General features: G+C 33.5%; 6 protein-coding genes across 12 annotated transcripts; 4 read left to right on the top strand and 2 right to left on the bottom strand.

Moving 5' to 3' along the window:
* Positions 1-2,326: 2,326 nt before the first annotated feature.
* LOC129318042 (purple acid phosphatase 2-like) lies at positions 2,327-5,199 on the top strand. Of its 2 annotated transcripts, none has more exons than XM_054962546.1 (8): positions 2,327-2,671; positions 2,750-2,950; positions 3,036-3,147; positions 3,438-3,671; positions 3,778-3,906; positions 4,232-4,452; positions 4,537-4,658; positions 4,752-5,199. In XM_054962546.1, exons 1-8 carry the CDS (start codon positions 2,486-2,488, stop codon positions 4,981-4,983), a joined length of 1,437 nt encoding a protein of 478 aa, XP_054818521.1. In that variant the 5' UTR covers positions 2,327-2,485; the 3' UTR covers positions 4,984-5,199. The 2 variants fall into 2 exon arrangements, with proteins under 2 accessions (XP_054818521.1, XP_054818520.1); XM_054962545.1 differs by having other exon boundaries at positions 2,330-2,671; positions 3,438-3,667; positions 3,827-3,965.
* A 3,579-nt stretch (positions 5,200-8,778) lies between these two features.
* LOC129318043 (zingipain-2-like) lies at positions 8,779-11,928 on the top strand. The gene is made up of 5 exons (XM_054962547.1): positions 8,779-9,556; positions 10,473-10,708; positions 10,807-10,947; positions 11,040-11,471; positions 11,688-11,928. Exons 1-5 carry the CDS (start codon positions 9,145-9,147, stop codon positions 11,766-11,768), a joined length of 1,302 nt encoding a protein of 433 aa, XP_054818522.1. The 5' UTR covers positions 8,779-9,144; the 3' UTR covers positions 11,769-11,928.
* A 7,655-nt stretch (positions 11,929-19,583) lies between these two features.
* Positions 19,584-21,474, top strand: LOC129318046 (thioredoxin H-type-like). Its single transcript, XM_054962550.1, has 3 exons — positions 19,584-19,742; positions 20,932-21,054; positions 21,150-21,474. Exons 1-3 carry the CDS (start codon positions 19,656-19,658, stop codon positions 21,288-21,290), a joined length of 351 nt encoding a protein of 116 aa, XP_054818525.1. The 5' UTR covers positions 19,584-19,655; the 3' UTR covers positions 21,291-21,474.
* Positions 21,475-22,663: 1,189 nt separating this feature from the next.
* Positions 22,664-27,284, bottom strand: LOC129318045 (beta-galactosidase 5). The gene is made up of 18 exons (XM_054962549.1): positions 26,852-27,284; positions 26,668-26,763; positions 26,471-26,583; positions 26,307-26,373; positions 26,128-26,220; positions 25,881-26,024; positions 25,674-25,762; positions 25,488-25,593; positions 25,290-25,377; positions 24,915-25,033; positions 24,653-24,814; positions 24,385-24,569; positions 24,093-24,202; positions 23,897-24,006; positions 23,684-23,794; positions 23,490-23,603; positions 23,177-23,379; positions 22,664-23,048 (listed from the first exon to the last, which is right to left on the bottom strand). Exons 1-18 carry the CDS (start codon positions 27,020-27,022, stop codon positions 22,904-22,906), a joined length of 2,226 nt encoding a protein of 741 aa, XP_054818524.1. The 5' UTR covers positions 27,023-27,284; the 3' UTR covers positions 22,664-22,903.
* A 9,092-nt stretch (positions 27,285-36,376) lies between these two features.
* LOC129318233 (cytokinin dehydrogenase 5-like) lies at positions 36,377-41,268 on the top strand. The gene is made up of 5 exons (XM_054962893.1): positions 36,377-37,488; positions 37,612-37,739; positions 37,977-38,252; positions 39,310-39,572; positions 40,582-41,268. The coding sequence occupies exons 1-5, from the start codon at positions 36,909-36,911 to the stop codon at positions 40,907-40,909; spliced, it is 1,575 nt and encodes a 524-aa protein (XP_054818868.1). The 5' UTR covers positions 36,377-36,908; the 3' UTR covers positions 40,910-41,268.
* Positions 40,734-45,592, bottom strand: LOC129318234 (uncharacterized). Of its 6 annotated transcripts, XR_008595211.1 has the most exons (12): positions 45,375-45,592; positions 45,175-45,242; positions 44,844-44,940; positions 44,641-44,769; positions 44,407-44,515; positions 44,167-44,311; positions 43,533-43,575; positions 42,820-42,993; positions 42,141-42,262; positions 41,816-42,063; positions 41,519-41,591; positions 40,734-41,336 (listed from the first exon to the last, which is right to left on the bottom strand). XR_008595211.1 is itself a non-coding variant. In XM_054962894.1 (10 exons), the coding sequence occupies exons 1-9, from the start codon at positions 45,567-45,569 to the stop codon at positions 42,155-42,157; spliced, it is 1,068 nt and encodes a 355-aa protein (XP_054818869.1). In that variant the 5' UTR covers positions 45,570-45,592; the 3' UTR covers positions 40,734-42,063; positions 42,141-42,154. The 6 variants fall into 6 exon arrangements, 2 of the variants coding, with proteins under 2 accessions (XP_054818869.1, XP_054818871.1); XR_008595210.1 differs by having other exon boundaries at positions 41,453-42,063; XR_008595209.1 differs by having other exon boundaries at positions 41,519-42,063.
* Between the last annotated feature and the right edge of the window lie 14,203 nt (positions 45,593-59,795).

Raw genomic sequence — 59,795 nt, 5'->3', positions numbered from 1 at the left:
TGTTGAGTTAGATGAAGCCGTTATTAGAGTAGATGCCAATACCCTCATTCACATATCTCGTTGTTAATTAATCCCATAAAGACACGGACAAATTGACAAAGCTCTAGTGTATAATTAAACTTGTATGATTCGATCAACGGATCCCGACACACCGCATCATTAAAGCGTATTAAAAAAAAAAAAAAGTTTATCACCTTTTGTTTTTTCCCCTTAACTAAAAACGACCACTTTAATTAGATAACGCTCTAACCCCACTTTTTAACCTTTTAAAAATATATAACAATTACAAGCCTTTACTTGGCCAATAGGTCAATCCATGAGCTGTGTTTTTTAATGACTTATGACCATTGAAAGTTTCTCCGATATTTAATGATATTTATGCATGTATGTTATTGGAGTACATAAAAGTGATGACAAAATTTGTATAATACATATAAGGCATTTTTTAAAAAACTCACCTAGGTTAAAATATAGAGCATTTGATAAATATTATATATATATATATATATATATATTCTTTAACATATCTTTACTTTAGTATATTCCAGCCGCAAGTAATTAATGAGTGTGTGTTGATCAAATCGAATATTATATTTAGTTCATAAAAAGGATACAATTGGAAATGTGTGAATTTTGTTTTTAAAAAAAGATTTTAACCCATTTTTTAAAAATGTAAATTAATTAATATGTAATCACTTATATAATTATCTAGCTAGAATATATATATATATATATATATATATATATTTATGAGGGAATTACATACAAGCCTCACATAAAAGAATTAATTAGTGCATTAGTCATTTATAATTGAATTAAGGCCATTGATAACACAATATGTTATTATTTTTTAAATTCAATTCTCAATAAACTTTATAATAATTAATTCACTTGTGTAAGATTTCAACATAATTCTTCCTTTATTAATGTAACCGTGGCATTTAATTGGATTTGATCCGATGCGAACTATTCTGCTTAGTATGGCTTTTCATAGTTTTATAGGTACTTTTTTGCCAACACTTCCATTGTCATGTTGAATTTTTTAGCAAGTTCCGCTGTACATGTAACGCGACTCATGCCTTAAACCCTGTGCAATTCTCAGGTCCAGTCCTTCAATGATTATCAACTCTATGCATTTATTAAAATATTATATTAATCATTGAAGTGAATAATATAAATATAATTAGAAGGGAATATATAATGAAATGATAGATATTTGATTTCCAAAGTTCTTTTTCTAAGAATATTATTCACGGCGCAATAAATTTGAGTCATTTGAATGAATATTTTTTTAAACTGTTCAATCGTCTGATTGAGTGGTTATTACTTGTTATGTAAGATGGAAAGTTTAGATCAAGATCTGAATACAGTCGCCAATGCTCTGCTATTGATGTAAGAAGATTACGAGGCCTAAAATGTCAGCGTGGGTTTTTTTACTGTTTTTTTTTTTTGGGGGTTTCCAAAGATATTTTCTATTGAAGATAATTCTGTCTGGAATACTGTTGGATACTGAATATAAACATGTATTCAAACCTTGTTTTCCATATCATAAGGGATTAGCCATTTCGATTAAACACAATTCCATTGGTGTGCGAGCTTTTTAACTTCATAAAAGGGCATAGGAACTCAGTGTATGGGCTCACGGCATCCTGGACCAATGTTCTAAAATGGAAATAGCCCATTGCATAAGTGGGCCTCATTGTAATATTGTGTGTTTTAAATATCTCGGAAAGCAATGATGTCCGTGTTCTTCTTCTTCTTCTTCGCCTTCTTTTTGAGTAATTATTGAAGACCTTCATTTAAAAAGAAAGTATACAAAAGAACAATCTAAAAAAAAAAAAAAAAACCTAAAAAACACCAAAACCAAACGCCCGAAGAGAAAACAACGTCCAATCAAGTAATGGGAGGTTGATACTACAAATTGAAACCATCATTATTAAGACTAAATGCTGACTTAGTTAAGAAATCAGCCATCCTATTATTTTTTCTATTTAAAAAATAAATCTGAACCTCCCAATTTCTGATCAAAAGTTTCTTAGTAAAGTGGATAATTTGCTGGAAAGGGTGAGTTCCGATTTCTTGAATAAGCAGCCTCAGTAAACTCGAAGAAATACTCGCAAGCTGACTCTTGAATTAGTCTGGGTAAAAGACAAGGATGGTTTAAAAAGAGTGAGAAAGATAGGTCCTACGAATGCGCCGGAGTGAACTAATCGGTGATAAATAGTAAAATTTATTTAACACAAAATCTATAATTCAACTAGCATTTTTCACTTGGCTAATCCGGGAGTTCAATAATTTACTTAAGGAATATAGTATATCCAATTATCAATATCCGGCTGGCCTATTGCGCTTTGGGAATGAGAAGACCGACCGGTAGAGGGTTGGTGTTAGCTTCTCTATTATTGAGAAGCTTAGAAAAGGAACCATTAAATGCACGCGACTTAGACGAGCAAGCGTATCGGAACGGAGAAGGAAACAAGTCGGGATGGATGTGACGTGGAAGAGAAAGTTCGAAGGGCTTGTAGTGGCTGGATTTCTTTATAGCATCATCGTCCATGTTAGCGAAGGCGGAATCACCAGCAGCTTCGTGAGAAATTATGACTATTCTCTGGATATGCCCTTGGACAGTGATGTTTTCCGAGTACCCCCTGGTTACAATGCTCCTCAACAGGTACAGAGCTAACTTATTCTCCTTCCTTTATTTTTTTAATCTCTGGAACTACCTTTTTCCTGGGGTTATGTTATGAAGGTCCATATAACACAAGGAGATCATTTGGGGAAAGGTGTGATAATATCTTGGATCACTCAAGATGAACCGGGTTCAAGTACTGTCATATACTGGGCGCAAGATTCCCGATTAAGAAAGCAAGCTCAAGGGTTTTTTCTTTCTTACAAATATTTCAATTACACCTCTGGTTACATCCACCACTGCACAATTGAGAATTTGGAGGTGCGTGCTAGTCTTTAGTCACAACTTTGAATATCAACATTATTAATGTTCGTGGCCTCCCAACATATTCTTATTCCGCATACAGTTTGACACCAAATATTTCTACGAGGTCGGAATCGGATTCACTACTCGACAGTTCTGGTTTAAAACACCTCCTCCAGTTGGACCCGATGTTCCCTATACCTTTGGCCTTATCGGTAATTGATTATTCTACTTGCTGCAACGAATATCGTTAAATTTAGCTTCTTGAATGGCTCATTAACTCAACGTTTGATCTTCGGTTGAGGTGTTGCTTTAATTGGATATTTGCGCCGAGTAATTTGTGGGAGAAACTGTGTTGGTAATTTTGAAACTTTTGGCACTCTGCAGTGATTTTGCTATTGCTTTATTTCGCAAAAATATGAAGTAGCAGAAACTTTACATGAAAATGTAAATGTACTTTCTTTTTATGAGAATGAAATCTTGTTACCAGAACCATTGTGAGCAGGTGATCTAGGTCAAACTTATGATTCCAACACCACATTAACCCATTATGAAAAAAGCCCAGCAAAAGGAGAGACAGTGCTGTATGTGGGGGATCTGTCTTATGCAGATGACTATCCATTTCATGACAACATACGGTGGGACACTTGGGGAAGATTCACGGAACGAGTTGCTGCTTATCAGCCTTGGATTTGGACTGCGGGAAATCATGAGCTTGATTTTGCTCCTGAACTTGTAGGTGCTCATTTCTGTGCTTCTGATTAAGTTGGACTTTCTGCTAGCTAGGCTTCCCGTTTTTTTCTTTTTTAAAATATCTGATCACATTCCCTCTCCATTTGTGGCAGATGTTTATGCAAAGGCTAGATGCAATAATCTTATTATTTGCCGATGCAGGGTGAAACAAGACCATTCAAGCCTTATACTGCTCGTTATCATGTTCCATTCCAAGCCTCTCATAGTACATCTCCATTGTGGTACTCTATCAGGAGAGCTTCTGCATATATCATTGTCATGTCTTCTTATTCAGCTTTTGGTATGATTTTTCCTCACTAACATAATTTTAGAATCTTCTTAGTGTTCCATGAGCCAATCAAGGAATCAACCCATAGTAAATAGTTTGCATTTTGGTTTATATCATGAGTCCATATATATTGGAATTGTTGGAAAATTTGATTTGACGACCAGCGCTCTACTAGATTGTGCGCTAGCAGACAAAGTCACAAGCATACAATATTTATGTTGATATCTCATGATGTGGATTTGCATATTTGATTTTTTTTTTTCCTGTGTGTGTGTTAGGTAAATACACTCCTCAGTACGAATGGCTTGAGAAGGAGTTTCTAAAAGTGAACAGAGCAGAAACTCCATGGCTGATTGTTCTTATGCACTGTCCAATATATAGTAGTTATGTGGATCACTATATGGAAGGGGAGACTGTAAGAGTAATGTATGAAAGGTGGTTTGTGAAGTATAAAGTGGATGTTGTATTTGCTGGTCATGTTCATGCTTATGAACGATCGGTAAGTGCTCCTTCTCCTGTCCACCGTATTGTTTGTTAAGTAATTGCTTCTCTGAATAATCAGTGAATATTTTATTGGTTGCAGGAACGTGTCTCCAATATAGCCTATAACATAGTAAATGGGCTGTGCAAACCCGTCAATGACCAATCTGCCCCAGTTTACATAACAATTGGAGATGGAGGAAATCTAGAAGGATTGGCTATTGCGTACGTATATCAGAAAGTTTTAGACACTAAGTCCAAATGATGTCTGATAAGTTGGCGGACTAATGGAAAATAGTTGAAACTTGAATGTTGCAGCATGACAGAGCCACAGCCAAGGTACTCGTCGTTCCGTGAAGCCAGTTTTGGGCATGGGATTTTGGATATAAAGAACAGAAGTCATGCTTATTTCAGTTGGAATCGTAATCAAGATGGGTATGCAGTGGAGGCTGATTCCATTTGGTTGCACAATAGATATTGGACTCGTTCTGATGAAGCGTCCCTTTCTGCATTACGGAACAACAAAATTAAACAGGTAGCGGAAGCATGATCCAAAATCAGAATTGAAGCAGCCACAAATATCACGGTTCTTGGCTGTTGCGTAATGTGTACGTACTTATGATGGTATTTGTGCTCAAATCCATGGAAGTTATAGTTAGTTTATTGTCGTTTGTTCAAATCTTCCTTCAGGGGAGGCGGTATAACACAGACACGGCTATAGCGACTGTGATTATCTCATCAATACTATTCAGTGTGTAAACTATAAGCTTTTCTGTGTATTTCCCCACTCACGACTCCCCAGTTTTTAGGCCTGAACTCTTGACTCTCCAGCCTCAACCTCGCCATTCTTCAATCATGACAACTTAAGGAGCTTCGACGATGAGTCCTTTAGTAACAAAGTTGCATCTTGTTAACTAAATTAAATCGTATTCTTCAATCCCATGAATGTTTAATGTTTAACTGCATGAATTTGAAAGAATTACGAGAAAGAAACAATAAAATTTATTCTATTTTTATTTTTGTTATTATTTTAAAATTTCCAACACTAATTTTAATTTTTTATCGTTCATTTTAAATAAGAGAATTATTAAGATAAGAAAATTACAACTTAAAATATCAACAAAAACAAATAGAAAATTATCATTTAAGGGTGGCGGAGGGTATTTAATGTTAAATAAAGATTAAAAAATTTTAAAATATTATTGCAAGATTAGAGAATTAATTTAAAAATAATTTTTGGTGGAAAAAGATTATAATGCCTATACTTTTCTTTTTTAATTGATAAATAGTTAATCAACAAGTGTTTACTTGTATTTAATAAAAAGTCATTTGCTAATTGATAAATTTAAAAATTTAAAAAAACTTAGTTGTAAGAATAAATAAACGTAGATCATGTTTCAATAAGTAATTATTCATTAATTAACAAGTATTTATTTATATTTAACAAAAAATATTTGCTAATTAAAATGTTTAAGAACTTGAAAGAGTTTTGTTGTAGTAATAGACAAGTGTAGGTTATATTTTAATAAGTAATCATTTGTTAATTAACAAGTACACATTTACATTTAATAGAAAATGATTTGCTAATTAAAAAATTCAAAAATCTGAAAGAAATTAATTGTAAGAAGAGACATGTATATAACATCCCAATTTAAATTTTAATAGTTAATTTTTGGTAAATAGAAATTTAAAAAAAATATTTAGAGGTAAGCAAATTAGTAGGAGATGATTAGTAAATCTAACTTAGGATATAATTCTAAATTAAAAAAATAAAAAAATAATTAAAAAAATAATAATAAAAAATATTATTATTAAAATATGATTATTATTATAATAATAATAAAAAGTATGAGAAAGAAGGAAATAAAGAAGAGAACAAGATGGCTTTCGGTGCTCTTCCGGTGCAATGATTATATTTATATAATAATAAAAAAAGAAGAGAGAGGAAATAATTAAAAAATGTGGGACCCACAGTATTTTTTTTAAAAACCCATCCCTCCTTCTTCGTTTCTTCATTTCTCCCTTTTTCATTTCTCTTCGTGCGCGAACAGAGGGGGCGACGGTGTGCAAGTTCCCCGGTGCTGAGTTTTTAAGGTAAGAGTTTTTAATAGGATATTTAGGGTGTGATTTTAAGCTTTTTAAGACTAAGTAAGTGTTCTAAAATTTTTTCTTAGTCATCCTTCTTCTTTGGTTTCTGATTTTGTAGTGGTAGAAAATTTAAGATCTGGAAAAGAAATGAATTTATGTTGAATAAATATGGTTTTTGAGGTTGTCAGTAGTATAATAAATGTTCTAGAGTATAAATTTGTTGATAATCTTTGAATTTGTGGCTTATGGATCAAATTCTAAACTAGATCTGAAAATATATGTTGATTTATTGAGGTTTAGATGATTATTTAGGATTAGAAATGAATTATTATGGTTATAGGATTATGATTCTAAGCTAGAGACTCAATTTTTAATTTTTGGGTATTTTAGGTACGAATTTATGAAATAAAAAGAAAATTTTGATAATAGAAATTAGTTTAGAAGTTGATTTTTAGATTATTAATATTTATTGATAATTAAAAGAGGAGTTAAAAATTTTACTTGATAGTATTGACTCTAGATTTGTATTAAGATTGAGATTAGGAATTATGTTATATTTTTAATTCTATTATTAGAATTATTTTATTAGTTTCAAAAATTGAAACTAATATTTATAAATAATATGTTATTTGTAGATTGTATTACTGGTGAAGATTGTGGTGAGAGAGAAATTTTAAGGAATAATTTATTGAAAAAGCCACGAGGTAACCATGCTTTTAATTTATGATTAGTGTTACTTCATGTTAATTGGGTGATTATTGAGAAAATTATGAATTTTTTTATATTGTATATTGTGCAATATCATTATGAATTTGTTTGATTATTGTGGGAGGTGTTGGGAGACTTGTTATTATTGTTGTATTTATGTGCCACGTGGTACGCCCCTATTGGAGCTCAATAGGTGGCTTGTAAGGGCTCGGGCTAATTTACCTTTGGCCGGGTAATTTAGCACCGAGTGAGGGCTACGGCTCGAGGTTAATGGAGGGATATAAGGATGGTTGTTTGTGTATATTATAATATTTTATATATTTGTTGGAATTATATTATTTTTAATTCTCACTTAGTAAGCACACACTTAACTGTTTGTATACACTATCATAAATTGGCTTTGGTTACTGGGACTTTTGAGTCTCATTATGTGGTTAACAATTTTTAAGAGAAGAGCCACGAGTGACACGTGGAGGAGTCCCAGAGGCTTAGTGGTATAGATCCACTGTCTCTTTTGGGTATTTAATTTATGATTTATAATGTGTTATATTGCCAATATTAGGGCTTTTTGTTTATTGTCAATTATATGAATATATAAATGTAATCATGCCTTTCAAACTATTTCTATTTTTGGTACAATTTGGATGACTGTAATTTTAATATTGGGTTTACTTTGGATTGGTTAAAATGGCATGATTATAAGGCCAAATAACTGGCTTGTGTTGAAAATTTATTAAATTGCTTATTTTACTTGTTGGGAGTATAAGGATGGACAAATGTGATTTAGCCTAATGGCATGTGGGAGGTAAAAATTTATCTGAAATGTTATAGTGTGTGAGTTGAAGCCAATTATAAAATATTTTATATTGAAATTATTGATATAAAAATGTGTTGGGTAGCTGTAACCTAACTATGGCTGAGTTAAATTATTTTAAAAAAAAATTTGGTGTGTTACAATGTATATGTCATATTTTAATAAATAATAATTCATTAATTAATAAGTAGATATTTATATTTATTAAGAAATTATTCACTAATTGATAAATTAAAAAAATAAAAAGTATTATAATATTTTTTATTTAAAATTATTTTTAAATCAATCTCTAAATGATATTTCAAATTTTTTAATTGATTTTAATATTTTGCTGAATGATATTTTCTCAAAACAAATCTTGCGTCTGAGTTGCGGGAGTGAAAGCGTGAGTGTGAAAACTGGCTTCTGTCTATCTCCCTCTCTTTTTTTTCACTTTCTATCTTAATTATTGAATTCATTTTTCAACTATTAAAATTTAATATTTTATAAAATTATTATTAAAATGTGAAATTTTACAATAAATAAATAAGTTTTATGAAACATTAAATTTTAACTTGTGAAATTTTATAAAAAATAAATAAATTAATTAATTTTATATAATATTAAATTTTAATTATTTAAAAATAAATTTAATAATTGAGATAAAAAATGAAGAGAAAACGGATAGAAGATGAAACGGAGAGAAATCAAGTTCATGAGTGTGAGTGTGATTTGTGATTTTCCGTGGTTTTCTGAGGCACTTGCTTTTCAATCTCGTGGTTTTCTTCTGTGTGTCACTGTCCGGATGCGGGCGGTCTTGAAGAAATAAACGTCCTCTTTATCCTCCCCAAAAGGCCAAAAGCAGCCACAGAAAAGGGGAAAGGGTTGTTATATATATATATATATATATAATTTCTTCAGTAGCAATCAGATTTAGTCAGTTGGGGGAGGCGAATTTGATCAGAACACACCGGAAGGAAAACTCGAGATTGGTCAGTGAAAGACGAAACATCAGTAGAATCCTCATCTCCAAAAACGAAAACGAAAAGATTTTGCTAGGTAGATTCCGTTGTTAGATTTCATTAACTCGAGCAATACAAATCCAGGAAAAGGGAAGGAAACATGAGGGCCACTCCCATTTTAATCAGTCTGGTTCTTATTCTCTCTCTTTTCTCTGTCTCTTCTTCCGCCAACACCTCTGAACTGTTTGAAAGCTGGTGTAAGCAACATGGCAAAACCTACTCTTCCGAACAGGAGAAACTGTACAGATTCAAAGTATTCGAGGACAACTATGCCTTTGTTTCCGAGCACAATGAAATGGGCAATTCTAGTTATACACTCTCCCTCAATACCTTTGCTGATCTCACCAACCATGAATTCAAGGTCTCTCGTTTAGGTTTATCCCCTGCTTTGCTTCGATTCGACCATCGAACGATCCAGCAGCCCGATGACCTCATCCTACAGAGTCTTCCCACTGAGGTTGATTGGAGAAAGAAAGGGGCGGTAACTCAGGTCAAGGACCAAGCCAGTTGCGGTATGTTCTATTCACTATTCTCTGCTTCTTGTTATTGTCGTTCCTTTTCTTTAATCGTTGACGTCAGAGCTTGATGTCTTATTTTTTTGTTTTTATTCGATTATATTGTCTTTCACACTTGGTTGAAAGAACGCCACTTCAAGCAGAAAAGTTTTTGCTTTTAGCTTTATACTTTCTTCCAATCAGAAATCATGGTTTTAACTTGAATGCTAGTTCTACAAAAGCATTTCAGTGGCTTTGGCCTTTTACACTGCTATGCTTATCACGATATCACCCAACCTTTGGAGTTTGGATTGGAGTTCTTAGTATTGTTACGTGCTATTGCTATTTGAGTTTAACAAGTAAAAGGGCGATATTTTCCCTATGCAAGAGGGTTTGCTTGTCAGCATAGGCTGCGAGAGTATGTATGATGCAGGATGAATTTATGCATGTCTTGTTATAGAGATATGGTTGGGTTCTTGAAAATAGTATCTACATAAACAGGTTCAAGGTAATGGGCCAAAGAAGCAGCGATTAGTTTGTCCCTGATCTAACAAAATACTGCGGTGTGACCTAGGGGCATTCTTCGGAACTTTATGCTTGTTGCTTTCTAGTCGATTGTTAGTGTTAGTTATCATTGTAATTGGCCGAGAGCATGTAAGTGTGTTGTGTTTGTGTGTGTATAATATCTGTGTGCATTCGCACCCACAAAAAGGTAAGATACAAGGCAAGCACTTTGTTCTCAGTGCGTGCTTCATGATTTTGTTCCCAAAACATTCTCTCCCACTTGGCAAAGGCCAAAAATATGGCGTTGACTGCTGATTCCTCCTGTTGGGATGAAGCTAGCATCTAGGATTCTAGCTTTCCTTACAGCCAACCATGTTCACTGGACAATGTTTTATGGGAAGAATTTAACAATAGACATGTATTGTGTTAGGTGCTTGTTGGTCGTTCTCAGCAACAGGAGCTATTGAGGGAATAAATAAGATTGTTACGGACTCTCTTGTTAGCCTCTCTGAACAAGAGTTGGTAGATTGTGACAGAACCTATAACACTGGCTGCCAGGGTGGACTTATGGATTATGCTTATCAGTTTGTCATTGACAACCATGGGATTGACACGGAGGAAGATTACCCATACCAAGGTCGTGAAAGGTCTTGCATCAAGGATAAGGTATTTGATTCATCTCCCCCGATACCCCATACTCGTGTTGCTGACATGAATAAATACGTATGCATAAACACTTAATTTTGTCCCTGTCTAAATTGCAGTTAGGAAGGCATGTTGTTACGATTGATGGTTATACTGATGTGCCTCCGAATGATGAGAAGCAGCTATTAAAGGCTGTTGCAACCCAGCCTGTAAGCGTTGGCATATGTGGGAGTGATAGAGCCTTCCAGTTATACTCTAAGGTTGGTGTCCCGGTGGTCAAATATCAGAAACATGGATTCAAGCTCACCATTTAACTACAATTTAATGAAGTTTTGGTGCATTTGTGTGCTAGGGTATTTTCACCGGCCCATGTTCAACTTCTTTGGATCACGCGGTGTTGATTGTAGGATATGGTTCAGAAAATGGAGTGGATTACTGGATTGTGAAGAATTCATGGGGAACTAGTTGGGGAATGAATGGTTACATACACATGCGGCGAAACACCGAAAACTCTCAAGGGCTATGTGGAATCAACATGTTAGCATCGTATCCAACCAAGACCAGCCCTAATCCTCCTCCTCCATCTCCACCAACTCCTATTAAATGTAATCTCTTCACTTATTGTGCGCAAGGAGAGACCTGTTGCTGTGCTAGACGCTTTCTTGGTATATGCATTTCATGGAAATGTTGTGGCTTATCATCTGCCGTCTGCTGCAAGGACAATCGCCATTGCTGCCCCCATGACTATCCTGTTTGTGACATCAGAAGTGGTCAATGTCTTAAGGTTTGTATTAGATACTTCCTTACCTATTATAACCTCAGTGAGAATATTTCATATGAAGTGCTGCACAAGCTTGCTTGGTGCATTCGTTGACATATGTGTTTGAATATTTGTTAGACATCACTTGGATTATTCTTTAGTTTTCAACTTGTCAATTGTAAGCGACACTATCCTGCGGCTTTTAGTATATGTGCTGACTAACTGTCAATTTACATGCAGGGAAATGCAAATATGACGAGGACAAAGGCGCGTGAGATTGAGGGCCCTTTCCATAAGCCTAAGGGTTGGAATTCTCAGTGAGGAGTTCATGTTATATACTTCACCTGTTGCGTTTCAGAGCAGAAATTTGCATTCTAGCTTAGCGAGGAATTTGACTGCTGGGATATTTGTATCACGAGGCGGATAATAAAACTTTTATTTTTTAAGTTTGTCTTTATATCAATTTGATCTTTTTAGTTTAGTTTTTATTATTAATTTCATTTTTTTAAATTTGTTTGTTATCGGTTTGGTTTTTACTGTTTGGAGAGAAGATAGCATTGTTAAGACTTTTTAACATAAATGATAGAATATTGAGTTGGTAGCATGTAGATTAATTAAAATAAGTATAGTTTTTTATCTAAGAAAAAAGAAATAAAGCAGATTCAGAAATTAAAAAGAATGCAGTGAAGTCAAGCGACTAAATTGACAAACTAGTTAATTTTACTTGATGGTTAATTCGTTATCATTTAATTTCATGTATATAAAATTTTAGTTTGATTTTTTAATTTTATAATATCTTTTTAATCTTTTAAATAACATTGTTAAAAATTTTTTTTATTAAATTTTTAAATATTAATAAAGTATTCTTTTAAAAAAAATTTTTTATTAAACTTTTAAATATTAATAAAGTATTCTTTTAAAAAAGTTTTTTTATTAAACTTTTAAATATTAATAAAGTATTCTTAAATGTTGATATATTGAGTTTAATTTTTTAAATTATTTAAAATTTTATAACATTAATTGAGTATATTGAAATTGTAACAACATTAAAGTTAAAAAATTAAAAAGATACTTTATAAAATTAAATGATTAAATTAAAAATTTATAGAGCTGATAATTTGGGCCAAGCCCGACGGGCCAACCCGAACCCGTCCGAAAATTTAGGCCCGAGTCCGAATAAAATAATATTTTTTATTGTTCGGGCCTATTCGGGCGGCCCGAATAGGCCCGAGAAAATTCAGGCCAAGCCCGATCAGGATCAGGCGGCCCGAATAGGCCCGAGAAAATTCAGGCCAAGCCCGATCGGGATCGGGCTTGGCCCGAATACCCGAATAGAAAAAATATATTTTAAAAAATATATATAATACAATAAATATTAATTATTTTTAAAGTTTTATATCATTTTATTTTAAAATACCATATGTTTGAGTGTATTACTATAGTTATTTTTAAAAAATAAAAATATTATATTTTCCTATTTTTATAATTTTTAATCAAATAAAATATCTGAAAATAATAATTAAAATATATTTTAATATTAATTTTTATACTTTAAGACTCAATCTTTTTTTTTAGAAAAATTGAGTCATATACACCATTTTCTTGTTCAAAAAATTATATTTTATTTTTTATAAAATAAGATAATTAATTTTAAATTAAAAATAATTTTAAAAATAAAATTTGGGCATGTACAAATTTCGGCTCTACTACTAAACAAACATAATAAATAAACTAATATTTTTAGATAATTATTTAATTATCATCTATGTCAGACTTAGTTAAAAATTAAAAATGAACTAAAATAAATACCCTTTGTATATAAGACTTACATAATATAAAAAGTTAAAAAAAAATTTAAAAAAAAAATATTTTACCCATAATTAAATGATTTTGTTTTATATAATATAATGATGGCTATTTTCTCATATTCTTAAAAATAAAAAGTACAGTTTATTTAATAGTTGTTAAAAACTTTGAACTAATTAGGACAATAATTTTAAATTAGTGGTCTAACCGTAGTTAAATTGAGATTAATTTAATCATAATTAAAATAATATGATTCAATTAAAATATATAAATATTTTTATATAACCATGATAAGGGAAATATTTAAATAAATAAGACATCAATTTACAAGTAAAGGAAACATTCATGAATAAATTGTATATAATACAACAAAATAGTAACAGAGTTACTTAAGTACTTAACTACAAAGTTAATAAGTTATTATTTTTTTATGCCTTTTAAGTTAAAAAATATTTTACGCTTAATAAAATTATTGAAAAATTTAAATTGATTAAAAAATAAAAAATATTTTAAAAAAAGTTTCGGGTATTCGGGCCAGTGAATAAGCCCGAAGCTTGAAGGTGTTAGAGCCAGGCTTGGCTATATGGGCTTTTTAGAAAGAGTAGGATTCTTTAAGCCCGATCCGAATAAGCTCGGCCCGCCCGAATTATCGGCTCTAAAATTTTGTATAAAGCTTGAAATAAAAAGTACTTCCTCCGTTCAAAAATATAAGGTACTTTTTTAGGAATTAAATGTTAAAAAATGTGAGACATTTTTAGTCTTTTAAGAGGTAATTATTGCTTTTTTTTAAGTATCCCTATTGATAGTAACTTTATATTTATTGTAGGTTGTTTAATAAGAGTAAACATGAAAAGATAGGGTTAATTTAAAAATAGATAATTACTTTATTGAGATGTGAGATTTAATTAAAAATATTTTATATTTTTAAATGGAGGGAGTATAATTTAGTCTATACATGTTAAGTCATCAAAATGCTTTATATATTACATTAACATGAAGAGCAATTTTTGTCTTAAAATTTAAAAAACTAATATGAGAATTTAAGGAAACTGAAAAGTTAAGGATTTAATTAATAAAAATTAAATTTAAGAGATTAAATCAATCATTAAAAAGATTAAAAGTTTCTTAATCTTTTACAAAAATACCGATATCATCCTTCACGCGTCTGCAGTGAAGGAAGGTTGATGATAAGAATCATTTTCAGACTGACTACTCATAAGTTTATTCATCCAGCATGTTCCTTAACATGGTAGATGAGAAGAGAACTGAATGTACCTAGTCGAAAATCTGGTATCCATTCCTGCTTTGGCGTTTTAAATTCAGTTTGTTTGGGACGAAATCTGTGGATGTTTAATTGGTCCTGCATATTTTTCATGACAACAGTGTAGTAATCGTTTGAACTTCAGTTGAATATAATAAATTATAAAAATAATTAATTAAATAATAAATTTTAATCATAATTAATTTTGTTATAACAAAATTTGTTTTGACACTTATTTTTTAAAATTAATTTTAATAAAATTGAATATATTTAAATAATTTATTTAAAATTAATTTTAAATATATAAATTATCATAATGGACATTATATTTTAAAATTAAATTATTAATAAATTTGTATTTAATATAATTAAAATTATTACATTTTATTTAAGAATTAAAATCTTATTTTTATTAAATTTTGGGTTTTTTATAATTTTTTTGGTCTTTTTTTACAATTTTCTCCACTGCTTTTTGATCGATTTTGTGCAGAAGCTCCGATTGCCAGCTTTTAAAAGAAAATTGATTTTAACTAAAAAAATTGATTAAATGAAAAGCATGCGTTTGGGTATTTTGTTGGTTAATCGATTTTTTCACTGAAAAAGTTGATTATTTTGCTCAACGAAACAGGCCGAAAGATATCCAATGTTGGGAAGAGATTGTGAGGTCCTGGTCCGTCATCCAGAAAAGTCATCAGCACATGCCGCTACACGAGAATCAGGGGCTGGAATGTTGGGTCGAATCAATATCACTGGCATTTCATCATCACTACATTAATATATCAGATCAAATAGACAGGTGAGGACAAAGGAATTTGTGTGGCTTATTGACTATTTTTCTGCGTGGCAGATTTTTATCCACGAAAGGCAAGTTTGAAATTTAGGGAGAAATAATGGAGGGGACCTTGCAATGGCTAATAATAAGGAGCAACGTGGACATGGTGGTCAATTTTCATGTGTTGGTGGTCAGAGAAAGGAACAGGGAAGCCCAATTGGAGTATGATTTGTGGTTTTTGTGGCGGGTTGTTTTGGATTTACTAGTCTTACTTATCGTTATCTTTTAATGTGACAACCATCCACGTGCGACCACTGTTATCAAAATTGGATCAGATCGGCCAGTTTGACTGGCTAACCCGAGAATCGACTGGGTGTCTGGTATGGAGATAATAAAACCGGAAAATATAAGAACTGGGGGCAAATCACTTAAACTGGTGTTGAATTGATGAAAACCGGAAGAACCGGCGGGTTGAATGGTTCTGCCGCTTTGTTAAAAAAAAAAAAAAAAAGGAACAAAAAAGCCGAGGGAAAAATTAAGACGAGAGGAAGAGGCAAAGGCAACGAGAAATATCTGCAATGAAACAATCAGCATAGATAAATACCAAAAGACAAGCCAAGAAGAATAAGAATGACGATTCTAGTAGATTTATGGGTTAAAAGAGGAGATCAAGCTACAAGCCTTCATATCTGCAACTGGAATGATCGAAGCATATGAGAGGAGGGTGAACCTTGAGAGGCTATGATGACAGGAAAATACAGGGAGAATGGACTAAGGTTTTCAAACTTTCAACTTAATCCTTTGACTGTATAACCAGGATTGAGGAGACTTGGGAGGGAGACTTTTAATTTTGTCGAGGACCGCAAAACACCTGGAGATGGAGAAAAGCCTAGTAATAGTCTTATAGGTGCTATCACTTTAATTCCGAAATTCCAAATGCATCTACAGTTAATAAATTAATAAAATATTAATGTAATTAATGAAAGGTCAATTTGTACGCACGGATAATGGGGAGAAATTTTTGGTGGGGGTAATATTGTATTTAATCATTTCAAATGAAAAGATTAAATAAATCTTAAATTTCAGGTGAAAAATAAATCTTAAATTAATATAGAGGACTTGAAATAAAAAATATTGTGAAAAAATCATTTTTAATTGTTAAAACTTTAACAACATTTATAATTATTGACATTTTTTTATTTTTTATATGATATTTCAAGATATATTATTAAAAATATTTTAATTTAATTATATTTGGTTTAATTAAAGTTCAACAATTGAATAGTGAACATTATCTTAATTAGTTCATTGATCAATCTAGCTTTTATAACATTGTGTGTGACATAGCTCACTTCAATCTTTTTGTCTTCTCGAATCTTGCTATGTTCATGTTTTGTCATTGAAATTAAAAAGTAATTAAAAGTTGATATAAATTTTGAAAAATAATTTAGATAAATCTTTTTTAAAAAATATAACTATTTGATTTAGTTAGATTTGAGTTAAAAATAATTATCCCAAATATATTTTTGGATTTTACATATATTTAAACTCAAAATCTAGTATTTAACTTTAAGTGGTCATTTGACTTGCCAACCGAGATAAACTTTTAATGAGTACAGTAGATTTTCTAAAACTAACAATTTAATTACCAAACAATTTTTTTTATTACAAGGGAAAGGCAAATGCCTGGAAATTGAAGAGAGGAACAAGAACGTAATTGACCCGCATCTCTAGAATTGTATCAAAGGTCGCAGGAGATATGATTCCATAATAATACAACGTTGGTGATATGATGACAGAGCATTCCATGCTAGCTAACTCGTGCATACGTTTGTTCCTCTAAACGTGTGATTATACAAAACCTCTCTTTTTTACATAAACATCTTCCTAATATTGACTACAACTTAAAAAAATCAGACGAGACTTATTCTAAATTTTATGAATATCATCTACGACTTTCATTGAATAAAAAAAAACATTAATTTTTTTAAAACCAAGAGACTAGAAAAGATTTAAACCTTCCCCGCTAGTTTTCTAAAAGAAGAGAGTCCAAAAGTCGAATCCAATGAATTCACACCTTCCACGTTCCTCCTGCCTCTCGCTCATCCTTTTTAAAATATTACATGCCAGTTTTTGCCAAAAAATTATACTACTAAACTTTCGTAAGTTTTTTTTTTAACCAAAACTTTCCTAAGTTGAAGTCAAGGCAAATTTCATCACCGTCTTGTTGTTTGGATTTGAAGTCAAGACAAATTAGCTTTATCAAATAGAGGGTTCACGCCTTAAAAAGATCAGACGGATAAAAAAAAAAATCACCGGAACCTTACTTCTCTTTCTTGACTTCTTATGAATTATGTATAATTCGATGAAAAATTTAAATATAACTTTTGGAAATACATTTTCACATAATTTTTCATAAATCATACACGGCGGTCCCATTCCCACGCCTTCTTGTTTGTATTATATTATAATGTCAAGAACACATCTTAGGGTCTCATGCATTTAAATTTAGATGTAAAAAAAATCGTGGCCAAAATTCTGGTTCCTCCTTTTCAATGAATATTTTTATTTTTCTACTTTTAAGATTTTTTGTTTTTCAGAAGAAGATATCTGTTTTATTTAAGGGTCAAGGTGTAATTTTCAGTTTTGAATTATTTTTGGAGAAACATACAGTGTCCTAGATTATTTGCCTTAACGCCCTAATGTAATTACAAGATAACCTATTTATCTCTGACGTCAAATATTTCAATATTGACAGTTAAAAAAAAAACTAATTGTGACTTAAATTTAACTGATAATGTTACCTATTATGTCAGTGAATTTAAATTATGATATATTTTTTAAATATTTTAATTATTATAAAGACAACATTGCTATGATCCAAATGGTTTATGATACTGAATATTTTTTGAAGAAAAGTTTAAAAACAAAAATATGCTTTAAGTGAATCCATTTGATATGACATGTAGCATTTTTTTTATCAACCTTAAATACCAGTCAGTATTTTTAATTGTCAACTTTTGGGTACTTAAAGTTAGGAATAAATATGTTATATTTTAATTATTTTAAAAATAAAATTATCATGATAAATAGTATAAAATAATGGGCTGTACCTTAACTCTCGACTCTTCGTTCAACGAATAATAACGGAGGTCCTCGGGAGGCCCCGTCATCGACTGCGTCACGAATCGCGGACCATGTGAACGTCGACATTTCTCATTCTCCCCCCCCCTTTTTTTTTTTTAAATTTTTAAATTTTTAATTAATTTGCCAAAAGAAAGAAAGAAAGAATGGTAATAAATATTTTTAAATTATATAAATAAAAATTTAATCTCTTAAAATATTATAATATCAATAAAATTTTAAGGGGTCTATTTGTTAATAATTTTTTTAAAAAAGACTATTTTATTTTTATTAACACATTATAATTTTTTATTTAATTCTTACAATTTTTTTAAAAATTATAATTATTTAAATAAAAATTTTAAAAGAAAATTTTTATTTTAAAAACTTAATTTTTAATAATAAAAATTACACTTAATAATTTATAATTTTTATCTAATTCTTATAATTTACAGAATTTACAAATAAAAATTATTATTTTTTAAATAAAAGTTATTATTCTTTAAATAAAAATTATGATTAGAGCTTATTTTTTAATAACAAAAATTATACTTAATAAATTATATTTTTTGTTTAATTCTTGCAATTTATATAATAAAAATTGTAATTTCTTCAACAGAAGTTGTGATTGGATCTTGTTATTTTTAATAAGAATAAAATAATTTTTTTAAAAAAAGTTATTGACAAAAATTTTTTTAACGACTTTATTGATATTATAACATTTTAAGACATTAAATTATTATTTATATAATTTAAAGAGATTTTATTATTATTTTTTTTAAAAAATGTTAGTTTTGCATATGAATTTATTATGAAAAACATAATTTTAAATTCTTATATTTTGCCCTCATTTTGTTATTTTCGATCTTTTTGATCCTCATATTTTTATTTTTTATTATTTTATATCTCTTTATAAATAAAGTATAGAAATTTTGGATGAATCTAAAATAATAAAAAACAAAAATATACAGCCAAAGATATAAAAAAAATATAGAAATTAATAATAAAACTTGAATAAAATATACGTACCTAAATTTATGTTTTTTTAATTTTTAATTAATTTGACTAAAAGAAAACGTTGGTTAAGGCTTTAGAATGTGAACAATTGAAAATTGAACATCTATTGTGGGGAGTGGGGACCATTGGGGGGACTATATAAGTCGCATCACGCCGATCTCCTATTTTCATCAATCTCCCGTTTCGAACGTGACACAGTTCGCCGGTTGGCAACGAGAAGAGAGAAAAAATGGCCGATGAAGGACAAGTCATTAGCTGTCACACTGTTGAATCCTGGAAGGAGCAGCTTGAGAAGGGTAACGAATCCAAAAAACTGGTATTTTAGTTACTCCTCTCTTCACCTTTTTCCGTTCTCTCTTGTTTCCTTCTTTTCGCCTGTGTTTTTTCTCCTAATATGTTCCTCCAAACCTCTTTTCTCACTGACGACGATGATATATATGTGATTTTCGTATTCGAGTTTGGCTGTATTGATGTTGGGAAACTTATTGGCAGCCAAGTTAGGGTTTCTGGGATTACTGCTTTCTGATCAAATTTATTGTTTCCGGGCGGTATATTTTCGATAGAAACTAGGAAGAACATGTATCGCTAGGAGGTGAAGGTTACATTTTTGCGTGTATACAGATAAATCATCAATTTTCCATCCTCCTAGTTCCGTCACTGTTTATTTTTTTCCTGAAGTCGAACCCTGTTTGTCAGAACGATGCGCTTTATGATTTCCCTGAGGTCATACCTGCTAATTTGTGATTGTGGGTGAGTTTAAGGTTTACAAGAATAAGGTGCCTTTACTATTAATCGATGGGCTCAAACGTGGCCTAAAAGAGTTGGAAAGGAGGTGGTTTTTTAAACTGAGATCTGGTGTAAAATTGAAGTGAATCCTGATGGTTAGATTTCTGCTAAACTTATGCGAGTATATTTATCTCGTGGTACTGCCTCGAGCTGTTACTGGGAATTGTTTTTCCGTCTTTATGAATTTTTTCCACCTGAACAATATGGTCGCTACTTCAAATCTTGGGCATGAGTTTTCTACATATTCTTATGAGTGGCCTCCCATGCATATTTTAATTAATAAGTTGTCTTATTAGTTATTATAGAGAAAAGGTTGCGCTTGAATTTCACTGTAACGTGTTGGAGGCTTGTAATCAGAACCCTGGAATTTTGAGTGCCATATTATTTAGCTGTAAGCTTATAGCTGCTGAGCTAAGAATTGGTTCTGTTCACCGTCCTCTTCACATTTGCCTATGACCGTTACTTATTCATAATCACGAGGGTACCCTGTGCAGTTGTACCACTCAGGTTGAAGAGCTCAAGCTACACTTCTATTGACTCATTGATCAAATAAGAAACTGTCTATTCATGTCATCAGGAAATTTTATGCTTAGCTGCTTGTTTTTATTTTAAGTCGTTTATCGAAAAGCATGCCTTTGATTGACTTGATAAATCCGATGGTTCTTTGAATCCCTTGACAAGTGTGATTTTCTGACTTGTGCGCTTATCAAATTTGATAGATTGTGGTGGATTTCACTGCTTCTTGGTGCGGTCCATGCCGCTTCATTGCCCCAATTTTGGCAGAGATTGCCAAGAAGATGACCAATGTCACCTTTCTTAAGGTTGATGTGGATGAATTGAAGGTAATATAACCTTCTTTTTTTTTTTTTTCCTTCTCCTAGTGCGCTTTAGTTCTATTTTTCCATAACTTGCTAAGCGTTGACCTTGCTCTGAACAGTCTGTTTCTGAGGAATGGGGCATCGAGGCTATGCCAACCTTCCTGTTCCTGAAAGAAGGCAAGTTAGTGGATAAGGTTGTGGGTGCTAAGAAGGAGGAGCTGCAATTGACCATAGCGAAGCATGCAACTGCTGCTGCCTGAAGGGTGATGTGAAGTTTAAGAATAAATGTGCTTCAGCTGTGGTGTCAGTTTGCGTGATTTGGAATTGATGTTTAAGGTTATGAACGTATGTTTATGAACAATGTTAATGAAGTTGCTAGCATCCTTGTATTCTCTTGAAACGCTTTGGTTGATTTGATTGGCAATAATATATTTGATTATCAAAGAGCTTCAGTCATACAACTGGCCTGGGTAGATAAATAGCGTTTATCAAAGATGAACATGGATTTGTAATTTCCGCGATTTCCCGTGTTGCTCTGAATGATCATGAAGGTCAAAGCTTAACGATTGGTCCTACATGCTACCTTGTTTAAAAAATGATTAAAATTGAAACCAAAAAAAAAAAAGGAATGAATTCGGACAATGTAAATATTAACAGCGAAGAAGGCCTTGGAATGATCGGCGGGCATCCAAATGGCCACTTTTCTCTTACAAACAGACTTGGTTGTGATTGCCGTTAAGACTTGAACTTGGTGATTAACGGTTCCAATCCAACATCCCCCCCCCCCCCAAAAAAAAACCGAATTATTATTGAATGAATAAGTAATACTTAATAGCATGGATATGGATGCCATGTGTAATTTTCCATTTCATGCCCAACTAACTCCTTATTTTGCTGTGAACAGAAAATCTGTGGCATGTGTCGTGTTGGTTAATTCACTGTTCTCCTTTATTCGGGAACAGAATGCACATTCATACCATCTTTGCTCTGCAATCTCATCCTGTCACTGCTATTTTCATCATCACATTGCTTCCTCGCTCGAAACATGCCATTCAGGTTGGGCATTTTACGTTTGCTCTTATGACTTCTTTTTATATTCTAAACGTTTACTTTTATGACTTCTTTTTATATTCTAACATTTTTAAATTAAAATATAAATAAATTATTTTTGGCTATCAACTTAAAAATAATCTTGATTAAAATTAACAAAAGTAATTTTGGACTATCATACGATCTTTTTTAGATTTTGATTTTTCACCTCCTTAGCTGCTGATGTGCAGAATATCAAAGCTGAACGATTTAATTTTTTTTATTTAAAAAATGTTTTTTTCCCCCAATCCTATGATGGAGCTGAAATAATGTTTTTTAGTTTGATTGGTTTCCTCACTGACAGTGAAGGCCGTGGAATGATACGTCTGAATCCAAATGGCCGCTTTGCCCTTGCGAACACTATTTGTTGAACGCGATCGCGAACAGACACTTGAACTTGATCATCCATAGTGCCGATATTACTACTCCCCATTACGGACCTAAATTACTGGTACTTTTGAATATTGAATTATTAGATAATTGCATCCATGGGATTATTGCAACTTTTTTCTCCACGTAAAAAAAATCTATTGGCACAATAATAAATTTATAACCGACATTATATATCGGCCATACCTCTTGTATGGATCATGTCGGCCCATCCCACATCAGATCGAAAGACAAGGTTCGCCATCACACAAAGGGCGAGACCACCACATCGTGTTTGAATTACATGACAATGAAATTGAGACCAAAATTTATAATTTATTTTTCCTCCAATTCAACCACCGACAGGCTAGCAGAAGCACCGTTTTATCTCTTTCGCCTCTACGAGGAGGTTCTCTCAGTTCTCTGAATCCGATTTAGTAGACTTTGGAGTATGTGCTGTTCTCTTTACTAGGGATATTTTCCAAGGATTTCCACCTAACTCTTCAAATATTACTATCAAATTCTTCGTTGCCTTCAACCACGACCTCGGAACGTGGTACCTGTGAATTTCCAAACACACGTTGGTAACTTTTTTTTTTTTTGTGGTCAAAACACAAGTTGGTAACTTAAACCTATAAATCCTTCCCCAGTTCAAATTAAAATAGGTGCATAAGTATAAACTTAGTACCATCGTTGTGTGGGTTGCCCACAACCAAGCTGGCATTTAACGGGTCGGAATGTGTTTTCGTAGCTACAGGTATTGCAGTTACCCTTCGCATAAGCCGTCCAATATCTTCCTATGCTTTGCCCGTTGATCCATACTTGACCCTTTCCCATACTGGACAAGTCCAAAGCCAATGGTTCGTTCCCCACAGGCGCATTGAAATATGCCTAACAAGTTTCAAGTTTGCAGCAACATTTTAATTACTAACCACAGGCTATATATTAGATTTGACCTCTTTGTATCTCACAAGTCAGCCAGTTGTAGTTCGTAGTCTTACCTTGTGCCATTTCAAATGCTGACGTGTTTGGGTGGCCAGTGAATCTTGGACCCATTCAACGGATGAGATTCCGTCGGGAGACGCCAAGTTCGTTGACTCTCCCTTTAGCCCAACCTGTTCAAGAAAATAGCGTCGTTAAAGTAATTATTGTTAATTAATGCCATATTTGCGGAATGTATTGGCGTGTATAGGACCTGATAAGACCATTTCTGCCGCGTTAAGTCTTTGTTTTCCTTGTCAAGACCGTGCAGCATTACTGGACCGGTGATCCCTGTCTTCCATGTTTCAAAATGCAGGCCAACATTCTTCAAGCAAAGAGGGAACAGAAATAAGATCATTAACTCCACATGGCAAGTCTACAAGGATACGGCCAGGTTCAATCTGGGTTAATCAAGAAAGGCACTAACCGGCAATCCCACGGCTACGCTGAGAAGAGCAATTTTATTAGTTCCAGCATGAAGGTTGATGGGTGCATTAAACGTGCAACGTCTCTGTTCTCTCGTTCCAAAAGCCGACCCTGGAAAACAATTGTTTCGCCGCTTCATATCTTTTTTGAACTTCTTATGCATAAATAACTATTCAGTCTATCTGCATAGTGCTTACCGATAAACTGCCCATTCACAAACACGTGAACAGCATGACCAGCAGACTGTACGCTAATGCTGGGTCTGTGTCCTCCTTTAAGAAATGATTCTGATGAACTTATGTCAACGCTGTGGCATCCAAGTTAAAAAAAAAAAAAAAAAAAACTCTATGATTATCATGAACTTTTTACCATTAGATGGGAATTCAAGTAAACTAAGCAAAAAGGACGAATGTTAAAAGAGCTTTTTACGCAAGCTGAATAAAGAAAAAGTCTGTGGTTTGAAAGTCAAGAAGTCAACAGGTGACTCACCTGGTTGTGTACCATAGATAGTCGCTTCTATCTCTAGTAACGTCTATCTGATCCAGGAGTCCAGCAGATACCATACTTGTACCTGAACCATCCGCCGGAGAAGATAGATCCTCATCGTAGGTCTCCCATGAGAAGAACTTAGAATTGGTAGGCAACATTTTTATCTGTGACGTTTGAACTCTCACCTTCATGAAGACAGGACAATCAAGTCAATAACTTGATGGAACTAAGAATAAAAATCCACCAAGACAATATGAGATATGCTCACTCTTGCTGTGTTAAATACATCAGTTCTACAGTCAGGGAGGATGCTTATGGACCAAGGTGGCAAATCATAGCGTCTGTTATTGAACATTACCCTGGCAGCTGAGTTTGCATCATAGTTTGCAAGAAAAGCTGCACATGTTCTTCCTGAAGAGAACAAATGCGCCTGCAAAATTAGCCAAGGGATGGTTATTCACCGTGAAGGTTTGTTTAGCATCATCATGATTTTTGCAACTACAGGAGTCTTCTACTTTATGACAACTGACCTGCTGGAACCTTCCTAAAGATGTAACAGTTGGATCAGAAGAAACCAGAGCATGTTCGCATCGCTTAATAGCTTGATGAAGATCCTTCAAATGAGTGTATTTAGGTTGTCTTGTTAGACCTAATCACAGCACAGAGATCAATTGAGGACACAAACAATGTGGAATGTATTATGTAGCATTGAACTATCTCTAAGGTTGACACAACAGGTGAAAACTGAATTCAGCACTCAACTTGATATGTGTTTGGAAGACCCAGATGGAACAGCAATCAATTTGACTCGGGCAATTAAGATCAAAACGATGTAACAGTAGATAGGCTTTTAGTTTGTTGCCATTTCAAAAATTAAGAACAACTAGAGTTGAAAATTATCTCACCGTATTCATCGATGGGAGCATCATAGTCGTAGCTGGTGGTGATGAATGGACCTCCAGCTGAGCGCCCAAAGTTAGTTCCTCCGTGGTACTGCCATTTATTTAGTAATTATAATCCACAAGGGAAGTCAGAATTTCAAAAACAACGTAAAGTACGAGTGTCTAAATTAATTAAGTGCTATTATATAGAAGGAGACCAACCATGTAGTAATTTACGAATGAACCACCCTTTTGTATGAAACGCGCAACGGCAAATGCTAGATCTTGAACTGGTCGCTGGTGAATTGGACCCCCAAATTCTGTAAACCTTCATAATGAAGCGAAAATACTAAGAATTGGACCACCTAATTCTGCAACGAGGTTCAAAGTTAGTAATCTATAACTTACCAGCCACTCCAAGCCTCGGTCCAGAGGCTAGGCTTGTAGGGTTTATTTGGAGAGAATTCATCGCAGTAAAAGCCATTACATGTATTTATCTGTTGTGAAAAATCGGATGAATCATGTAGAGGTTCAATATTAAACAAAATCTACGTTAAAGCAAGTAAATTCTGTCAAGTAACAACACAATTGAGGCAAGAGAATGAGATTGCTGACCACAGGATCTGGAGCGTCGTCTTCCTTGCACATCACCCATGGGACTCCTGTACCCAATCCAGCAGCCATATGTGCAGCCCAATTTACATATGCGTGACCAGCAGCACCAAGTGCCCTACTCTCTGGTCCATACTCGTTCTCAATCTAGCACACAATTACAAGGTGAAGTACGAGATAATCTAGCGAACACCGAGATTTCAGTCAGCAACATGTTGCATTATGACATGCTTTGCTAGGAATTGCATACCTGAGAGAGAATGATTGGACCACCCTGAGATTGAAAAAGCTTTTCATTCTTCATCATCTGCACAATCTTCTGGGTGAATCCTTGCATTGCGGCCTACGAATGAAAACAGGCTGTGTCAATTTCATCGTTACTCTTTGTCTAGTTACGCAATTCAAGCAGATAGAAGTGAAAGACGAAACCTTGAAAGGTCCATTGTTCGTCCTGAAGCTCATGCCAGGAGCATACTTAAGCCAAACAGGGAATCCTCTGTTCCAGATAAATCAATCATATTCAAGAGAAGCATTAATGCCGGGAAAAAAAATAAAAAACTAAGCAGAATAGTTCATTCGGATTTAAGTTTTACCCAAAGTTCCACTCGGCGCATACATAAGGCCCGATGCGAAGATGAACATAGAGCCCCACTTTCTGCACAGTCTTAATGAACCGTACCAGATCGTACCTCCCTTCAAAATTGTACTGAACACACACCCCGACACAACGATAAGAAATAGTAGTGGAAAAAAAGAAAACAAAATTATAAATCGAGATCCAGAAAGGTACCTTGCCAGGAGAGGGTTCATGGACATCCCAGAAAACATAAGTGTCAATGACATCGAGGCCTCCATGTCTGGCCTTCCGAATAAGATCTTCCCACATCTACAGTACCACACATTTCAAACGAGCAGCAAAAAATCAACATAATGTATCGCAAATTTAGAGGGAATAAGAAAAAACGAAGCCATACTTCAGGGGTGCTTCTGGGATAGTGAATGGATCCGGAAATGAGGATTCTTCTTTGGCCATTGATGATAATAGCCTTTCTATCGTAAGTGACTGTGCAGTGTGCGAGCTCAGAACTCACAAGACAGACCGTCAAGCAAAACAGCAGCAGCCTGGAGACCGAGTTAGTTTCCATGACTTCGAAAGAAATTGTGAAAAACGAAAGCTAAGAGAGGAGCAATGTATTCTTAGTTCTTCTGATCTGTGACTCTGAAGACTAACAGCATTGTGATTTGCGGGAGCCACCGATTCAACTACCAGTATTAGCTTCTGCTGTGCTGTCACTGGGTTTCCCGCATCTCCAGCTTTCGTTAGATGGCTACACTATTAATTATTTTTAGTCTGTTTCTGGAAAGCACAGTTCTATTTATTGAAGCCACTTTTTTAATTTTGGATGCATTGGTCAGTTCCTGGTTCACATCAAAAGAACTGCTTTTTTGAATGTAAAAAAAAACTTTCTTGTTTCAAAGTTTCAACTTCGATTTACATTTTCAAGTTTCAAACGGGATGAAGAGTACGATCACTATGCTGAGTTGGTGTCTTGGTGACAATACGTGACATGAATTTCAAATGTCTTGTCTATATTTTACTCACGACTCCGGAGTTTAGCGTTGCAATACCGAAATAAGTACACTTTCGTCTGATACACGGTCATTTAAAACGTTCAGGCAAAATACAAGTAAATAAAAATGAAGGCAGGCATTAAAATGACAGAAAGATTAAAATGAAATGACATTCCCATGGAGCAACAGCTAAGACATATACCCCATTGAACACTTTTCTCTGGGGGCATGTGCGTTGGCCCTGGAAGTGGATGACAACAATACCAAGCAAATGTATAATTCCCATGATGAGTAAGTTTGGTGTTGTCTCCGTGTCTGTCGTATATGCCTTTTGTTATGGTATAAGACCCTTGCCTCCATGTGATGTTACATTTATCTTCGCTATTTTTCTCTTTTTTTTAACCCTTCATTTTTTTCTCGGAAACAAATATCTGCCTGGATATACGGATATTAATTAAGTAATCATTAGCCTTATCAATTAACATGCTGAGGGGAAAAAAAAAAGTCCCTAAAGCAATTTACATCGAGCATAGCTTGCAAGTCACTCCATTCCGTTTTATATTTTCTTGGCTTCCTGTTATGTTTGCCTTGTGCACTTTAGTTTGACACCAGCCTTTCACCATCACATCTTCGAGAATTTTAGCCACTTAATTGATATAGGTTTGAAAAACCGTTATTTTCAAGATTTTAACGTTTGTCATTTTTAAGATGCTAACAAAACACAAATTGATGATGGACATGTGTTCTCAGGACTCAGTAGTATTGTAGTTTAACTCCATGCGTGCAATTTTCTTGGACCCATCGAGTATAAAAACTCGGAAAAATTCAAAAGAAAAAACAGTGCAGACACAGGATTAGGACTTTAGTAAGAAAAGTTGCATGCAATTATGACATCAAGTCTTGACTTTCGATTCAGTCCAAAATTAAGAGATGGCTTAATAGTCACGACGGTGTGTCGGTGGGGGTTTTTTTTTTTGGGGGGGGGGGGGATGGGGACTTAGCATATCTGGTTTTTAGTTTTTTTAACTGAAGCGCGTACAAGGAAGATGATAGTTTACATCACAAAAAAAAAAAAAAGAAAGAAAGAAAGAAAGAAGAAGAAGAAGAAGAGTGCAGACATATTGGTTAAATTGTACAAATATAAATAGACTAAGACGACATGAGAAATCTTACATCAGATAAAGTTAGATTTAATTATTAATATATAATAAAAAAAATAGCACATAAATTTAAGTTTTAAGGTTTTGAATTAAAATGTGTTATCCTTTCATTGCTTTTGATCGTTTCTCCTCTCCCTCCGTTACTGAGCGATTGCTGTCAATTTCTAACAAATGGTATTTGATATGGAAGTTTTGTGTACTCACACTTGATATGGAAAGTTTTATATCAAATAAAGTTTGACTTAATAACTAACATATAATAAAAAAAATTTATAAACTTAATTATTAAGATTTTGAGTTAAGATGTGACATTTTTCAATTATTATTGTCCGTCTCTCATCCCCTCTTTCCAAGCAGTTGCTCCTCATTTTAACAAGTGGTGTCAGGTTTTGCTGACTTATAAGCTCATTATTGCAGGTTAATAGTTAGTAAACTTAGGATGCCTTTAGCGTGTGTGAATTTCCAATTTCAATATTATAATTGTTAATGATGAGCCTCCCCTTTTCATATTTGATATTTCTTCTCTCCTCCTTGCCTAACCACATGGTCTTGCTTCACTTCACAGTTATAACTTATTAGCGTCGGTGCTCAGTGACCCTCCCCACCTTCTGCTTTATCATCCATTCATTCATTTTTCTTTGATTCTCTCTGAGTCGTTTTAAATGTCAAGTAGACTCCCTTCAACGTGTGCTCTCATTGTAAATGGAAAATTGTCCTTTTCAGTAGCTATTATTATTTTTAAAAATGTAAATATTTGTGTTCTTTTTGTTTCTAGCTTGCTAACCAACATGTATTTTTTTATGTCAGATTGCGTATTATTGAAGCGGCAATTTTTCTCTTGGCAGGGTTTCACGCACAAGCTTGTCGTTGGGCTTGGTAGTCTTTCATGGGCCATGTTGGGCTTCGTGCTTTTTAGGAGTTGGCTATGTTACTGGGCCTTGAATTCAAACAATGATGGGCATGGTCTTGTGATGGCCCAGAACCAAGACTAGATCAAATTATCCCAGAGCTATGGGTTCCATGGTCCCGTTAAAAATGCAGGTGCCCAGGTGGCGTGGCGTTTAAGAATGGTATGTCTACCTTTTTTTTTTTTTTTTGAATAAATACTGGGTAATCTCCATTCAAACGAAAGAAACAGGGACAAAAAGGCGGAACAAGAATAAGAACCCAAACGAGAAAACAAGACCAGAGACCGCACAAAACTATTCTAATAGGTGTGTGTCCACCTTTACAATTTTATTTGGGCCAACCAATTTGAGATTGAAGAAATTCGCTTTTAATCCGTTTTTTCAGAATAAAAAACACTATGTGTTGTTGTTTTTTTTTTTCCCTAAGGGAGATTATTCTACTTTAGTTACGTAGACGCAAAAGCAAAATATTGCGATCTGGATGGAATAAGACAATCACAGTTACCAGTTTCTTAACGCTGGTCTCTTCACTCTCTCTCTCGGTTTTTTTTAAGTTTTTTTTTTTTTACTTCAATGCCAAGAAAAATTGGTTTCCTCATTTTTTTGGTCCTGGATATCGAGCAACTTTCAGTGTGCCGTTGTCCTGACTCACAGTGATTAATCAAATATTTTCCGCTCGAGTTGGAACTGTGACAGATGTGGGACATGGTCGTACGGATGAATTGATCCGTTGGGTATTGTGGGCTCTATTCCTGGATTTTACACCGTAAATGAAAGGCTATTGATTTTTTTTTTTTGTCTGGATATTGTAATTAAAATGTAAAATTCTCACTTATTTACTTAAAAAAAATGTTATCGAAATAATTAAACTCTTGGTTGCTCAAATTTACTTATTGATTCGATCCCAAAAAAAAAAATTAAAAGATGCTTGTGAGTAACGTGACTAATTCTTTGACATTTAAATTGAAGATATATAATTTTAGGCACATATGCGGTGTAATTGTGCATGATTTTCAAATTTCAGGAATTTGATTGATAAAAACAAAATTTTATAGGATAAAATAATAATTGAAACAAACTTGAGTAATGAATATCAACGCGGTTTTGATGTAATATATATTTTTCATCAAATCATAATATTTACATAAACGATGCTACTCATTTTTAAAATTTCATATAATACATTGAGTCCGCGTAATTTCATATGAACAACAAACAGATACGACAGGTGTCCACGTCGGACTCATACTTTATTTTCCACGCTCCTTGATCACAATATTAAATAACGCACTAGTACAAAAGCGAGATGTGGGATCGCATATATGAAGAGCGTTTCCATCTTACCCCAAAAAAAAAAAAAAATTCTTTCACACATGTGATCAGCACGAGAAGGTATATACGGGAGCCTCTTGAAAACGCTCAAGTCTCCCCGACGCCTATTTTTATATTAGTGACAGAAATCTAAATCTCTATACAGGGTCAAACTCACAGTGCCAGACACATAAATTCACACTATCCATATATATATATATATATATTGCCAATTCACACTATCCATTATCCATTTCTCCTGCCGAAAAAGCAGTGCATGCACTGTTTTCAAGCTTGATCAGGTACCAGTAGTACCAATTATCTGAACTAAAAACATGTACATCCCTGGCACGTACATTAAGACAAACTGAAAATGCTTAAATCAAGAGATTCGATCGTCAGCATTCATTAAAACAATAATCTAGCTTCTTTACGTGGAGTATTTATAATAACCTCCCTTATTATTCACTCATTGATTCCCCTAGCTTGAAGGATCTTCAGGAGCGAGAAAAGTTGAAGCAATGCGCAATATTTCTTTGCTTTTGTTGAGACCAAATGGGTAAGGAGCATTTGGCAGCACATAGGCTCATCAACTAATATTAGGGTCATTATTTCCAACCACACGCAACCATATTTGCATATCTTAATGAATTGAGTGCGTAAATTGCAGTTGAGCACTACCACCTCCCATCATTGTTCTTTTTCCCTTTTAAGACAAAGACTCGTCTCATACAACTCTTACCATGTTCTCTCCAAAATTAGGCAGCTTGCCCACTAAAGTTTTGCAACTCAATAAATCACATCAACCTCACTGTACTTCACATAATCAAGCAATCAATAATGTTGAAAGACAGCAAGCTAAACTCCTCTACAAAGTGTAGACCTAATTAATTTAGTCAATCATAATTATATGGTAAATACCAGAAATGACAATGGATTCAGGCATAGTTAACTATAATCACTCATGCAAATCACTTTAATTAGTCCATGACCAAGCAGAGTTTATCAGCAGCTGAAGAAGTACTGTGTCTCCATCATTCAAATCACACATAATATTCATGACACCAGACCAGCCATGATAATGCAGTTCTCACACACACACACACTCGTATTGTCAATGGCAAGCACAAGACAACAAACCTTGTCTGTTTCTCAAGTGCGATCAAATTCGTCATATTGACTCCTAGCTCGCATTTTTGCGAGCACGTGACGTACGTAACCCTCGCTATGAAAATCAGATGAGTTCAGCGATTCATTTCATAAACAGCTATGTGATTTAACCCTTTTCAGCTTGTTTGTTTCGGTACCTGACGTGGCCCAAGCTGCCATGCTTGATCAAACACGGTAACCCACCGATCCATCACTTTATAATCTATATAATAAAGACAATATTAACTGATGTTTAGATCACAGGGTGACAGTGGATACCCAAGCCAGCACTTTCTATATAAGCAACATTTCATTTTTCCCTCGATCACTTTCAATATCTTTTGTACCATTCATTAACGAACTTTTAAGTATGATCAAAGTCACAGGTCTTAAGTTATTATGGATCAATGACAACAATGACACTTGGAAGTTGGAAACTGAGCTGTAAATTTAATGAAAATCGCAAAAGGAAAGCAGTTTCTATATATTCGGCTGCACTATATAATCTGTTTTTTCTTACTAAAGCCTACGCGGCCGGAATATATATCGATCTTGAGTCACCAGTCACTAGCTGGGGGACAATAATAGAAAAAGGCAGGCTTGTATACGTAACATAATATGTTTTAGTCTTAACTCTTAAGGCCTAATAAGCTCATTAGAGAAAAAGTAGAAATTAGATAAGTGTTGGAGAATCTGATAGTGAGGAATATATAACTGGTTTCAACTGAAGAAAAAGAAAGCTGATTTTCTCTTGTACTTTGGAGCCTTGCTACGTTTGTTTCACTTGCTTGCTAGCTAGCTGCTTTTGATTTGAGTGGCTCCGTTACTAAAGAACGTACCTTTTTCCTTGTCGTTTTGCAATGAGAGAGAAAAGCTTAGTCACTAAAAAATGGCTTCTAACTCCAAAAAGGCCATCTTCTCAAAAACGCAGAAAAGATAAGTTTTAGCTAGAAGGAGAAAATTAAACGATTTATCATCAAATAATAAACCCTCCCGCCTAACCCTATCTTCATGCGTAGTTGATTCGTCTCGTCATCGTTTGCTCATTTCGGTGTAAATACTCCATCACCTCCCAAAAATTGAAAAGAAATACGCTTTGCCTTCACAGACGCTAGCTATACCTATGTATATGTACTCTCTGTATCCTTAATTAGAAATTATCTTCATCATTGCATTTTCATATATCATTTCATGCAAGATGCTATTGCCACGAACTTAATAATTGATATCCAAAAATGAAAAAGGAAAAAAAAGTACTGTTTGATATATTTATCTTTTTTAGAAAAAAGGGCAGAATAATATACGATGAGCTCCTTCCAATGCTAAAAGGTCACAAGATCTTCAAGTGATCAGATTTCAAGACGTATAGAATTTAGTATTTGACCCTTTATTTTTGACCGAAGAAAACCCAAAGTTTTTTTTTCCCCTTTTTACTTATATTTTGCACAGTACAGTGTGAAGAGAGATAATGAGAGATAAATATAGTGTGGTTGATAACAAATGAACCCAATATCGTCCACAATATAATGAACCCTATGTGGTAGCTAGAATAAATATGAATGATGAGTAGTAGCTTTCTCAGAAACTGTTTACCATGAAAACACTATGATAGGAACAGATGCAGAAATAAAGTTAATGTGTACAACATTAGGAGATTTGCTGGTTGAATATATATATTTGATATGGACCAATACTTAATTACGTATCTTGCGTGCATTAATCGGACAGAAGGGAAAGAAAAGGGCGGGTATCTAAGCTAGCTAGCTATTTTGTACTATTTTCTAGAAAGAGACGGAGTCCGAGTCCATTCATGAATGAATAAAACCATATTCCTCTTTTAACGTGCAACTGGTTAATAGCTGCAGCTGCTGTTTTTTTTTTTTTTAATCTCACTTGAAACCCCAGAATCAGAAATAATAAAAAAAGAATTCTTAAATGTTTAAAACGCCACTGAAAGTTTAAAGTATTGAATTAAAATTAAAATTATCAAAGAGATGATAAAATTATCCTTATTAAAATTTTTCAATACAATTTGTCCGCGTTCTTATTATATATTGTTTATTATTTTGTTATCTTACTTTATTTATTCATTTTAACACTTTCTCTTGAATTAATTTTTATTGTTGTTTTCATGTTAGTATGACTTATTTGTGTCCTTGCTGTATATAATTTGTTACTCTTCAAATTATTATTTATTATCTTATTTCATTTGTTAATTACAATACTCGCACTTAAATTGATTTCAAGCTTTGCTTTCATGTTAGAATTGTTTGTTTGTGTCTCTCTATTGTATGCGGTTCATTATCTTTTAGACTATTATTTATTGCCCTACTTCAATTATTCATTACAACATTTTTACTTAAATTAATTCCAAGTGTTGCTTTGGTGCTGGCATGACTTGTTTATATTCATACTGTATGTTGTTCATTACACTTGAAACTAATATTCATTATCTTAATTCACTTATTTATAACCTTAAGTATTTATAGTTTGTTTTTTTTTGTTAAATTTCTTTTTTCTTTTAATGGAGATAATTTTATCATTTCTCAATGAATTTGAATTTCAACACAATTTCTTGAACTTGTAATGAAATTTTAAAAATTTAGGAATTATCTTTTTTACTATCTTTAGTTCAATAGTCTTCAGTAAAATTCTCTCTCTCTGTTTTTTTTTAATATGTTATAAATATAAAGTACCTAATAGACAACGAGGCATTTTTGGGCAATGGTAAATCTCATCACCGACGACCGAAATAATACATTCACACGATGATATATAAGCATGTAAATTCTGAAATTTACTACTATCATGCGTCATGATGATATACATGAATGTTCGTTCAAAGTAATCATTTAAAAAAAACAAATTTTAAGTAAGAACACATTCATAATATAAATATTGATCGGTGCATAGAAAAAAGAAAAGGAAAAGAAAATATGATTTTAAGTAATACGGTTTTCACAGTTACTTCATATAATTTTAATTAGTTAAAAATTAATACAGTTTAAACTTGATTAAGAAAATTATTGCATAATAAACTGGACTTGGAGGAATATATAGAGGAAATTAATCGGGAACATCATGAGTCCAGATTAATCAGCAACAAATTAAACCAGCTTGAATTAAAAGTATGCATATATAATACACAATGGAATTACACAAATGTGTTTAGAAGAGCTATCCACTGTTAACTTTTGTTTGTGGCGTGCCACAAATATGATGGGCACGGCCGTGTGTGTTAGGCATTAGGAAGTGATTACAGTAAATCCAGTCGTGAATAGTATTAATCAACGCGAGCAAAACGGTGCATCATAATCCAAGTGTATGAGTCTTATTCTTTTTTTCCCCTTTTCTGGAAATTGGGGGAACACAATATTATTCAGTGATAATGACGGTATGAAATTGCGTGCGGAACAACAGAAGAAGATAGAAAAAGAATTTAAATGAGAAATCTATATACCGGAAAAAGAGTTAACAATTATTGAACCGATCAATGAACTGATTTAAATATTAATAGTCAAGATTGTAATTAATAAACAGTGATCCGAACGATACTAAATAAAATATTTTACTCAATCGGTTATGATATTGATTCAACCATTTATCAATGCAATTAGTTGAACTGAGAACAGCGCGTTTATTAATATAACTGGCAGGAAACCATGAGCTATATAAGATTATAAGTTGCAAAGGAAAACATAAAACGGTGGTGGATGACCGTCGTCTCAGCAGGCTGGGCACCCATGTGAACCTTCCCTAGCTGCCGTCCCCACTCTGATCCTCCGTATCTATGCCTGGACCCACCCCCAACAACACCTAGCTCTTCTTCAGTTTAATCCCTCTCTCTCCCTTTCCCCATGTTCTTCATTCTCTTAATTACCCTCCTTCCCAATTCATTCTACTTCTACTCTCTTTCCTCTACTTTATTACTCTTCATCAAGATTCATGTTACCATTGTTTTAGTCGATAGTTAATTTTTAACTATTACTGTATTTGAACCCTACAACATCTTGAATTTTTTAAAGGGAAAAGGTGACATGCAATGAGGAATTCAACCATATAAAGGAGATGGAGTTCGCTTTATTCTTGAACCTTTTCGTTCTTGTTCCCCCCCCCCCCTTACTATAACTCGAAACACACACACACACACACACACACTCTATGCAATTTTTAATATGATTCGGTAACAAATTTTTTACTTGAACTCTGGGATGGTGACATCTTTATCGAAAAGTAATCTAAAGAGCCAACAACTGTACTACTGCTCCACATTCGGGCACGTGTCTCCTCCATCGTGTCACGTGAACATCCACGTGCCTTTTAAGAGCCTCGCCTCTCCACACTCCAGAACTCATCAGCTCGTACTCGAGCTGCTTGCGTCCTATAAATTTAGAACCACCTCCTTCCTTGTATCCTGAGCAAAAAACACAGTAGAGCGATGACATGAGAATTCTCCTCCTCATGATCATAGCCTCTGAATTTAAAGATCAAATCCCTGCTTTATTTTTGTTCCTGCGATATACTAGGTACCTGAACCCGAGTAAAGAAAGCCTTACCCCTTACGTACACTGTCTATTGTGCAATACTTCATAATTCCATAAACCCATCACAACACCCCCCCCCCAAAAAAAAAAAAACAAAGAAACAAAGAAAGCAGCAGAAAGAAGAGAATCTTGGTGGAGTGTTGTGTATTAAAAGTGATGTAAAGGGCAATCCGAGCTTACGTTAGTTCACAACTCCCCACAACGCTGCTCCAAGATTTTGTTCTCTGCGCTTCCCGGTGTTCCCGTGATCATCGCCGGTGGGGCTCTATTCTTATATATCCTTCACCACCATTACCACCCTAATCCATACACCTTCCTGGCCTCTAACTAAGATCCTGAAAGAACACTCGGTCACGATTAACCTTTCTCAGTTTTAGAAAATTGAGCATGAAAAACCAAATGGGAAGTGCTGCCAAGCTTGTATTGGCATTGAGCATATGTGGTTTAACAGTAACAGTTGGACTGACAGCGATGCCCGTGGAGCTGGGATGCCTGGGAATAAAGGGTGATGTGACGGTGGATGAATGGGAGGTGAAAAGAGCTTCGGTGGATTTCGGGATGATGAAGAGAGCGGAGCCGCTGGCGGTATTGCACCCTGCTTCGGCGGAGGACGTGGCCACTGTGGTTCGAGAGGCGTACGAGCTGGGGAAGGGGTTGAGGGTGTCGGCGAGAGGGGAGGGTCACTCCACGAACGGCCAGGCTCAGGCGGGGAAGGGGGTGGTCATAGATATGAGATCGAAGTCGAGTGTGAGGGTTTGGGAGAAGGAGAAGTATGTGGACGTGTGGGGCGGAGAGCTTTGGATTAAAGTACTCATGGAGACGTTGGAGTATGGGCTCGCCCCAAAGTCCTGGACCGATTACTTGTATTTGACTGTGGGGGGAACCCTCTCCAACGCCGGCATCAGCGGCCAGACCTTCCATCAAGGCCCTCAAATAGCCAACGTGCACCAGCTCGACGTTGTTACAGGTTCTTCCATACCCCTCTCTAAGCATTTTCACCTCTAACTCTACCTTTTATTACTCTTCTATTTGTCTTCTCCTCATATTTCCGGGAAGACTTCCCATTCCTAACAATCTGGTTTCGTGACAGGAAAGGGCGAGTTGTTGACATGCTCCGAGGATGTTAACACGGAGTTGTTCCATGCCGTTCTTGGCGGTCTTGGGCAGTTCGGAATCATCACTAGGGCCAGAATTGCTCTTGAACCTGCCCCTCATTGGGTCTCTCTCTCTCTCTCTCTCTCTCTCTCTCTCTCTCTCTCTCTGTGTACACTTTTTGTAAAGTAGCTAGGCCCAGTATTGTCGTACACCTGTACTGTTCATAGTTAACAAGCTTGTTGTGTTGACTTGTCGCAATTTGCCTGTCTCTCTCGAATTCTTTTAACGAACTGATATGTAGGCTTTACATTGCCGTGGAGATTTACCAAACGTTATTATGCTACTGCATCGTCGACACAGGTGCGTTGGATAAGGGTGCTGTACTCGGATTTTTCAGTGTTCACGAAAGACCAAGAGTTTCTGATCTCTCTGCATGGGAAACCAGCCAGTGAGAGATTTGACTACGTTGAGGGATTTGTGATAGTGGACGAAGGGCTTATTAACAATTGGAGATCTTCCTTCTTTTCACCGAGCAACCCAGTCACTCTCAGTTCTCTGAATGCTGATGGGGGTGTTTTGTACTGCTTGGAGATTACCAAAGGTTACGATGAAGGCAATGCACATACTGTTGATCAGGTAAAAGTAATATATATATATATATATATAGCTAATTAGTTTGCGTGTGCCTTCTATTATTAGAAAAATTCAGCTTTCTATTCTTGTTTGCTTAAATTCGCGTGCCTGATGTATATTACTAGACGCACGCGTGCTTTGGCAATTGGCTTGTGGCGAGTACGTAGGTGCGTTACTATGCTTTCTAGACAAAGTCTGCAATACTGCAAATACACTTTGTTGGGTAGCTAGAGCTAGCTAGAATCTACCTATGTGCTTGCCTTGCGAAATAGGACATTTGCAAGCTGTACTTGACTAACTTGTTTGTATCATTTTCTCGTGGTTATGTATTAAAAAACCGTAACTAGGACCTCTAATTAGTGGGGCTTCTTTGTCCGCCTTTGAGACTTTGGGCATGCATAATTGGTTCCAAATAGGAGGAAGAAAAGAAAATGGAACAAACAAACAAGAAAGAGAGAATTAGGTAAAATTAAGTTGTAAAGGTAAAATGAAGTTCAATATTAAATTACATACCGATTAGCTAACTTGTCTCCATCTTATCTCTTTTATTCTGTGATGTTCCTGTCCCTACAGAAAAATACGGCACTTCTATATCGTTCATCCCAGTAATCATATTTAATTAAGTCCTTTTGCTTTGAAAGAGTGAGTTCAAATATTTAATTTCTTATAATCAACTAATTAGTTGGTATATGTGATATATTGACTTTTTTATGGGTAATGGAAATTGAACCTTCTTATTTCACGGTTTTTACTCGATACTTGCACTCGGACAAATTATATATGCTACAGAAGCTACGTAATATAAACTATACAGAAGAAAACGACACTGACTCATGCGCCTAGTCTGGCATATCTCTGGATTCAATTGTGATGAGTAGTTAAAGTAATGAAATGAAGCTCACAGCATCCTGAGAAAAAGCAGGAGCTTCCTAAGAGCTAGGTTTAATTTCTTTTAAAATTGTAGCTTTTTCTGAACGTGCCGACGTACTTTTAAATAATAATAATAATTGTATATTGGATTCACAAGAAGGAGACGTGGGGGCTTATCTGTATTGCGCAGGAAATAGACGGTCTGTTGGAAAAGTTAGATTTTATAGAAACATCAGTGTTCACAACAGACGTAACATATGTGGATTTTCTGGACCGCGTACACAAGGCAGAGTTAAAGCTGAGGTCTAAGGGTTTGTGGGAGGTCCCTCATCCATGGCTCAACCTTTTCGTTCCCAAGTCAAGGATAGCTGACTTCGACAAGGGCGTGTTCAGGGGCATTCTTGGAAATACCACAAGCGGCCCCATCCTCATCTACCCCATGAACTCCCACAAGTAAGCTTCCAGATCCATGAAATCGTATTTAATTGCTAACTAACTCCTTATCACGCTTGCAGGGCCTTTATTTATTTCTGTATATACTCTATATGCTGATAGCGAGAGAGTGAGTGACACGCGCGCACAACATACAACCACTGCATGCATGCTTACTATTGCATATATGCACGCTCATATATACTATTATTCTTAACCATATACCATCTATACAATTTATACATTTAAAATATATAATTATAATCATAAATAAATAATGGGCATCTTATCTTATATTCTTTAAATTTTGTTCTATAGATGGAGTCCATCCTAACTAAATTTGACAATATAGAGGCATTAATGTTATTTATGACTTGTTAATTTTTGTAAGAGGGTTGTGAAATGAAAGGATGTTCGTGTGAAGTATATATTGAAGTGACAATTTTGTACGAGGAAAAGAGGGCGCTATGGGCTAAAGGCCCAGAAGCAGAGTGATGCTATGGGCAGACCAAGACAACTGAATTATTCATGGAAAAGAGGCGTGGCCCACATGCATACGTGGACCCACCGAACACAGCTGCATTGAGAATACCCTTTTTCTTTTTGAGGGGAAAAAATGTCTCTGATGAGCCGAAGCAAACAAAAATGGACGGTCGTGATCATCCAATTGGGAAGATCCTCCTGTCAGAAGATCTTCATCGGGGATCCACCGATGCAGATGTCTAGTTTTCCAAGTCTTCTTCCACCCCCAATACAGCCCTTTCTCACCAGAAATGCTACCTGCCCTATCATATTCGTTAGTTTATTAACAAAAACGAATAAAAATAATTAATTAATTTAGCAACACGTTTTTCCGGATAAACCTAAACTTTACTAGGCGCAATTTTGACTAGAGCTTGCTTCTGAAAACCATTAATTTGCAGGAACTGGGAATGAGAATGGTAAGCTTACTCGTGCACTTACATTTTTAGTTTTGTATTATAAGAAAAGAGAAATGGATAATATTGGTTTGGGTTTTTTTCGGGTGTAGGTGGGACCAGCGGAGCTCAGTGGTGACGCCAGAGGAGGAGGTGTTTTATCTGGTGGCATTTCTGAGATCAGCTGTGGGTAGCGAGACGGTGGAGTACCTAAACAAAGAGAACCGTGAAATTCTGAGATTCTGCGATGATAAGGGCATCAATGTGAAACAGTACCTTCCACATTACACAAAGCGACACGAGTGGAAGGACCACTTTGGGGACAAATGGGACCAATTTTATCAAAGGAAGATGCAATTCGATCCTGGCTTCATCTTGGCCACAGGCCAGCGTATTTTTGAGCCTTCCACTAGCATCTCCAACTTTGTGCAGAAAAGTTAAAAGGCAAGATTCAGTACAAGGATATGAGCGTGATTAGAAAGTAGTGCCGTTGTTGAGGAGTTGCTATCTGGGCAGAAGGTGGATGCAGCTAGCTTGCATTTTGTGCATATGACATGTCGTTTTGCAGTGTCCGTGATCCCGACCGCCCCTTCTGATTCGCTCTCCCTGTGTCCCTACAATGCAGCTCCTCGTGCTCTTGCTTCCAGTTCCTTTCACAATTTTTCACTACCTGTACCCTTTCCTTTCTAAGTTTTTCCCTCTTCTTTCCTATTTCATACTCCTTGTACATAGGATTCCGCATGAGCTAGTATAAGGGGCACTTAATGCTAGTCAATATTAACGCTAGTCCCTTTCTGCAATCCTGTCTCTTGGATTTCAAGTTTTTAACTTTTTCACCGACCAGTCCTGTTTCGTCTCCATAGCAAATCTATGTACATGGTTCAAGATATTTTAGATTAATTGGTAAGAGTAGCTCTTCAGCAACCTAAAACTAAAATGAACTAGAATGCAAAAATAATGATATCGCCACCATCAAAAACCTACATTTAATTTGCTGTATCCGACACGCTACAGAAACTAAAAGCCAAGTCAAGATGGTTATCAAATTACCAAGCCTTCCCCGGTATTGGGGAGCTGAGAAGCATATTATATGATCTTCCACTCCTCATGGCTTGACCTAAAACTGGAACATAAGAAAGATTCAACAAAATGAGTCAGTATATTTACAGGCAACAGATGAAAAAGGCTCGCTAATACAACTGCCAGATCCATGTTCACAATAAGCCTCAGCAAAATCCAAAGCCCCTATCCAATGACGAAAGGCCAGGGAAGATCAGGTACAAAATATAATGACGATCTTTTTTAGTACTTTTTTTTTTTTTCCAATCGACAATGGAGATGACATACAAGAAGAGCATTTTCTCCTCTAGAATGCTCCAACAGCCCAATCCGCCGCTACCCAGACTGTAGATTTGCAGACATTTTGTTATTCTATTGGCGAGAGAGAATGATTAGAACTTTGATGAGCCAATGCAACAATATTCTTCGACAACAAATGCAGCAACCAGTATTCTTCCTATAATCCGCAATAGTGCCCCAACAGGAAACCATTTCTCTAGACATTAAAGTAATCCCACTTTTCTGTTCATTAGGAACTATAATAGTCATTAGGCTTAAGAAAATGAATGAATTCAACACAATGACATTAATGAAACCATAATTTTTAACTTACATGAGTACTCTGCTTTACTTTGAGCCATCTTCCACTTCCAATTGCTTCCCAAATTTTTTTAATGCAAGAGAATATACAGTTTTTCTACTCGCTGACGTTCCATCAGCTACCAACTTGACGGCCTAAATACACATCGGCACACAGATTACAATTTCATTGAGATAAAGAGTGGCTACTTGGTAACACGAGTGTGTGAATTAGTTTACTCTTGGGCTCTAACATGATTATAGTTTAAATTCAGTAGAAATAATATCAATACTTTAAACATTTTTTGTCCATGCAATACTTTAAACTTTTAATGGTTGATTAAATTGATAGATTTAGCTCTGGATTTCATAATGTTAGTGCTTTGCAGATGTGGGCAGGGGAAATATCAAGTAAACAAAATAAATCAGGAAGCTCTTTAGTATTTTTGCCTATTATACGGACACTAATTTTCTCTCTTTCCCATCATCTTTTAAGACATAAGAACTTCTAACAACTAATAATATAAGGCATCCCTGAACCACAGATTTGACTGTCATATTCCTCAGTTTGATTTGTTCAGTATGGACAACCATATCCATAATTAGATTTGGATAAAAACTTCCATATAAATTCAATTTGACTATACCCAGCTTTAGCAGCTAAAAGGGTAGATCCAAAAATTGCATTGCCTAGATAAAAAGCAAACTGTTACCATGGAAAGACTCTCGCCTTGTGAAATTAAATCTCTCATTTCATTCTCAAGCTGAATCTCTGATGGTGGTTCAACTTTAGACTTTGTGCGCCCTTCAATCAATATGGTAAGTTCTCCCTTTGGTTGATGCAATGAAAATGCTTTCTTGGCTTCACCAAGAGCACCACGCCAAAACTACAAAATCATTATCTTGTATATCAGCCAAAAAAGGATCGTGTGCAAACAATATATAAAGCAAATCAAATGAACACTCTTTTAAGAAAATTCAGAAAAACCATATGGCATGCTCATGGGGTGCATAATTAAGATTCCTCATCAAGAGGAGAAAAAGAAGAGACAAACAACAACACATCCATAGCCTTTTTTATCTCTTAGATAATACAAAATATATATATATATATATATATATATATAATAAGACACCATCAATCCATCGTGCATAAAGTGGATAAGGTCAAAATGAGAACCATAGCTTATAATCCTTCTAATTGACTATTGCAGTGTTGTGGATCATCTGAAGAGTTAAAGATAACGAGGAACCAATAGTCTTTGCACATGTTACAATGATTAAAATACAAAATGATTGCAGAATCAACTGCTCAAAATAGCCATTATAAGTAAGACAATCAATTCAAAGTCATGTCACCATGAATTTGGATTACTGAATAAGTCTTTTAGAGAATAAATGCTACAGATATAAATGATAAACATACCTCTTCATGTAACTTGGTCATCTCCCGAGCAATAACACATTGCCTACAATACCGTCAATGGACTAGTCAAAACTAAACCATAACTCAGTACTGTTTAATTATACCATGTCTTTCTACTACTCTAAAATGACCAAAAGAAATGCTCCTACCTAAGAGAAGATAAAACAAAGCAAAATGTAACAAAATTTCCAAAGCAATAACATATGGCCTGCTACATAACAAAAGAAATGTAATTCGCTGAGCCAAAACCAACCATAACTTGCTATTTCTCACTATTACATGTCTTTCTACTGCTCCTCCATAATTACTTACACAGGCATTGAGCATAAAAAATTAGCACAAAGAGTAACAACCTCTACCTCCGAACACAAACATGCTAAAACGTCTAATCTCTTAATGCATTAACCATTAAACCTTAATGAACCAGCTAAGGTATATATTGCGAATGCAACTTCCTTTTTCCTCTCCGTCACCCGTCAATACATGAGATGAATCCAAACAAGTGTTTGAATTCAATGCTAAACTTTTGCATAAAAACACTCCCCTGACAATCAAAAAAATAATGCGATAAATCATTTATGGTGAACAGACTACAAGACAACAAAAATTTTATAATTAAGCATATTTTTAATACCTTGTATCGCCAAAAGATGAAGCACTTTCTTCAAGAAATTGGGAAAGCTTGTGAGGAGGAACATAAAATATTTGTGTAGTTGCTTCATCTGCTGAAACCATAAGTCTCTTTCTTCTAGATCCAGAATGCTTTGGAAGAAAACCAACTGTAGAAAAACATGTCATGTTTAGTGCCAAGAGCGCCATTGATGCCAAAATTTATGAATGCATCTACTGACCAACAGAGGCTGCCAGAAATTACCAAAAGTAAATTCATCAGCAGCTAATCCTGAGGCGGAGAGAGCTGATACCAAAGCACAGGGCCCGGGGATTGGGACAACAAGGATATTTTCATTAACACATAATTTGGCCTGCATTATTTAATTCAGAAACCTCTTGATGAACAATCTCCATCCACTACACACAGAAGTAGACATACAGAAATGGCCAAGTACAGATAAACACGCCTAAGTCAGCATAGAATCAGCATACTCACCAATTCCATACCAGGATCACTAATCCCTGGCGTGCCGGCATCACTTATTAGTGCAACAATCTCACCCTGCCTCAACCTCTTCAACACTACCTGTTCCCTTTGTGATTCATTGAATTTGTGATAACTCATCTGAAAATAAAGAGAACAGAATTAAAATAAATTGATAAACACCAATAACAATAACAAGTTTATATGACCCATACAAGGGGTTTTTTGATATTGTAGTAGTGAAGCAGCTTTCCAGAATGCCTAGTATCTTCTGAAAGTATCACATCTGCTGACTTTAATACGCGGAGAGCCCTGCATTGGCGATCCAGACAGCAAAGAAAAAGTCACCGACACGTAGAAGGATACCAAAATTCACTTCTCTTCAAATTGTTTGGCCATATTTTCTGCAAGCTCGCGGTATTTTTTTGGTTCATGGTGCGAACGAAAAGAGAACGGTCGCGCCAACGACAATGCCAAAATAAAAACTACATTAACGAGTCTCCATTCAGTGGCAATGGCGTAAAATCAAACTAATCTCACGAGTACCTAAAGGTAATATCTTCAAGATTTCCAATTGGTGTTCCTACCAGATAAAGACCAGGTTTCAGATTACCCTGCCAAAGCGCAACTTAATATTATTCGTGCTTGTGGAAATTAGTTTTAACCAAAGAAGATATTGACCCTAGAAATGAAAGTTAAGGAGGATAGAAAAACTAGTGTACTAAACAAGGGACAAGTATAGTTACATTTTTCGCCGACTCTTCAAGAACCTGGTCGGTTTCTCTAGCAGAAATGGAGGAAGAGAAGCCAGAGCAGGAGAGTAAAACAAGGCTTCGTGGGCAAAGGGAAGATGAGTGAGGAAAACTAATGTACCTGTGAACGCGAACAAGTTTTGTAGCTCGCGAAGAGAACGGGATTACTGTTGCCAGAGAAATTGCCATTGACAACGTTCTTCGAATCAACATCTTTGCCAGGAGCGAATACCGGAACTGGCTATGGTCCCTTTAATGTGAATTGGTTTTGTTTTGGGCCGAGCACTCTGTGTATATGTTGAAGGGAAGGGGAGCTGAAGATTGCCCCGGCCCAAGTGGCCCATCTGATCCTCCCCACCCCGTTTGCTTTTTTTTTTTTTTCCTTTTAAGGAATTCAGAATTCTGATGGACCCAGAAGCTGGAAGATAATGATATAATAGATTATAAAAATAATTAATTAAATAATAAAGTTTAATCATAATTGATTATATTATAACATAATTTATTTAAATATTATTTTTAAAAATTAATTTTAATAAAATTAAAAATGTTTAGATAATTTATTTAAAATTAATTTTAGCTGTATAAATTACCATAAAAAACATTACTTTTAAAAATTAAATAATTAATAAATTTGTATCTAATATTATTAAAGTTGTTATATTTTATTCAAAAAGTAAAATATATTATTTAAATTATATATTTAATTGATTGAAAAATTTAAATTATATTAATATTAACATTTAAATTTACGTAAATAAGTAACTCAATATATCTTAGTTAAAATAAATGTAATAAAAGAGAAAGATTTAATCCTTAAATATCAAATATTAATTTTACAATAACTGATGAAGATGATAATATACAAGTTAATTTTTAATGACATCATGAATATAAGCCATAACTGATGAAAATATTAAGCACTGTCTAAAAACTTTAGTGACATAAAAAAATATAATAATTTAACAAATGATGCAAAATTTCTCTTTCTAGACTTTTTCAACAATATTTGTAATGACTCTCAATTTTACATTAAATTAAATTAATTTTTCTCTATCAATTAATATTTTATTTAAATTAGTTTTATAACAAATGCTAAGTGGAGAGTGATAGTTGATAGAAACTTATACTAATAATTTTTTTAAGGATTTAAAGTTTGAATTTTACTAAAAAAATGAAAGAGAATAGAGTTTGATTTTATTTTTATTAAATTTTATGCTTTTTTTGTAATTTTTTCCTTAAGCTTTTCTTATAATTTTCTCACATGTCTTCACAATTCCACCGCAAAAGCTGACTCTTGGAGCTTGGGAAGAAAATCCATTTTTTAGGAAAAAAAGTGGTTTTTTATAACATCGGTGTTTGGGTAATTATTTGTAAATCCGTATCCAAACACGCATGTAGTCTACAGAGTATAATAGAGATGTGTTAAGATGTGGGATATGGGTAGAAATCAAGCGATGGATACTGTTGGGGATTGGATCATGCAACTCCATTGTTATTCTGTATCCAAAAAAAAAACAACTCCATTATTTTTACCCAAAAAAAACTCCGTTATCCATTTTAAAAGAGAAGAGTCTACGTAGATATTTTAGTTTTGAGAAGACTTGATCATAAATCCAATCAAATGGAAGTTTTACTTTTTTTTTATTATTATTGTTATTATTTCATATATGCTTTTTTTTCCCCCACATATAGTCTCCTGTTGAACTATATGCTTAAGATATTATTAAACACTAGATGTGAACACTTAGTTTGCCATGTGGTGAAGGGCTAACCCTTTTTTGCTAGATCCAATCACATTAATTCATGTATGATTTTAATCATCAATCAACTCTATTCTACGAAATTGATAGCACACATTTGATTGGTCCTCAATGGCTAGAATGTCATTTGTCCCTTTTTTTCTTATTTTCTTAATTGTTTTGGGCACATTCCATTAATTTCGTGTTTAAAACTTGAGATAATCCCTTATGCTTTCACACTGATGACATATCGTGTTCACCTTGTGCATGAACATCTATTCCCACCCATATTTTTTTCTTCCCTGTGAATTGAATAGTCGTATTCTTTTTCATGGTTCATTGATTACTTTGTTGTATTAGTGTTCTGTATGTCTTCCCCATGTGAGGAAATATGGCTACTCCCTCTTTTGTTTTGTATTTCAAATTTTAAATTTATGTTACATGATTTATTTCCTTCTCTTTCTTCATCGTCAGACGGAACATCTTTATTGAATTTTTTGTTCAGTTCTTATCCCATTCTAACTAGTTTCTCCTCTCCCATTTATCCTTGAATCTGCTCAACTAACCCTCTTTGATCGTTCTTCCATTGTAATGTTATTGAAATCATTCTCTATAAATTCCATTTGTTCTATTGTATAGTTTTAACCCCTGCATTTTTTCTCCCGCTCTTTATGTTCTTCTCTATTTCTTGCTCTACTTTCTTCACCATCACTGCCAGCATGGTTCCCTTTTTTGGTCCCTATATATTCTCATTAAATTCCTATATCTTTCTTTGCTTTCATCTTTCGTTCTCACCATTTTTTCTTTTTCTTACATATGGACTCAAACTGAATAATCCCTTTAAAAGAGCTTATTGGCAAATATTTCCCTTTGAAAGAGCATTGAAATTCATACCAATTATTGCTGAAATCATTATTCATTGGGTGAGGGTTACGATTTAAGATTAGCTTTGAGCCATCACCAAGATCTACTTTGGCATTCTCATCTTCAATATATCAGATTTGGTTTCGCCCTCTAGTGCTATGTTCATAGGGTAAGGATTCTGATTACCAACCCCCTTCTTCATTTCTCTCACTTCTTACAATTCCAAACAACCTAGCATTTAATTTATCCATATTTAAAATTAAATTGCCTTGTTTCAAAAGCCTCTCTTGTCTTTATCGGGGAGGAGTTCCAAGCAATACCTGACCCATTTTGAAGGCATTTTCAATTATCCAATCATGACTCTATGAGGAGTGTACTGAGCACTGTGTATATCCATAGTTCACCCATTTCTGGCACATTCTTTGAAGAAGATTCACTTAAAAGTTTTGTTATTGAATGAAAACATTTTAAGCAAACTTCAAACAATTCATTAGCTTTCTTGAGGAGCATAATGTAGACCTCTCCTCTATTAAAGAAACTAAAATTTTGCCATATGGCCTTCATTTTGAACAAATATTGACTATGTAGTTAATTTGTTTACTACTAACAGAAGAAGAATTTTGACCATCTAATTCATCAAATAGAAAAAAATATTGAAATGAATCATTTTCTACTAAGTTAATGAGCAACATCAAAGAATTGAAAATTTGTAGTTACAGACAATCTAAATAGGTTAGTGTGTGAACTGATTGTGCAGGATCCATTAGCCTTATTACAAGGGAGAACAATGAAGACCATCCTTACAAGTACATTAGTCATGATATTAGAGTTATTATATGCAATAAAAATTGTCGTCAAAATAATAGCATTGAAATTGTATATTATAACCTATTGATATAATTTTATTTACCATGTTTTGTGTAACATCCCAATTTAAATTTTAATAGTTAATTTGGATTAATAGAAATTTTAAAAAAAATATTTAGAGGTAAACAAATTAGTAGGAGATGATTATTAAATCTAACTTAAGATATAATTCTAAATTAAAATTTAAAAAAATTAAAAAAAATTAAAATTAATTAATTAATTAAAAAAACTATTAAATTATTATTATTATTATTATTATTAAAAGAAAATAAAAAAGGTATAAAAAAACAAACAAACAAAAGAAAGAAGAGGAAGAGAAGCTTTCGCCGGGGAATGATTACCTATACATATAATAATAATAAAAAAAAAGTAGAGAGGAAAGAGGAAAATTTAAAAAAAAAATTGTAGGACTCACTCTTTATTTTAAAACCAACCTGTGTTTTTCATTTCTCTCCTCTCTTCTTCATTCTTTCTTGTGCGACACAGAGAGCGAAAACAGAGACGGCGAGCGCGACACCTGCAACATAGATGATTTAGAAGGCGAAGCTCCATATTAGGATACTTCATATGAGATTTTAAGTATTCTAAGACTAGATAAGTGTTCTAAAAATTTTTCTTAGTCATCCTTTCTCTTTGGTTTCTAATTTTGTAGTGGTAGAAAATTTAAGATATGGAAGAGGGATGAATTTATGTTGAATAAATATGGTTTTGAAGTTGTTAGTAGTGTAATAAATATTCTAGAGTATTATTTTGTTGATAGAATTGGAATTTGAGGCATTTAAGTTTATTTTTAGATCCCTATGGGTAGATTTTTGGTTAGATCTAAAAATATAAATTGATTTGTTGATATTTAGATAATTGTTTGAGATAAGAAATAGATTATTATGGCTATAGAATAATGATTCTAGGCTTGAAATCAAGTTTGTAATTTTTTGGGTATTTTTATGTGCGAATTTTTGGAATAAAAAGAGAAATTTTAATATTAGAAAAATATTTAAATGAAATTATTGTGAAGGAGACTATTGAACCAAGTTGATAGGTTCAAATACATGAAATTAAATTTTAAAATTTAAGAGACTAAGACTAATTTCTTAAAAAAAGATAAATAAATAATAAATATAAAATAAAATAAAATAAATACTTAGGTTTTAGAGTATGAGTGAAAATTGTGTTAATAATACTATTGACACATTGGGATATGATCAATTGTAGATTAATTTTCTTTTGACACCATTCAAGCTTTGAAAAGCTTTGGAAGTGTTGTAACTTGAGGGGTAACCTTTGACCTCTCAAAGGTTGAGGTAACCGGGGAAAATCTATTTTATGCATTTGTATGTTAATTAATTATGTTAGTGAAATAAAAGAATATATATATATATATATAAATTTGAAATAATTGTTTGTAATACATGTGACTTTGTTGAGACTCTATGACTTGTGACCAAGTTAATTATGACTTGGTGTGAGTAATGAAATTGATGGTTGATGATTATGTATACACTCTTGGTTATAAGTTGTGGATTGTGCACAGTGATGAATTGTATGAGCATGTTGAGTTTTATATGATGCTAATGTAGTTTTGTATGATAATATAAAAATTGATGCAAGAGGCATGATTGAAATATGATGATTCTTGATGTTTGTTGAGCAAGAAAGTTGATGAGCATGTGGGAAAATTTTGAAAAATATATATGAGTTTTTGAAATGCATTTTATCATGAGCATGATCATATGGCGGGAGTTCGCTTTAGTGAAGGAGTTAGCGGTTATGCAAAATCCATATGGTACTTGGCTATTAATCGATAATCCTAGGGGTTATAGTCGCTACTTATCTTGTAAGGTACTGTAGTATTGTTCCTATTAAGGGACTTGACCCTACTGGCCTACTTGGAGTTTTGGGTAGAGCTAGTTTTGGGTATGACACCCTATAGTGTGTGATTTGAGGGAAATCGTGTTCATAAGTGAGTAAGGTAACCCTGGCCCGGTAGCCCCTCATGATATGATTAAGGCTTTGGGTAGTCTCACCACATGGACGAACCCTTTCGGTTATTGGCCCACGGATTTCATGTCAGAGGAAATAAGGGGGGATATAAGGAAGAGATCGATCATGCATATTATTACTATCATGCTATTTGAGTGATTGATGGCTATGTTGAGAATATGATTATAATTGTAGAAATGAAAACATGTAGTAATTATGCGAATAATGTATATGTGGTTATTTGTGCAAATTTTGTACATGACTTTATTCCTGAAATTATTCACATGAGTTAAATGTTAATGTGATTAACATGTTATTAATGTGATTGTTTAAATGGTCACTTTAACTAATTTATTAGCCATTTGTATTTATGATTAATTACCATACATTTGTATAACTTAGATGTACCTTGGTTACTGAGTGGTTGTACTCACCCCTCTCTTTTAACATATTACAGGAGTTAGCTTATCTGAGAAGAACAAAGGAAAGGAGCATTAGGCTAAGTGATAATAATCACTTCTGTAGGCCTCTCTCCTTTTATGTTGATATGTGTATTTAGTTTATGATATTGCCAATTAGGATAATATATTCTTGATCCACTTGCACTATGGATTTTGTGTCGGATAGAAAGACATTTTGGGCCCTTGAGAATGTATTTTGATGTTTGTGTTATATTAATGGACCAAAATATTTATGCAAGTAAAAAAATTAGTCATTATCATGCTTCCACATATGTTTAATTGAATGATATGAATTCTTAAAATATTTTAAAAACTTGGGATCCCTTTGTATTAAATAGCTTGTGAAAAATACGTATTAAGAATTCATTGAGGTTAATCTCGTATTGGATAATCCATTTTGATTAATTCTTGATTAACCATGGTTAGTGTGATGATTAAGTCCTAAATTAGGACGCCTATTACATTTTGCTGTTCAAATAATAGACATTATCCTCGCTACAAACATTTTGACAATTAATTTTTTGTTTATATTGTCATGACTAATCTTCTTAGGTGTCTAATCAAGCCCAACGATTTGGGAACATATTACTTGCTCCTGTTTAAATACTAATACGCATAACAAAATTATTTCAAATGATTTCAACAACGTACGACTTATAAAACAATAATTATAAAAAAGTTTAATAATGCTCTATTGACCATTAACGATGCTAATATATTTACAGTATAACATGATTCATGATTATAATATTTATGTCCATTAAATTAAAAATTAATTCAAGCAAGCCTTTCTTGTATCTCATATGGCAATGACATTATTTTTGTCCAAAACTTAAAAGCCATCATTATTCAAAATTCATCATACTTTTGTATAATGTCTAAACCATGCAATGCATGGGGTCCAGTCTAATGTTATAGAGTTCAAATGATGTAACCATTACGTGTCAATCTTGTGAGTTGTGATTATATAACTCATTTAAAATTTTTAATATTGCAAATTAATTAAAAACAATCAAATCTAACTTAAGTTTTTCAAATTGTTATTCGTTTCAACCCTGTGCAACGCACTAAAGTTAACAATGAATGAAAAGCAAAAGGATAAAGCAAAGACAATCGTCACAAATACGATTACCATTCTTTGCCCTGTATTGTCAATGGTAAGTAAACTGATGTCAAACCCTTTTTTACAAGAGAAGTCTATTTCTTTCATATCACACGTGAATAAAAACAAGCTACCGCAAATAGTTTAATGAAACATAATTGGAGGTTTAACATTCTATTAATTAGATTCCCTTTTCTACTAAGTATACAACACTTAGGATGACATTAAATAAGTAAGAAAATAGCTTTAAAATAAAGAAAGAATCACAATCAAATCCCACATAAGGAAGTTAATTACCATAAAATTTATTGATAATTGAATTAAATGTCATTGATAACTGATTATGTTGTTAATAGCTTTTAGTTCAGTTGTCAATGATTGTCAATAGATTTTAGTTCAGTTGTTAATGAACCTTATAGTAATTAATTTCATTATGTGAAACTTCAATGTAATTCTCCCCAAGATAAATGATGCAGTAAAGACATTTTAATAGTGTTTTTTAATATAGAAATTGACATTTATATACCGCAAATACATAGTTAAAACTACTGTAAGTTTTAAAAATTTGTGTCCCTTAAAAATGGTTTATTTTTTGTTATAACACATTTTTACTATATTTATGTGAATCGAGTAAATGAAATTCATCTAGACATTTTATGGGAACCTTTAAATGAAAAAAAAATCATCATTCATAATGTCACATTCTCCTAATCCTTTGAGTTTCTTTAGAATTAAATCAAGCAGCCTGTTGCGGTTGCTTTTTTTTTCCAACTATGTTATTTAGTAATTTCAAAAAGAGTCACATAATTGTTTCGTTCAAACCGATTAAATGTGTAATGACCTCCATTAACTAATAATTTTTAACTATAAGGACCAACCATGGCTCTTAAGTTCGTAATAACAATAAAGTAAAACTGTGAATCTATGATCCTAAAAATACTCAAAAGGATCAAGTAAATTAAATGTTTTCTTTCAAAAATCAGAGTATTTCAATCACATTGAAGCATGGAAAAGAAAGAAAGAAAGCATCAAGAAGGAAAGATTGAAGGGTCAAACAATCATTTTGGGAAATTTGGGCTAGTTTGCCGTGATGAGCCACGGCTAAGAATATCCTCGTTGCGACTAACTCTAAGTTGCCTCACTTGTTGTGGCCAACATTGTCTTAGCTATTGCTAATGGCATAATGTCCAACTCACTGCAGCTTACGACTTTACTCATTGTGACCAACATTCACAAGCATGTTCGTTGAGGCCAACTATGTTATCCATTGCAATAAACCCTACGTTATCAGCACAGTATGTAACATTTAGGAAAATTTAATTTTGATTTATTAATCTAATGAAGGTGATTAGTGAGTTAATAATGTGCGTGGCTAAATGAGCTTAACTTCACATAATTGTTGTGATTTCAGCCTTACAAATGGGTTCGAATAGATGGCGGGCCACCCGGGCAAGGAAAGATGAAGAAAAAGTGAAGAATTATCCTCTGTGCCACATGCTGCAGCGTATGGTCAGTCCACCACGACGCATGGAGATGAATTTGAATACAATATGCTCCTTTGTGTCATGCGTCAAGGTAGAGGGTAGCATGTATTAGATTTGTATCAATGAGAGAAAAACAAAAAAAGAGGAAGGGAAAACTGAAGAGCTTTTCTTTTACTCTGCTACGGCACGTGGTGGGATCACATTGAGGCTAGATTAAAGCTCTTAAACACCTAAGGTAAGTAACCTTAGCCTTACTCTTCTTTTCTCTCCCTCATCTATGATGAGTTATGGTAGGGTTTGAGTTGGAAGATGGATTTTCGGTCTATAGGACTATAGGTCTGATTTCATTAATTAAAATAAATATAATGAGAGTTGTTTAAGGTATTGGAACAATACATTAATGATTTTGAAAGTAGTTGGTCTATGGGAGCATTTAATATTCAAAAATTAATATAAATATGGTAATTGAGAGAGGTTTATATGCATTAATTATGATTTAAGGTGTTATTAGTGATAATATGCATAAATAGAACCTAAATAAGTCCATTGGGTATGAATGGGTAGTGACTATGTGTTGATAAAATAAAGTGTGTGGAGTTATGTGTTGATAAATTTTCAAGATTGAGACAACGATGATACTCTTGTGGTATAATTGTAGTGTGGTTCATTTTGTCACCATTCGAGTTTGTTAAAACTTTGGGAAGTTGGTATAGTGAGGGGTAAACATTTGACCTCTTAAATATTTGAGGTAATTAGGAGAAACTTAATCTTTATAGTTGAATGTTAATTGTGTTTGTGAAATGTCAAATATGATTTAGATTAATAATGCATATTGGCAAAATGTGTGATTTACAAAATGGTTTTGGAAAGATAACCTTGATTATGCCACCCTTATATTTTATGAAATTGATTGTGATTTGTTATTATGGGTAAAGAATTGAGTTGTATTTCTGTGTTGATTTTGTGGATTAATTGAATATGGTTATATGAGATTATTTGCCATGAATTAATTCTTGAAATGAATAATATGTGATAAATGTGTATAGCATGATTATTGGCAAAAGTTCACTTAGAGAGAGGAGTAGTTTGATTTAAATCCATGTGGTACTAACAGTGACTGTTGAAATCAAAAATTTGCCTTGGCATCGACCACCAGAATCAAGAGAGAGCCCTTATTCCATGGTTGATTTGGAACTGTCCCACTTGTTCTATAAAGGATTTAAATCTAACTAATCCCCACCAGTTCATAAGGAGGCTAGCTTAGGGGTATAACACCCCATGATTATTAGTATTGGAAAAAATCGTATTATATAAGTGAGTAAGTTAACCCTAGCCCTGTAGCTCCTCACAAGTGAAAAGCTGGATTAATTCGTGAAGGATGTAGCCACATGATAGCCACTGGTTTCGTGTTGAAAATAACAGGAGGATATAAGGTTAGCATATAATCATACATATAAGTTCAGCTACGTGGTTGTTAATTTTGTGACCCCATATTATGTTTTGTGAATTAACATGATAAAGTGTGTTGTGGTAAGCCCAGTCACATGATTGTTAATTTTGTGAACCGTGGCTGAGTGTTATATGTGATATTTGTGTTTTTGTCTAATTGCATCTATTTACAATTGATATGCAACTGTATAGGTTAAGTGAAACTTGATTACTGAGTGGTTGTACACATCCCTCAATTCTCAATATTTTCAGGCCCTAGCTCATCAGATCCGAATCATGACAAACATATAGAGGCCTAAGATTATGGAGTAATCCTCTTTATGCCTCTTTTTGTTACTTCCATGTGTATTTGTTGATATAGTTGCCAATTAGAATCATTTAACATATTTTATGCACTACTTGCATGATTTCGTGTATCATGGTGTATTTTGTACCTTGGGTTGTGAGTTTTGGTTGCAAACCCATATATAGAGCCAAAATACTTATGCAAGTAGAAGCATATATATTTTAAAAGATTTAGGATGAAATTGATTATTTTGTGCAACATTCCCTCCCCCTTTTATGTTTTATGAAAATTGAGATTAAGTGGTGATTTTATAATATGAGTGTTTTTGATTATGTGTGATGCGTTGTACGGGTCCGCAAGAGTCTCTTGAGTGTGATCATATGGTTGTTGTGAACTATTGGCATGAGTGTTTGAGTTGGGACACCCATTGGTGATATTTTGTGAAAAAGTGGTCAAATTGAGTTTTGGTGTCCAACTTTTTACAAAAATGAGTTTGAGTATAAAATGGTGCCATTAGCTAGAGTTCGGAGAAAACTCAGTATAGACACCAAAACCACCTCAATCGAACGTCAGATAGAGATTTGGAACCCGTCAAAAGTTCACTCTCTGTACTGTCAAGTGATAGCACTGATGCTGTCAAAATTTGTGTAATGGGTTGCGGCGCATGGCACGGAGAAGACAAGCCACAACACACATACTATAAGCAGCGGCACACATGTCATTTTTTTGTAAAAAAATCTATTTTTGAGTTTTGAAACTCATTATTTTAGGTTTCAGTTGATTTCTAATCTTCTGCTTTACTTTCAAAACTCTGATTTGAGATTATTAAATAATGTTTGAGATTCGGCATGTTGAATTTTGGATTCTTTTCAAAAAGAGATTGGAAAAATTATCTTTTTATGAAATTTTACAATTTGGTAGTCCTTTAGGGCTAATCCTTTGATTGCCATGATTTAGAATTAAATGTGGATTAGTAAGAGAGACCCTACGGTTTGGTCTCTTGGTCATTATAAAGTAACAGTAGCAATGGAACTCAACTTTTAAAATACCCACTTAATTGTGCGGGCCTTTACATACGAAGATCCAAGTACTCAAGCACGAATAATATAACAATCTAACGACTGATCCTGATACTTAATGAGGATCTTATAACACATAATGCCCAACTAGCATTCATGCTTCAAGCATCATACAAATGTCTCCCCTTATAATTGTTTCTAATTCCAATAACAGGGGTAATATTAAACAATTTCAATAACTAAAAGACCTAAAGAAAGTATACTAAAGTGTGGTAGTTGCATAACAAGCAAGCAATGGCATAACAACCAAGTCATCACTATAATTCAATTTCACATATATAAATGCTTATGGTTAATACAACTACTTTAGACCCCTTCTTATATCACCTGACTGAACTCATGAGCTATTGTTCATATAAGTTTAATCCATACAATTGAAGTTAGTCTACTCTCTAATTCTAAAGGGTCCCTTAGCCAAAGACTTTCATACTCGCTCTGGGAACATAGGTTCTCTTTACTCAAATTTCAGGATGCACTATATTGCTTGACCTATACTGTCCAGTCCAGGATAAGTGAAATTGAGTATTGTGCTCGACTCATGCCACAATCGTAGGTTATTGGCAATATTAAGTATATAAGTAATTAAAAATGCTAACCATTATACCCAAACTCGGTGGAGACTATGCCATGTGAATATCTCTATACCAATATAGAGTGGACTCCTGCTTGTTATGCTCATACTCAGTCAACTATTCATATGCATTATACTCTGCGTATGTCGAAAGCCAATGAGTATACATCATTCATGCTTACATGCCATCTAAGTTATGTGGCCGTAATCATACAATTTATCGTGCTCTCATCCAATTCATATGGATACAACAAGCATACACTTTAACACATGCACCACATCATTGATTCTTGGCCACTCTAGGCCTATAGTTCATATTTCACATTGCACAATGTCTTAATAAAATTAATCATCCAACGAGTAGTTGTAACACCTTATAAGTTTTTCAAAACAATTAACTCAATCATGGTAAAAAATGTCTACCATGGTAAACAAAAATCAACCAATCTTATATATATTTTTGAAACAATTATGTAATTTAAAATACTACCATGATAATAAATGATAAAACATAATTTTATGAAATATTTTCACCTTTTAAAATGCCTATCATGATAGAAAAGATTAAGTTATATAAATAAGGTCAATAGAATTTAAACTTTTAAAATTATCATTTTCAGAATTTAGGATCCTAAGCAATTAAAAACAAAATAAATGTGAAAGGCCTAAAAGATCTCTTTTAAAGTTGAGAACATGATAAACACAATATATTAAGGAAAATAGAAATAGTTATACATTTTAAAATCTCATAACCATCTGCCAATCTTTTCAAATAAAACAAAACCATTTTTGATAATGCTGATATACATCTACAATTATAATTGGGTTATAGCTACCAAAACACAATTTATATCAATAAATTAAATATAATAGCAGCTGACAATTGGTTTAGGTTCGCACTATACAACATTTTAAGTAAATTTTTAACCTTCCACATACCATTAAGCTAAAATAATATCTTTTCAACCCTATGCTTCCAACAAGTACAAAACATAAACCAACAAATTGAAATAGATAGCTCAAACAATTTTCAAAACAAGCCAATTATATATTTTCATAATTATGTCATTTTAAACCATCTAACAAAAACAAGCATTAATGTTACAATCATCTAAAGTGTACTCAAAAGTAGACATACCTTGAAGGGATTATATCATTATATTCATATAATGATCAATAAATAAAAAGCCCTAACATTATCAATATAATATCATTAAAAATAAAAAAAACCTAAAAAAGATAGTGAATCTATACTATTAAGCCTCAGTGGCTCCTCCACATGTCACTTGTAGCTCTTCTCCTAAAAATTATTAATCATATAATGAAACTTAAAAGTCTCAATAATTAATGCCAACTTATAATAATGTATGCAAACAATTATATGTAAGCTTGCTAAGTAGAGAAATCACGATTATATAATTCCAACAAAAATATAAGAGATATTATAATGCATGACAAAGAATTATCCTTATCTCCTTCTATTAACATCAAGCTATAGCCCTTACTTGGTACTATATTACTTGACTAAAGGTAGATTTGCTCGAGCTTTTATAAGTCAACTATTGGGCTTCCAATAAGGCGAATAATGTGACACAAAAATACAACAAGTCTCCCAAACACCTCCCATAAAAATTAAACAATTATATATCAACATTGTACAATTATTTATACAACATTATAATTGTCACAATTTTTTTATTTTCAATAATATTACAATATGACATCTCACTTGGCAAAAATACTATATATTCTCAATTTTATAATTTTTTCATAAACATGATAAAATAACTTATCAACAACAATTCACAATTTTCTTAATAATCATACAATTAATATGAATCAACACTAATAACAAATTAAAGCATGGTTGCCTCATGATTTTTTAATAAATTATTTCTTATAATTTCACTTCCGCCACAACATTCACCAACAATATAATCTATACATAATATATTATTTATAAATTATAAATATTAGCTTCAATTATTGAAACCAATCAAGCAACTCTAATCATAGAATTAGAGAGTATAACATAATTTATAATCCCATTATTAAATACTAGTCTAAAGTTAGAATCCTCAAAAAAATTTCTCACTCCTCTTTTAATCATCAATAAACACCAATAAACTAAAATCAACCTTCAAATCATTTTTTATTATCAAACTTTTTCTTTTTATTTCATAAATTTGCACTAAAAAATATCCAAAAATTGCAAATTTGGTTTCAAGCTTGGAATTATCAATCTATAACCATAATAATCTGTTTTTTATTTCAAGTAATTATCTAAATCTTAACAAATTAACTTATATTTTAAGATTCATCAAAAAATTATTCATAGGAGTCTAGAGTTTAACTCATACTCCCTCCGTTAAAAAATATAAGGTAGTCTTTTAATATGTAATCATTGCTTTTTTTTTTAAAGTACCCCTATTGATAGTGATTTTATATTTATTGTAGGGTATTTAGTATAGGTAAATATAAAAAAATAGGGTTAATTGGAAAGTAGCTACTACTTTATTTGGAAGTGAGA

Source organism: Prosopis cineraria, unplaced genomic scaffold (genome assembly GCF_029017545.1).
Source record: "Prosopis cineraria cultivar Desert tree isolate PC_DT_omini unplaced genomic scaffold, ASM2901754v1 PC8, whole genome shotgun sequence".
NCBI lineage: Eukaryota > Viridiplantae > Streptophyta > Magnoliopsida > Fabales > Fabaceae > Prosopis > Prosopis cineraria.
The sequence above is the reverse complement of the archived record's forward strand: the minus strand, read 5'-3'. Positions and strand labels throughout refer to the sequence as shown.

Bases quoted from the DNA above. Each gene is read 5' to 3' on its own strand.
- LOC129318042 (XM_054962545.1), top strand. From the start codon at position 2,486: ATGGATGTGACGTGGAAGAGAAAGTTCGAAGGGCTTGTAGTGGCTGGA. The intron at 2,951-3,035 runs GTGCGTGCTAGT...TTCCGCATACAG, and splicing joins GCACAATTGAGAATTTGGAG to TTTGACACCAAATATTTCTA. The intron at 4,659-4,751 runs GTACGTATATCA...TGAATGTTGCAG, and splicing joins CTAGAAGGATTGGCTATTGC to CATGACAGAGCCACAGCCAA.
- LOC129318046 (XM_054962550.1), top strand. From the start codon at position 19,656: ATGGCCGATGAAGGACAAGTCATTAGCTGTCACACTGTTGAATCCTGG. The intron at 19,743-20,931 runs GTATTTTAGTTA...CAAATTTGATAG, and splicing joins GTAACGAATCCAAAAAACTG to ATTGTGGTGGATTTCACTGC. The intron at 21,055-21,149 runs GTAATATAACCT...TGCTCTGAACAG, and splicing joins TTGATGTGGATGAATTGAAG to TCTGTTTCTGAGGAATGGGG.
- LOC129318045 (XM_054962549.1), bottom strand. From the start codon at position 27,022: ATGGAAACTAACTCGGTCTCCAGGCTGCTGCTGTTTTGCTTGACGGTC. The intron at 25,378-25,487 runs GTTGGTCTCCTT...AATAAATGGCAG, and splicing joins CATTCGTAAATTACTACATG to TACCACGGAGGAACTAACTT. The intron at 24,815-24,914 runs GTCAGTTGTCAT...CTAATTTTGCAG, and splicing joins CTTTAGGAAGGTTCCAGCAG to GCGCATTTGTTCTCTTCAGG.
- LOC129318043 (XM_054962547.1), top strand. From the start codon at position 9,145: ATGAGGGCCACTCCCATTTTAATCAGTCTGGTTCTTATTCTCTCTCTT. The intron at 9,557-10,472 runs GTATGTTCTATT...GTATTGTGTTAG, and splicing joins CAAGGACCAAGCCAGTTGCG to GTGCTTGTTGGTCGTTCTCA. The intron at 10,948-11,039 runs GTTGGTGTCCCG...TTTGTGTGCTAG, and splicing joins CCTTCCAGTTATACTCTAAG to GGTATTTTCACCGGCCCATG.
- LOC129318233 (XM_054962893.1), top strand. From the start codon at position 36,909: ATGAAAAACCAAATGGGAAGTGCTGCCAAGCTTGTATTGGCATTGAGC. The intron at 37,740-37,976 runs GTCTCTCTCTCT...TCGTCGACACAG, and splicing joins TTGAACCTGCCCCTCATTGG to GTGCGTTGGATAAGGGTGCT. The intron at 38,253-39,309 runs GTAAAAGTAATA...TGTATTGCGCAG, and splicing joins ATGCACATACTGTTGATCAG to GAAATAGACGGTCTGTTGGA.
- LOC129318234 (XM_054962894.1), bottom strand. From the start codon at position 45,569: ATGGCAATTTCTCTGGCAACAGTAATCCCGTTCTCTTCGCGAGCTACA. The intron at 44,312-44,406 runs GTAATTTCTGGC...GTTTTTCTACAG, and splicing joins TGCTGATGAATTTACTTTTG to TTGGTTTTCTTCCAAAGCAT. The intron at 42,994-43,532 runs GTATGTTTATCA...ATGATTTTGTAG, and splicing joins TGACCAAGTTACATGAAGAG to TTTTGGCGTGGTGCTCTTGG.